Source organism: Sciurus vulgaris (assembly GCF_902686455.1).
Source record: "Sciurus vulgaris genome assembly, chromosome: 7".
Lineage (NCBI taxonomy): Eukaryota > Metazoa > Chordata > Mammalia > Rodentia > Sciuridae > Sciurus > Sciurus vulgaris.
The window spans coordinates 24,929,217-25,001,305 of NC_136467.1; positions in this window are offsets into that span (position 1 = coordinate 24,929,217).

The following is a 72,089-nucleotide window of genomic DNA, read 5'->3' on the forward strand; positions in this document are numbered from 1 at the left end:
TGGCAAATCACATTCTAAAACATATCAAAAAGATAACACAGCATGATACAGTGGATTTCATTCCAGGAATGCAAGGTTGGTTCAATATATGCAAATCAATACAAGTTAACTCACTACTCAAATAGAATTAAAAACAAGAATCACATGATCATCTCAATAGGCAAAGAAAAGGTCTTTGAAAAAAAATCATGTTAAAAATGCTTGAGAAGCCAGGGATGGAAGTAACTTACTAAAACATGTTAAAGGCCATTTATGACAAACCAGAAGCCAATGTCAAACTAAATGGAGAAAAACTAAGAGTTTACATGAAAATCAGGAACAAAACACAATTCCTACTCAGTGTAGTCCTCAAAACATTAGGTGGAGCAACTCACTATCAGACGCCTATCATTTCCCATTTGCCTGCCTCTTGCCTGTCCATCACCTGCCTTTCACTTACCCATCACCCACTACCCAAGGTTCACCTCCCAAACATCCCACAGCTGCCAGCAAACTGACTGCAGACCGCCAGTGGAGTGCCAGCTGCCTGCTGTTGCCTGGAAGTTCACTGTCACAGTACCTGTAGGTTTGATTACACGTGGCTGCCACCGTTTTGAGACAACAACCAGGCCCCGTAGGACTCCTGGCCAGACTGACTGAGCACCGTCTCCAGGATCACTCAGCACAACCAATCACTCCGTGCCTACAGGGCCCTCACATCGACTGTCTGCTCCCTGCCACAAGGACCCCCAGACCAACTGATTGCACCCAGCTTCCAGGGTCCCGCAACCATACCAAACACACCTGACCTCCAGGACCCCTGCATGACCAACCGCACCCCACCTTCAGGACCTACAGCTGACCACGTCCACACTCCGAGCTGCAGCTCCCCATTTGCCAACACATTTGGAAGCCAGAGCAGCCAGCTTGGATAATCCTGGAAGCCGAAGCTTCAATCTTTAAGTGGGGCAAATCCCATCCTGAGATGCCTGCTGGAGACCTGAAGATCATTGTCAGGTACCTCTCATGCATCAGGCTACTGAAGACTGGGAGGTTTGAATACTATATGACTGTTATAGTGTAGATTTTCTTTTTTCTCCTGATTGAACAATTTTAAGTTTTATTTCTTTACTTTTCATGCTCTTTTTTCCTTTTGTTTACCTGTTCCCTCAGAGTCTCTTTCTCTCTTTTTGCATGCTAACATCCAATTTCTTTTGATTATACTCTCACACTTTCTATTATCTAGAACTTCTATATATTCTTTTCTTATCCCATTAACAGCTACATTCTATATCCCTCTGTATCCTCTTTGTCCTCCATTAGAAAGTGCAGACCTTATTGAAAATCTGTTTGTTATACTGAAGATAATATTTGAATTCATTCTGTTTATTATGATAATATTGTTAATGTTCTCATAGGGGCTATTTGGTCTAGGATTGCATAGTGTCTGAATTGGGCACTGCTAATATTGATTTCCCCTTAAAGAAAAGGTTTTGGAAACCTGTAGGGTCACTATAAGCCTACAGGGGAGAATCTGCAATACCCAAGATCTGCACTGCTAGAGGGGAAGATACATGAACAACATGAAAAAACAAGGGAAGAAAATGATCCAAACAAATCTAGATTCTATATTAATAGAATCCAATGACAGTATGGTAGAAGAAATGTCAGAAAAGGACTTCAGATTATAAATGATTAAAATGATTCATGAAGCAAAGGATGAGATAAGAGAGCAAATGCAGGCAATGAATGATAATACCAATAAGCAGTTGAAAGAGCACCTGCAGGAAGCAAAAGAACATTTCAACAAAGAGGTAGAGATTCTAAAACAAACAAACAAACAAACAAACAAACAAACAAAAAAACAAATGGAAATCCTTGAAATGAAGGAAACAATAAACCAAATAAAAAACTCAATGGAAAGCATCACCAAAAGAATACACCACTTGGAAGACAGAACCTCAGAAAATGAAGACAAAATATTTAATCTTGAAAATAAAGTTGCCCAAACAGAGTAGATGGTAAGAAATCATGAACAAAATCTCCAAGAACTATGGGACAACATGAAAACACCAAATTTAAGAATTATTGGGATTGAGAAAGGCACAGAGATACAAACCAAAGGAATGAACAACCTATTCAATGAAATAATATCAGAAAATTTCCCAAACCTGAAAAATGAAATGGAAAATCAAATATAAGAGGCTTAAAGAACACCAAATGCACAAAATCACAACAGATCCACACCAAGGCACATTATACTGAAAATGCCTAACATTCAAAATAAACTACAATTTTGAAGGCTGTGAAGAAAAGCATCAGATTATATATAGGGGGAAACCAATACGGAGAGCAGCAGACTTCTCAACCCAGACTCTAAAAGCTAGAAGGGCTTGGAACAACATATTTCAAACTCTGAAAGAACATGGTTGCCAAACAAAAATCCTATACCCAGCAAAACTAACCTTCAGATTTGAAGATAAAAGAAAATCGTTCCATGATAAACAAAAGTTAAAAGAATTTACAAATAGAAAGCCTGCACTACAGAATGTTCTCAACAAAATATTCCATGAGGAGGAAATGAAAAACAACAATATAGCCCAGCAAACGGAGGAACTACCTTAGAGAAAAACCACTCAAAGGAGAAACCAAGCCAACTTAAAAACCAAAAATCAGCCACATGACTGGGAATACAAATCATATCTCGATAATAACCCTGAACGTTAATGGCCTAAACTAATCAATCAAAAGACATAGACTGGCAGAATGGATTAAAAAGAAAGACCCAACAATATACTGCCTGCAAGAGACTCATCTCATAGAAAAAGACATCCACAGACTAAAGGTGAAAGGATGGGAAAAAACCTACCATGCACATGGACTCAGTAAAAAAGCAGGGGTTTCCATCCTTATATAAGATAAAGTGGACTTCAAGCCAAAGTTAGTCAGAAGGGATAAAGAAGGACATTTCAAACTGCTTAAGAGAACCATAAATGGGAACCATAAATCAGGAAGACATAACGATCGTAAATATTTATGCCCCAAACAACAGTGCAAACCTGTACATCAAACAAATCCTTCTCAATTTTGGGAATCAAATAGACCACAACACAATAATTCTGGGTGACTTTAACACACCGCTGTCACCATTAAATAGATCTTCCAATCAAAAACCAAACAAGGAAATCATAGAACTCAATAACGCAATCAATAACCTAGACTTAATAGACATATATACAATATTCCATCCATCAATGAGTGGATTCACTTTCTTCTTAGCAGCACATGGAAACTTCTTGAAAATAGACCATATGTTATGCCACAAAGCAGACCTTAGGAAATGCAAAAAAAATAGGGATACTGCCTTGTGTTCTATCAGATCATAATGGACTGGGAGTAGAAATCAATGACAAAGTAAAAAACAGAAATTTCTCCAACACCTGGAGACTAAATAATATGCTATTGAATGAAACATGGATAACAGAAAACATCAGGGAGGAGATAAAAAATTTCTTAGAGGTCAATGAGAATGACAATACAACATATCAAAATCTCCGGGACACTATGAAAGCAGTACTAAGAGGAAAATTCATTGCATGGAGTGCATTCAAGAAAAGAATGAAAAGTCAACAACTAAATAACCTAACATTTCAGCTCAAAGCTGTAGAAAAGGAAGAGAATATCAACAAAAGTAGTAGAAGACAGGAAATAATTAAAATCAGAGCTGAAATCAATGAAATTGAAACAAAAGAAACAATTCAAAAAATTGACAAAACAAAAAGTTGGTTCTTTGAGAAAGTAAACAAAATAGACAAACCCTTAGCCACACTAAGAAAGAGAAGAAGAGAGAAAACTCAAATTACTAAAATTCATGAAGAAAAAGGAAGTATCACGACAGACACCACCGAGATACAGAAAATAATGAGAAGCTACTTTGAAAATCTGTATTCCAACAAAATAGAAACTACCAAAGACATTGACAAATTTCTAGAGACATATGCTCCTCCCAAACTGAACCAGGAGGACATACACAATTTAAGTAGATCAATATCAAGCAATGAAATAGAAGAAGCCATTAAAAACCTACCATCCAAGAAAAGTCCAGGACAAGATGGATTCTCAGCTGAGTTCTACAAGACCTTAAAAGAAGAACTCATTCCAATACTTCTCAAAGTATTCCAGGAAATAGAAAAGGAGGGTAACCTACCAAACTCATTCTATGAAGCTAATATCACCCTCATAGCCAAACCAGGAAAAGACACATCAAGGAAAGAAAATTTTAGACCAATATCCTTGATGAATATAGATGCAAAGATCCTTATCAAAATATTGGCAAACCATATCCAAAAATATATTAAGAAAATTGTGCACCACAATCAACTGGGGTTCATCCCTGGAATGCAAGGATGGTTTAACATCCGTAAATCAATAAACGTAATCCATCATGTCAATAGACTTAAGGAAACGAATCATATGGTTATTTCCATTGATGCAGAAAACCTGTTTGACAAAATACAACAACACCCCTTCATGCTCAAAACACTAGAAAAAGTATGGATAGTAGGAACATACCTGAACATTGTAAAGGCTATTTATGTTAAGCCCATGGCCAACATCATTCTTAATGGAGAAAAACTGAAACCATTCCCTTTAAAAACATGAAGAAGACAGGGATGTCCTCTTTCATCACTTCTATTCAACATTGTCCTCGAAACTCTAGCCAGAGCAATTAGGCAGACTAAAGAAATTAAAGGGATATGAATAGGAAAGGAGGAACTCAAGCTGTCATGATTTGCTGATGACATGATTCTATATTTAGAGGATCAAAAAAACTCCTCCAGAAAACTTCTAGACCTCATCAATGAATTAAGCAAAATAGCAGGCTATAAAATCAACACACACAAATCTAAAGCATTTCTACACACAAGCAATGAAACATCCAAAAGGGAAATGAGGAAAACAACTCCATTTGCAATAGCCTCAAAAAAACATAAATAAATAAATAAATAAATAATTTAAAAAATTTAGGAATCAATCTAACCAAAGAGGTAAAATATCTCTACAATGAAAACTACAAAACATTGAAGAAAGAAATTGAGGAAGACCTTAGAAGATGGAAAGACCTCCCATGTTCTCGGATAGGCAGAATTAATATTGTCAAAATGTCCATACTACCAAAAGTGCTATACAGATTGAATGCAATTCCAAGGAAAAGCCCAATGATGTACCTTACAGAAACAGAGCAATCAATCATGAAATTCATCTGGAAGAATAAGAAACCCAGAATAACTAAAGCAATCCTTAGCAGGAAGAGTTATACAGGGGGTATCGCAATACCAGAACTTCAACTATACTGCAAAGCAATAGTAGCCAAAACGGCATGCTATTGGCACCAAAATAGACAGGTAGATCAATGGTACAGAATAGAGGACATGGACACAAACTCAAATAAATACAATTTTCTCATACTAGACAAAGGGGCCAAAAATATGCAATGGAGAAAAGATAGCCTTTTCAACAAATGGTGCTGGGAAAACTGGAAATCCATATGCAACAGAATGAAACTAAACCCTATCTCTCACCCTGCACAAAACTCAACTCAAAATGGATCAAGGACCTTGGAATCAGACCAGAGACCCTTCATCTCATAGAACAAAAAGTAGGCCCGAATCTTCAACATGTCGGCTTAGGATAAGACCTCCTTAACAGGACTCCCATGGCCCAAGAAATAAAAGCAAGAATCAATAACTGGGATAGATTCAAACTAAATAACTTTCTCTCAGCAAAGGATACTATCAGCAATGCAAAGAAAGAACCTACAGAGTGGGAGAAAATCCTTGCTACTCATATTTCAGATAAAGCACTAATTTCAGAAAATATAAAGAACTCAAAAAACTCTACACCAAGAATACAAATAATCCAATCAATGAATGGGCTAAGGAAATGAAGAGACACTTCACAGAAGAACATGTACAAGCAATCAACAGATATATCAAACAATGTTCAACATGTCTAGTAATAAGAGAAATGCAAATCAAAACTACCCTAAGATTCCATCTCACCCCAATTAGAATGGCAATTGATTATCAAGAACACAAGCAACAACAGGTGTTGGAGAAGATGTGGGGAAAAAGGTACACTCATACATTGGCAGTGGGGTTGCAAATTAGTGCAGCCACTCTGGAAAGCAGTGTGGAGATTCCTCAGAAAACTTGGAATGGAACAACCATTTGACCCAGCTATCCCACTCCTTGGCCTATACCCAAAGGACTTAAAATCAGCATACTACAGAGATACAGCCACATCAATGTTTATAGCTGCTCAATTCACAATAGCCAGATTGTGGAACCAACCTAGATGTCCTTCAATTGATGAATGGATAAAGAAACTATGGTATATATGTACAATGGAATATTACTCAGCTATGAAGAATAATAAAATTATGGCATTTGCAGACAAATGGATGAAATTGGAGAATATCATGCTAAGTGAGATAAGCCAATCTCAAAAAACTAAATGACGAAGATCTCGCTGATAAATGGATTATGACACATAATGGGGGATGGTAGGGGGGCAAGAATGGAGGAAGGAGGGACTGTGTACAGGGAAAAGAGGGGTGGTAGGGGTGGGGGAAAGGAAAAAATAAAAGAATGAATCAAACACCATACCCTGTGTAGATGTATGATTACACAAATGGTATCCCTTTACTTCATGTACAAACAGCAACAACATTTATCCCATTTGTTTACAATAAAAAAAAAAAAAAAAAAGTATTAGGCGAAGCAATCTGGCAAAAAAAGAAAATCAAAGCGACACAAACAGGACAATAAACTATATGTGTATGCCAATGATATGATCCTACATCTGCAAGACCGAAAGATCTGTACCAGAAGACTTCTAGAAGTTAGAAATGAAGATGGAGAGACATCCTATGTTCTTGGATAGGCAGAATTAATATCGTCAAAATGGCCATACTACATACAGATTCAATGCAATCCTCATCAAAATACCAATGATGTTCTTCTAATATGAGAGAAAACTAATTTTTAAATTCAGTTGGATGAATAAGACACCCATGATAGTCAAAGCAAGACTACCAAGAAAAGTGAAGTAGGAAGCATCACAATACCAGACCTGAAATTATACTACAGTGTTGTAGTAACAAAGCAGCATGGTAGTGACATCAAACTAGATGTGAAGACCAATGGAACGAAGTAGAAGGCAGAGCCAAATCCACGTATGTACAGTCCTCTGACATTTGATGAAGGTGGCGATAATATATCTTGGGGAAAAGAAAGCTTATTTAACAAGTGGTGCTGGGAAAACCAGATAGCTACATGTAGAAAAATGAAACTAGTCCCCTATCTGTTACCCTGCACAGAAGTCGAATCAAAATAATCAAAAACTATGGAATTAGACCAGAAAGCTTACAAGAAGCTAGAAGAAACCATGGGGTCAATACTTCGTCATGTAGGTGCTAGCACACACTTCCTTAATATTATATTATATTTTATATATATTATATATCATATATAATATATATGTGACATATTATATATATATTTTTATATATATATATTATATATATTTTTTGCCCTAAAGCCCAAAAAATAATACCAAGAATCAATAGGAGGGATGCCACCAAACTAAGAAGCTTCTGTGCGGCAAAGGAATTGGTAACAAAAATGAAGACAGAGCCTATAGAATGGGTGAAAATCTTGGCCAGCTATTCCTCTGACAGAGGATTAACATTCAGAATTTACAAAGAACTCAAAACAAAAACAAAAATAAAATACAAATAACCCAATCAATAAAGGGCAAAAGACCTAAATAGAAACTTCTCAAAAGAAGAAACACAAATGGTCAACAACTGTATGAAAAATGCTTAACATCTCTAACAATCAGAGAAAAAAAATCAACACCACACTAAGATTTAATTTCACTCCAGTCAAAATGACAATATTCAAGAATACAAACAATATTAAATACTGGTGAACTTGTTGGAAAAAAGGTGTTTCAGCTGTCCCTCTCCCACTTGGCTTTTACATAAAAGCTCTAAAATTGGCATATAACAGTAATAGAGCCAAGGCAATGTTTGTAACTGCACAATTTGCAAAAGATAAACTATGCAATCAATTCAGATTCCTGTCAGTAAATGAATGGATTAAGAAATTGTGATATATATACAGAGACAACTCTGTAGTACAATTTCAGATTGGATTTGTGATGCATCCTACTTAACTTTACTTGCTTAGTATTGCTTTGGGTGTCTTATGCTTCTAAGTGAATGGATTAATAAATTGTGATATGTATATATATATATATATATGTGATATATATATATATAATGGCATGGTAAATGGATGCAAATAGAAAATATGATGCTAAGTGAAATAAAACTCAAAAACTCAAAGGTCAAATGTTTTCACTCATGTGCAGAAGCTACAGTAAAATAAGAAAAGGGAAAGGGAAGAATAGGCTAACATAAAGGTAAAGGGAAGATCAGTAAGTAGAAGAAAGAAATCATCAAGAGGCAGAGTTGAGGGACAGGCAAGAGGAGGCAATGCAGAATGAGTTCTTTAAAAACTATGTTATGTGCATAGATAAATATATGGCAGAGAACTTTACCTTTATGAGTACATAGAAAGAACCAGCCAAATATAAATTAATAGAAGAGCAAAAGGAACTCTAGTAGAATTTAGGAAGGAGATTAGGAGAGGGGAGGGACGATGGGAAGAAAAAGGGAGATGGAGAGGGGATTTTGAACTGAATTCAAAATCAATGCATGTAAGAGTTTGTCAGGGTGAACTCAACTACTATATATAACTCTAAGCTCTAATAAAAAAATTAAAACTTCTTATAATTTGACAAATTGATTCTAAACTTCACCTGAAATGATAAAATAGAAAAAAATCAAAATAGAACATTTTAAGACAAATTATTGATTAGGTAGAACTTTCCTTAATAAATAGTGTATTTTTTAAATATAGCAGATAAAAATATTGCTATTGCTAGAATAGATCAAACTGTAAATGAAGAAAGAAGAGATGATATATCCTATGAATGTATAAGAAGCAGAAAGTTATTTTTAAATTATTTCATGCAAAATGTGTTTTAGATAAAGGAATTAGGTTAAATCATAAAATCAAACCTGGGACATATTTACATAATATTATCATAACAATAAAGGTTTATCATTGAAGAAAGTAGAACTTGGCTTGATAATGCAAAATTCTAAAATAACTAATGCTGAAAAATGCCATTAAATCAAAACAAACATCAAAACAAACAGTAGAAAATATGATTTTCACATATCCTTTATCTTAATTTTTATACATAAGCAGAATTGACAATGAGTAAGCATTCAAACTTGGTGAAGAAACACAAATTAGCAAATCAGAAGAGTTAAAATATAATTGGATAATAACATAGCAAGATGTTTGGCATTACAAAAAATTTAGTCATAATAAAAATTCTGAAAGCATAATGGTTCAGTGCATGGGATTCATAGATGAAGAGACATGAGCATGAGTGCCAGATTTGACATTTACAAGATAAGTGACCTGATTGAATTACTTTGTCTCTTTGAACATCCATTTCCACAAATGTTTTCACAAAGGTTAATGATATAATGCACTGTGGAACTCAACATACATTCTTTTACATGGCGTGCTTTCAGTTACTATTTGCCTTTTGTTCATATATTAAATTATGTCTTAATGATTTTGTGAAACAATAATAATGTATCATGTACATTTTTTATTTTAATAATAATGCACCATTATAAAAATATCTGTAGTAAGTGAATGTGGAAAATTAGTATTTTCATATACTGAGAAAGATACTCATTTTTAAATATTTATCTTAAAATGTAAAAAGATAGCTTAATGGAATTTAGTTACAAAAAATATTTATTAATCTTTTATTTATGATTTAGCTCCTTATTCTAATTCCATTATTTACTGCAAGTGTGAAGTTCAGCAAGTTAAGACATATTTCTATACCATAGCTTCTTCATATAAGAAATGGAGATAATAGAAATGTATGGTAAAGCTTTAATTATTATTTGGGATCATACTGAGAATGATTAATAAACATTAGTTATTATTTCTCTGGTCAATGATGATACTTATTGTTTTTGTTATTCTGAATCCCCCAAATAAAGATTGTGCAATTGAAATGATTTAGGAGATCCTCAACAAGATGGGATGATAATCCATCATCAAATGATATGATACAGAGAGTTTTCAAAGCATTCCACGAGGAAACCTGACTGCACAGTGCTTCCAGGGGGCTTTGGAGTGGTGCTGGCTAGTGAACTTAGGTGCTTTCCCTCTTCCTGTCACTCACTTCCCCAGAACTGGTCTGTGTCTATTGCAGGACCTATTCTAATTCCATTTCTGATGTGTTTGTGCGAAGAATTCGACCATTAAAATGTAAAAACTACTCGTTAAGAGAAATAGAGGAAAAGGTACAAGGCATAATGTTAAATTTTAAAAATCGTATTTCAAAATGTTATAGAACCCATTTTTAAGCTATAAAGTGGACACCATGTCTATTCTTTGAATCTGGGGTCATTGTTTTCTCCTTTTTGGTCATTGTGAAATCTATGATGAGCAAATTAGTAGATGATTAAGATATGAAAAATATTTTCATGATGTAAAGATAGAAACATTCAACAGAAAATATCAATAAAATAATTTCATCTCTTTTACAATATGTAGAAAAATTACTCAATATCACCATCAGGGATTTGCAAAGATTTGTAGTCTACTTTCATATACAAAGGATATTTACTTAGTAAAGCATAACCAGGCATACTGGAATTAATATAAATTGAAATGATACAAATATTTTGTTCTAATACTAGGTATTTTATTTGTTAGCATATTGTGAGAAAAATTTCTTAATTACTCTGAGTCTCAGGTTATTCAACTATAAAATCTGGTTAAAATAAGTGATATATCGAGCTAGAGGGATGGAGATCATTTAAGTAAATATCGCATTCATAACAGACACAAAAAAGAGATTATTTTTTGCCTTTCATATTATCTAGTCATTTACCTTTAGTGATAGAAACTTTAAAAATACTCAAATTCCAATATTTAATTGTTGATAAAAATATGGAAAATAATTTCTTGTAAGGATATTTGGCTCTCAGTCTGTTGGTGAAGTGCATACAGAAACTAGGCATGTTGCAAATTGCTACTTTGAAAAAGGATAAATTCTGTTAATTTAAGAAATGTTGATATAGAGAATCCAAAGAGTACTTACTACTGGTTTTTATGAAATTTTCTTTTTGTGTTTAACCTCTTCATGGAAAGCTTCCTGTGTTACTAAGAGATTGCTATTTGCATTTTGTATAAATTTGTTCTTGTGAATTTTTTATTAGTTGCTATTTTTAGTTTTCATGAAAGACCATTTCTAGCTCTTTTTCTCTCTAGGCTTTTGAAAGTGGACTGTGCTGCAAATCAAAGTGCCTTGGAAATCTACTGGTTATGCACATTTTAAAAATGCTCTGCAAAATAAAGTGTGGGGGTCTTCCAACTTCCAAGTGGCGGCCAGCCTGATACACAGTGTGTTGGCAGGGGCCTCTACACCTGTTTGGCTCCTTTGCTGTCTCACACTCTCTTCCCCTTGTTGGCCACCCCAGCTGAGCAGTGACATTTACTTTCTACTTTTATTACATGGCAAATAAAACTTGAGTTTAAAGATAGCTCCTCTTATTATTTTAACATGAGTTAAAAAGATGTTGTTTGCACAACAGTTCATGACACCTTTCGCCAACACAGAATACATTTAAAAATCTATATGATAAATAAGACAGCTTAATTTCCAAACTGTGAAATAGTCTGTTGTGTGTTCCGTGAGTGATAATATCTTTCAAGTGCCCTAACATCGACTAGGTGTGGGTCATTGCTCACATTTTTTTTTTTTTTTTTTGGTTAGTTGTGTTTTATTCCTACAACATCCTCTATGAAGTAAGAAATATTTTGAATCTCCTCATTACAGATCATAAAACTGAGACTAAGTCACAAACTTAAACATAGTTACACAGCTGCTATTTAACAGAGCTAGAATCTGATCCAGTACTTCATTATTAAAAAGTAAAATAAAACAAATTTCAATATTGATGTAAGTTTTCAAAAAAATAAAACATTTTAGAGTTCAAGTAATCATATTCATGAAAGTCTGTTTTTTTTTGTTTGTTTTTTGTTGTTTTTTTCCTTTCTTTCTTTTTTTTTTTAAACCTCAACTCTCAGAAGTGATATTTCCTTTAGTTGTTCAACTTCTGGTTATAAAAATTTGCTTTACTGATGATTTCCGTAGAACTATTCCTAAAAGAGATATCCTTTTGGAAATTAATTTCAGTGATAGGAAGAAAAGAACATCATTTACTTTATTCTTTTTATTTAATTTTTAATTTTTATTTATTTATTTATCTGGTGCTGAAAATTGAACCCGGGGTATTTTACCACTGAGGTACATCCTCACCCTTTTCTTTTTTTCTCTTTCTTTCTTTCTTTCTTCCTTCCTTCCTTTCTTTCTTTCTTTCTTTCTTTCTTTCTTTCTTTCTTTCTTTCTTTCTTTCTTTCTTTCTTTCTTTCTTCCCTTCCTTCCTTCCTTCCTTCCTTCTCTCTCTCTCTCTCTCTCTCTCTCTCTCTCTCTCTCTCTCTCTCTCTCTCTCTCTCTCTCTTTTCTTTTAGATATTCTCCCTAAGATGCAGAAGTTGGAAGGAATTGCAATCTTCCTGCCTCAGTTTCCCAAGTAGCTGGGATTACAGCAGTGTACCACCTTGCCTGGCCTCAAGAATGTCACTGTTCTGAAAGTGACAGGGATCATATTTTAAGATGGAAATGCTTGGGATATTTGAGAAGTGAAGTGGTTTGTTTCGCTGGCAGGCGATCCCTTTTCATCACTTCTTAATATTTAGTGATGCACAGCCCCACGACCTGGGGCTAGCTGAAGTAGCAGTGGGTGCTCACCTTCCTAGTGGACTCACGAAGGCACCTGGAGTGGCGAGTTTAGTAATGATTAAAGAAAGTTGGATCATATATACATTATTCATTTTTCTCAAAGAAAAATTCAAGCATCATATTTAGGCAAAGTAATGAAGAGTGCTAAAATGTTATCTAAACCAAGTAAGTGGCAATGAAGTTATGTTCATTAGAGAAGACGCTGGAAAATAGCTCTTCAACTAGCATTTTCTATCCTTCAAACTAGAATGTGATTAGTTACTACCAAATTTAGTGGGTTTTTTAAACAATGCAATAATCACTTTAAAAAATTCTTTGGTCTCTTGAAAGCACTGATATGTACTAAAATGGTGATTTGGGTATTATATATGCAAAATGCATAATTACTATGAAAGACAATTAGCTTAATTTAAATATTCTGGCTAAAAGTGAAGTGAACTTGTTTTGGGTAAAAAACACCAAAGTCAACTATATTTGCAATTTTAATAACTTAAATCAGTTCACTTAATTATTACTAGTATGATTGCCTACTTTAGACGGAATTTCATTTTGAACTAGTACCAAACAAATGAAAATCCTTAAAATGCTTTTAAGTTTTTCAGTAATATATCCATGCCCTGAATGCTGGTAATCTAAAAACAACCAACCTTATTTAAAAGTTCATTGTATTGACTCACTTCCTTTGGACTATGCTTTTTGTAGTGTGAAAAGAGCAGAATTTAACATTTGTTTGATTTACCAAGGCATATGAGGAAATAAGATAACTTGATCTTTGATAAAACAGATATTGGCATATGAGGTTTGATTTTACTACTTGATCAGATCAACTTGGAAATTAGTAAATCTCCCTTTGTTTAATAAATGACTATCATTACAAGTTTATCTCTGTGTCTTCTTTCTCAGGGGCAAAAATTTAAAATGGAGAGAAATACTATCGACTGTCCAACAGTGTGTAAATTGGTTAAACATTTGGAAATCAAGTTATTTTCCTCACTGTGAAGTTGTTTTTGATAACAGGGAAATTTAAGTTTCAATTTTTACTACAACTGACTGAATTATTACTTGGTAATATTTTTTAAATGCCATATATAACACTTGAAAACGTCTTTCAGCTCTCCTTTATACACTCCTGGGAGTTTGCATATGCCCAGTGAAGTAAACTGCTTATATTTGAATGTGAGAGCTAGTTTCCATATGTCAAAAAAGTCAAAAGGACAAATGTTCACAGATAGATGGTAAGCAAATTTTAAGATAATGACTTACACTTTAAAAGACAATATCGGGCCCCAAGTTATAAAATGGTGAACAAGGAAGGAAATATGAAGAGGACTCATTCAGAGATTGAGAATGGAAGTGCAACAGATTTTCTTATTTCTCTACCCAGTTATATTGTTTCTTTTACGTCCCTTGCCAAAGACAGATTTTCAAAATAATTTTAAGGAGTCATTTGCTAAACACCTTGACGTGCACCTTAAGACCAGTCCTTTGTCAATAACAAAGTTTCTGTTTACAGCACATATTAGGACAAAACCAAACCAAACCAAAGAAAAGCCAACACATACAGCTAAACTAAACTAAAGTAGGTTACATAAGTGATCTAAATTATCTGAGCTCCAATATTGTTTGCTTCTGTCACCTAAGGACTGATGTGTTAGAACTGGATAAATATCTTGTGTTTATTATATGTTGACTAATTGTTCAAAATCCGGCTTTTTGTCCTTTTGTTTTATAAGTGCAAAGCTAAACTCAACATGCAATGAACGTTTTTTCCAAATTATTAAAACAGAAGCTCACTCTTTTGAAACCAAGAACCTCAAAAAACTTGAATTAAACATGTTTTGGGGAGAATGATGAGTTGTAACCATCCTTATCCAATGAAAGTTAAAAAGTTCTTGTTTTCAAGAATTACGTGATAGCAATATCACTAAAAAGAGATTATTTTCCCTTTAGGTTTTACCCTTAGGTGTCTGCTCATAGACCTTGCCCTGTTCTGGAGTGTTCCTGCTTGCCTGTTTCACATATACCCCATCAATTGTTCAGAATTTGAGCATTTCTCTCCTGCTTGGTAAAGCATTACCTCTTATTTGTATCTGGGAAGTATATAAAATACAATAATAAACTTCACATTAGTATAACAATCAGATTCACAGAGTAATATCTCATGATACAATTTGAGGGGAAAATTATTTTGAAAACATAGTAGATGACAATCAGATCTCTGATATGTTAACTATATTTTGATGCAATAAAGGATGGTTGTATACATTATGGTCCATGACAAAATGTATTCTGCAGAAGAAATTTTAGTGCTTTTATTTTTACTTATGTAATTGTTTTATAATTAATCATGAATTATTATGGTATTATTTTAATCAATAAGGGATCCATTTTCCATTGTAATTATATTTATTATAAGTAAGATAAAAATGGGGCATTCTTCCCTGCCTTCGTTCTGATTGGAAAGCCCAGGTTTTGTCATTAATATCTTTATTAAGAAGACATTTATTGAGAATACCTAGAGTGAATGTTACTCTTATAATTTATTCCAGAATCCATAGAAATTAACTGTTTTGGATTTATGATTGTGAAAAACTTACAATTCAAAAGACAATTTGAATTTGTAACATATAAATTCTAAGTTTTTATAGTTTTTGTTAAATAGGGGAAATGAAAGTACAACATAAATAGAATTATGGAACATGGAATGTAAACAGAACTTAGATATACTCTACCCCATCTGCTCATGTTTTGTGGTAACAAATTTGGAGAACTGAACTAAAAATGGATTCAACTATATAGTGACAAAAACAGTGTTAGTGCATGTCATATGATAAACACACTAGCAAATGTTAATGGATGAATGGTCACCTAACTAATTATTACACAAATCCAAGTCATTGAAAAAACTTCTGATCCAGTTTTCTTTCCCAAATCAATATTTCTTTTAAATATTTAAAATATATTCAATTTAGTTGGGATTGTGTAACTGTTGGGAAATGACCTAAGTAGATCTTTCCTGTGAAAAACAGTAAGTCTCTCATTTTTATTTGGATCTGCCTGGAGCCATAAATAACATTCAAATCTGGAGAAATCTTAAATGAGTTAGCATTTTATACCTTTTAATTTTATTTTAATAGGACTAAGAAAATGAGGAAGTGCCAAGGAGTGGATATAAAATAAGGAATTACTATTCTTTTTATTTCTAGAGTTTGATGTGTGAATTTTTAGAGTATTTATTGAGCTTTCTGCATTTTTGTTAAACTTAAATATATATATATATAAGCATATTGGGTGCATGACCAATTTATAACCATGTCCTGCTACTTTTTTGCAGTCCTGGAGTTTGCATTTGCATTGGCCCCAAGAAAAGGACAAATTACCTCATGGCAAGCTGTACAAATAAAGCTTTTACAATCATTTACACAAGGCAGAGTAGTGGGGAAATTAAGTCATTCGATAGCACACAGTCTTTGAACTCTGGGAAACTCAACAGAACTTGTAGCTTAGCTGTCAATGTCATAATCATTTCCTTAGAAGACTGTGGATTTAAATTTTGCATGATATATGCATTAAATACACAATAAAGGATTCCACACTCCAAATTATTTTTATTGTATTTTATGAACATAATTGAATTAATGAATCTTTAAAGAACTCCTGATGTTTTAAATTAGACTCTTTTAAAGGTGAAGAAAATAGAAACTGAAGCAATGATATCAATTGAAACTGAAATAAAGGACAAAATGAGAATGTAAAAGTGAGAAAGCACTACCTCATGCTTTTAAATTTACTGGCAATTATGCCTTTTAAAAATTCTAAAATATATGCTGTATTAATGTTCAATTTGAATTTTATTGGTGGAGGAGAGTATTAGTGTTTTATTTGAAAATGAAGTTTCATAGTTTCAGAGCTAAAAGTGAAATAAGTGTTTACATCATTTTGTTGCATGTGTTTTGGTGATACTGCAAAAAACTAATAGTACTTTGGATTTAGGAATATTTCACCTTGTTTATTTTGTTTTTATCTGAAAAGGGTACTTAGATTAATTGGGTTTAAAAGCATTAGGAAAGAGAGTCTTAATTATGTTTACTTTGGATGTAGACTTATATTTGCTATATTTTGTTACTTGCTTTCTCTTTGGTTGTTTTCATAATTAGTAGCAAATAAAGCCCACAAAATAAAAATAAAATATTTAATTTTAACTTGTGTATGTTTATTTCACAGATAAAAGAGAAAAGCAATACTTTCCCTTATTTTTGCAAGAAATTTAAGAAAATCTAGTCAGTAGGACATTTGGAATGAGTAGAAAGGAAATAAGCCAGTCAGAGATGTAATTGAACCTAAAAGCATAAATATGCCCAAAGAAGAGAGTATGGCCCATCAGGAGAGAAACAAGTTCCTGGGAATGAAATCACTGGAAGAAGCTCCATGTGCCTCCTGGTCACGCTTTTGAGGTGCTCTAACAAATGGCTTTGACTACCCCAGAGCAGGGCTCGGTAAGATGGGGTTTCTCTAACTAGTTCATCTGTGACTCCCTCACAAGCAGCACCTCCATGCCTGACTGTACACACAGATCTGCAGCATAAGGAGCAGGGAAGTCTGTTTTCCTGGTGGCTTGGATTCCCTCAGCCTCTGCTTCACCTCTGCTCTCACACACATACGCAACCTGATTTCAGTGAATGAAAATTATGTCCTTTAGAAACGGCCATTTAGAGATCTGTGTTGTGTTGCTCAAATACAATGTCTTGCTATCTGCTGATTTTAACCGTTTCCCATTGACAGATGAATGACGAATACAGCATTCTTTCAGGATTTGACTAAATATGTAATATTAGAACTTATATCTGATAACAGTAATGTATCTAAAGGGGTTCGTTTCAGAAAGATTTTGTGTGTGTGTGTGTGTGCGCCTAGATAGAGAAATGTTGAAATATTCTTGGGAAAAAGGTTTAAAAAAATGTAATCCTAAACTAAATAAAAATATCATGGCCTCATTGATATTACTATGAATTCAAAAGAAGTGAAGATGTATATCTATGATTTCTAAGACTCTGCTTTATACTTAGCTAAAACATAATAAAAACATCTGTGCAGTATCTCTGTTATGTATCTTTTCAACCTCTTGCTTCATTTTGTGCTGTTAAATGGACTGGTTGAGAATAACTAAGTGGATAACAAGGCATATAAAAAACATTTTCAAGAGATAGAGCATTTATGACTTAAAGAGCTAAAAAACTTTTCATAAAGGAAGGTTCAATGTATGGACCAGACTTTGACAGAGTGAGTGAATGCCAGTCAGAGTAAACATGAACAAAGTCAGAGGAGGCGACCTGTGAACTATTCTGCGTGTTACTAAATTGACCACTTGGACGAGAGTAAAAAACTGACAAAAGGGAATTTTAAAAGACCATATTTGGTTGGCCTTTGGCATAAAAATAAGGGCAGGGTATCTAGGGAGCAACAGACTTTTATCGAAGGATTTTCCCTAGGAGTACAATTGGGTTTACCTTTTAGACAAACTATCTGGGGAAGATGTAAAGGAGGTTGGATGGGAAGCCAGAATGGCAGGAAATGGGACACTGTACATAAATCAATGAGTCATGACAGCAAATGCCTGTGTGATGTCAATTAAGATGTGAAGAGTGAGGTGGATGGAATGGACTTTTTATAGAAGCAAAGAGCCCAATTTTGCAACTGGCCCCACATGCTGAGTTAAAACAAACTGTTGCATAAGTCTCTGTTGGTTTTAAGAATGAGCAACTGAGAAAATGACAGTGGCATTAATTTTAAGGAGTGGGTGGAATCAGGCAGGTGAAGAATTTTTTTCTGAACATGTTCAGTGTGACTGTCTATTGATAAACCACATAAATTTGACATGGAAATTTGACATGAAGGTCTAGAGATGAAGCCAATGTTTAGGATTCAATCGCTACATAGGGAAATCATTGATTTGAACATGATCCCTACTATCGATGATGTGAGAGTGCTTGACCTTCCCCAAGAGAAAGACTCAACAAATACAGTATTATTCAGCCCCATGTTCTTGTTGCACTTTTTCATTTATCGAGATCTCCCTGTGAGGAGAGCCCCACTCCCATCCCATACACCTACTTACTCCCAGTACTCACCACGTCACCAGGAGAACATGTACACAGGCATGTGTACACACATAAACACGTTCACCACCTAATATGCAAGTGTTACAATATAAAACCTGGATAGTAACACAGGGTCAGCGAGTCAAGCTGTATTAAACTCACAGATGAGATGATGGACTCCAGCACATCTGTCTCAGGCAGTGTTGTGCTTCATCAGAGAGAATCTGACAGCTGTTGTTTAAAAGAAGCCTCACTTCCACGCATTTCCTTATTATGACATTCCAATTTCCTTCCTGAGACTTTCTTCCAAGTTCTTGATCTGAACCCTAGAAATTTGCATATAAAGTTCCCTGGGCAGCTATAGTATTGAAACAGCTGCTTGATTACTACAGCAATCATTCTTCCACCTTTCAACTCTTAAAGCACCTGCATTTTTGCTCTTCCGGCAGCTCTTCTCTCATACTACTTGAAAAGAGCTGTCTGTGGACTAGTCTTATTGCTGCTGCTAAAATTGCAAACAGTGAGAGGGCAATAACCTTTCTCATGCTTAGCATACAGAAGGGACTTAAAAATAGTACATACTTGACAGTTGAATAAATTGCTAAATGAAAGAACAACTTTATCTGTGAAGATTTTTTAATTGTTTGACATTGTTAAAGTAAACACAGTCCATTAGATTATTCTCTGAGCTCCATCAAGGGTATGCAAAAGTCAAATGGGATTCACACATCCAAGAAACTTGAACGGAAAAAAAATTGCAAGAGCTTCCCTCTTTCTGTGGAAGATTATCAAAAGGTATATTATTTTCTCTGATGGTTTAAAAAGATTGTGAAGAATAAATGTTTTAAATGTATTGAAGAGTGAATAGATTCAAATGAGTGTTCATAAATGATGCATTATCATATGTAAAGAAAAATGATAGGATCATCACCTATGTGCAATGGTAATTAGGTAAATGGTTTTAAAAAGTGCATTGACTCATCACTGTAGTTCCTTGTGTGTCCTTACCAATCTCAACACTTCCCTCACCCAGTCACCCAAATTTCATACCCACCATGTCCTCTGTTTTGCAGGCTTCACCACAAAGATCTGTACTTCTAGCTAAACTATGGAACCAACTCAGATAATGAAAATGTGGTATATATACACAGTGGAATATTACTCAGCCTTAAAGAAGAATGAAATTATGGCATTTGTTGGTAAATGGATCAAGTTGGAGAATATTATACTAAGCAAAATAAGCCAATCCCAAAGGATCAAAGGCAGAATGTTTTTCTCTGATATGCAGATGCTAATTCATAATAAGGAGGGGGCAAGGGAAGAATAGAGGTACTTTGGATTTGACAGAGGGGAGAGAAGGAGGAGAGGGGGTATTAGAGTGGGAAGGATAGCAGAATGAACTGCACATTATTACCCTACGTGCATATATGATAACACAACCAGTATAACTCTACATCTTGTATAGCCAGAAGAATGAGAAGTTACAGTCCATTTATGTATGATGTGTCAAAAATGCATTCCACTGTCATGTATAACTAATTAGAACAAATTAAAAGATAAAAATTAAAAAGATTTGGACTTCTAAGCAAAACTACACATTTGAATTGTAAAGAAAGGAACTACAAAGTATGTATTCTGCTGTAATTTAATTTTATTAATCATTATGTTCCCAATGTTCATTATATTATTGAATATCTATGCATCTATTTTTTCTACTTTAACACAATTGGTTTAGTTTTTTTTCATTTTAAAATATGTAACTATTTCAAATTTTTTCTATTCTCTATGCTAGTAAGAATATTTTTTCTGTGATATCCTGGTGGACATGTATAGGACTGGAATTTTTGGATGATAGTTTAAGAATATCTTTAAGCATTCTATATAATGCCATTTCTCCCCCAAGATGTATCACTTATCTTCATTTCCAAAAGCATCTGTGGGCTTTTGGATTATGGACATTATTCCATGTCCTCATCAGCACTTGGAATTACAGACTCTTCATGTTTGCCTGTCTAGTATGAACGAAATGGCACATGACATTATGATGTGTGTCAGGTTGCTGATTACAAATCAGATTGAATATCTTCTTATATGTTCACAGGTTTTGTAGGTTTGCTATCATAGGAAGTGCATATACATTTTCTCGTTTTTATGAGGTTGTCTTTTTAAATGATTTATTGGTGTTATTCACTCATTCTAGCTATTTACAGATGACTTGTATGTATTGAATATAGTTTCTTCTACCATGGTTTACACATAATGCAGCTGAAATAATCAGTGAGATTGACTAAAATTTTTCTCAGCTTATTTAGAGGTATTTTCATATACAATATTGCAATCTCTCAGGTATACACACATATACAATGTAAGTCAGAGGACCAGTTTTCTTAGGAGATAACCAGTTGTGTCAGCAGACTGTGTTCAGCATCTATTCTTTTCAACTGATCTTGAATGAAACTCTGTTACCAATCAACTGTTGATATGTATATATATATATATATATATATATACCTTCATATAATTTTAATTGTATCAATATCATGTTATCAATTATAATTTTGTAGTAGCTCTTGATAACCAGAATGATATACATTCCCTATCCCTCATTCCCATGTTATTATTTTTTAAGTGTTTCCCTACTTTTCCATTTCAATTTAGTACCATCCCCTCTAGTATCACTTCCAAAAAATAAAGATGGTGGATTGAGATAGACATCATTACCCTATGTACATGTATGATTACATGTGTGGTATGAATCTATATCGTGCACAACCATAAAATGAAAAGTTGTACCCCATTTGTGTAAAATGAATCAAAATACAGTCTGTAAAAATAAAAATAATAAAAAATAAAAGGAGAAGAAGAAAAAATAATTCTTTGGGGCATTTTCTTGGCAGTCATTTGGATTCATAAATAACTTAAGGTGAAAATGAGAACTGAACTTATTATCTTATTATATATTATTTTCACAATTATGTTTGGGGCAGGAGTCCATAAATGCAAATGATTTTGTACTATAATTGTATATCCTATTGCTTTGAAAATATTGCTAAAATTTCCCATTTACTTATAGTCATCTATCATTTTTTTGTTTTTTTCTACTTTCTACTTTCTTAAAAATCTGGAAAAACAAAGTCCAAATTTAGCTGCCCTGGGCTATAAGCAAGATATTGGCAGGGCTGATTTCTTCTGGGGGCTCTGAGGAAAGAATCCAGTTTCTGGTATTTTCAGCTTTGAGTGACTGTATTCCTCAGCTTGTGTCACTTTCTCCTCTTCAGAACATCTTTCCTATTTCAGCATCCATCATCAGGTCATCACAGTGCATTTTCCTGTCTTCTTAGACCACTTGATCCCATTGGGACCACACGTTAATTCAGGATCATCTCCCTGTCTCACCACCCTTAACTTAATCACAACAGCAAACAACCTTTGACCATCTTTATGGTTACATCTAGTTGTGGACGTATTTGAGGGCTATTATTCAGCCTACTACATATTTTGGGCAGGTATCAACAAGCAGAAATTCTAGATTACCTGAAAAGATAACAGTTTGAAATGTAGTTTGATAAATCTGAAGAAGTAAGTAAAGACTATATGGATTTTTCTCAAAATGAGAATTAGTACCTCCTACAAGGACCACAGCATAGGAGTCATGAGAATCCCATAGACAGATGTTTTTTAGAATGTGATCACCTTCATAATGTACCTTTACACACACACACACACACACACACACACACACAATTTGTGGCTATGAACATTTGTTGATAATTGAACTATACAGTTATACACTCGTATATGGAATTCCAATGTCTCCATTATTTGTATTTTTGGCATTGTGGATATACTTTTAATGGAACTTACATAACTGATGTTCCTGACAAATGAAGACTAAATTATATCCTGGTTAACTGAATAAAGAAAAAATGAAATGGAAAGATGTATTTAAACGTTTGAGTTACCACATAACGTGATCTATGTCACACACAGGCAGAGGCAGCTCAACAAAAGTACACCTCAGTTACTCAGCTGATTTAGTTATATGGACTTACTGTTAACAGCTATTTCATTTAAGAAAACACTTTGTCACATTAAATTAGCATATTTATTTTGAATTGCTTTAGTTTAGAAAAATTTCTTTTAGTAAAGTTGCATTAAAAACTGTAAGAATAAGAAAATTGCATGTTGGTTTATGTTTGCACCATTCAATATTATTTTAGTAAAATAATCATCAGTAGGGCTTTAGAGTCTTTTAAAGTCTTATAATATTTGAGTTTAAGAATATTTACAGGATTAAATACTTTTATTAGAAAAAAATGATTTCAAAACAATAATTGGAGTTTCCATTTCAAGTATGTAGAAAAATATAATAAAATATACCCAAAGAAAATGAAGGAAAAAAGAATGGAAGATAGTAGGAGTTGAAAGTATACAATTGTTGGCTCTTAATTATTCCTGGTTCTCTTATCTGTAATATCTAAAACCTTAAGTCATGTATTTAATCCCTAGGCTGTGGTTTCAATGTAGTTTCTTTTGTTATTTTTTTTTTTTTTTCAAAATTCATGTTGAAATTCTCAGTGAAACACTTTCAAGAAGTAGGTCCTGTAGGAAGTAGTTGAGTTATGAGGGCTCTACCCCCAGGAGCAAGATCAGATGTCCTGACAACTATAAAAGGGTTTGACTAGGGAGTCCTTCCCTTACTCCTCTCTGTCCTCTCTATTATGTGTGGACACAGTGTTTCTCCTCCCCAGAGGAAGCAGCAATGATGTCCCGTCTTGGAAGCAGAGAACAGCCTTTACTAGACAACAGTCTTACTGGTGTCCTTATCTTGAACTTCCTAGACTCCAGAACTATGAGAAAATATATGTCTACTTATAAATTTCCCTCTCTCAGATATGTTGTTATAAGAGCAAAATGGGTTAAGACACCCACAATATCACACTTTTCTCAACAAAATAGGATAAATAATAGCACCTACTCAAAGAGTTGCTATGACAATGAAGTAAAAGTTCTTAGAAACAAAGTTAGAAATTAAAGTGCTTACAACAGTGCTTAACACGAAATAAGGTAGATAAAAATAGGGTGATAACATGTTCCAGTTTGTCCAGGGTAGTCACAGATTTGAATTTACTGTAAGACTATAGTAGTAATAATTGCAGTCAATAGTACTAGATGAAATATGCTCCTAGATCAAATAATTACAACTAGGAGTCTGAAAGATGTTCTCAGTGGAACATGCAGAACACCATGCCTCATCTCTGTCTGTTTCAATCCCTTCAAGGACAAAATGTGGACAATCCCTTCAGCAATGCCTGCCAGCCATGTTATACCAGTCATATATACCATGGATCATAACAAAGTATGAGATACAATATCTGCTGGACTACAAGCTGGAGGGATCAATAACAGGCATTGAAATTACAAGTTAAGTATAACAAAATATTTATGGGAAATAAAGTTGGGGACATCCTATCTTAAAATGTAAAAAGTTTGTTATAAACTTTCTTGCTATGACAGTTTTATCATGAACACATTGAGCAATCCTTAATAAAATATTAGTAAACAAAATATATTACATAAAACATAGTACATTATATTCAAGTCTTAAAATTAAGATAGATAATGTGTTGTCGATTAGTGATATCATCATAACAAATGAAGAAAATATTTATCAAAAGTGAATATCCATTCATAATGAAACCAATTATTAATCTAGAAATAGAGAGGATCTACTAAGTTTTGCAACATTATCTACCAATATGATTGTGGCACATATTTTTAATTGAATAACTTTGAGAGCACTCAGGAGCTACACAGTGATCTCTGTTTTCAACACTGTGTTAGATGCTTAAACCAGTTTATTAATGGCAATAAACACAACCAAAATTGTATATGGTCATTATGTGAAGATATATCCACAAAGTCTGTGGCAATTGCTTATAATATCAATAGAAAACTAATAGTCATGCCTTTGCTAATATGCCTATTTCTGTCTGGAAATAATATCTAGTACTTGCCTGATTAACTGCTGAGTCTCCCAGTTGACTCCTCCCACATCCTTTCCTTAGGGAAGGCTTTAATGGAAGGCTTAGGCTGTGAATAAGCATTCTCATTTATCTGCTTATTTGCGGTGTCAAGCCTTTCCATAGAACGTGCCCCAATACACCCATAGTTGAGCTTTGAGTTTTGACCCACGTTTAATATGAGCTCTCCAAAGTAAAAGTCACAGTCTTATTTGTATTTTTATTTTCAGTCACTAGAATACAGTTTTAACTAGAGTTAAAATAAATCTTTGTTGACTTGATTTTTACATATAGGGAAAGACTTGTATAAGACTTTGTGAATCTATGCTTTCATTGAAAATTTTAAACTGCTCTAAGTAAACCAACACAATTTACAAATAAATATTTATAAGATATATATACATGTACATATGTATATATTATATGTATTATAAGAATTATTATGATTTTCAACAGGTATTGAGCCTTTGAATTGATGACAATTTGGATGCTGATAATCTGTGGAGAATGCTCTGAGTATGTACCTTTGATTGAGGTGACTTAAAAAGATCCTAAGAGTTAGGGAGAATATTAGAATCACCAAGGTCAAACAAGACCATTTACCAGAATACATACAAATAAAATATTCTATTGCTGCTTGAAAAAATAACTTTCTGAGCCTAATGTCATGCCCCATATTTTGTCTGAGTTCTGATTTGTTTTCAGTCTGATGAGAATAGACCACAAGACTCAGTTACTAAATGATTTATCTGCAAAGGAGTGATGTTGTAATCCTTCCTTTTCTTTAAGAAATATTTGCTTAGGAATCAGAGAAGAAACAATATGTGGAAAATATGGTGTTCAAAAGATTCTTTTAACTTCAAATGGACTTTATGGTTATTGACAGCTAAAATTACATGAACCCATTCTCTTTGCTTTTTGTTTTGCTGTTGTGATTATAGTTCTTTCTGCTACATGCCTAGAAATGGTGTTGCACAGCCAGATGAAATCTTTACGAATAGTGGATAATTAGATTATTCAAAGGTGAGAAAGAAATAGCTCAGCCAACGTCAGCATACATGGCTTTTGTTGTACTTCTGGAACTGATTCTCATAAAGTTGTGACAGTAAAAGGAGATATACAAAGAGAACCAGGGCTGTTACTGTGACAACCTCTTTACTCCAAGAGTCCCTGTTCTGATCTATGGTTTATATATGTACATTAGTCAAATAATAGCTTCGTACTACATGTTGTGTTCAATAGGGCTTTATAGCCAGTAGTATTTATTTCCTATCTGGCTGTATGAATACTTTAAAAATGTTAATGTTTCTAATGATTAAGGAAACAAAAAATGACTAAATAAAAGTGCTATATGTATACATAGATGCATGTATAATGATTAAATATGTGTGTGTATAATACACACACAGACTTGAGAACACTGAAATATTTAGAACAGATTTTCATGATAGAATGTTTATAAATGCACTCTGGTCATATGGTTATGTGCAGGAAGATTTTAAAGGATATAGAAAAGGGTATAAGAGCCCAGTTTCCCATTTACTTACCCACATATTATTAAATCAAAGGTGCTTTGAACTATAATTATCATTTAAGTTCCTAATATTTGCATACACAACATTCTATGCTTCTGTATCATATTCAAGAAGTTATACTAGAAGGCATTGATTTAACTAAGTATGTTTCAAGATGTCTCATTCTCAATACTATTTTAAATGCATTGCACATAATTTTTCACCTTTTTTCGATCCATAAAAGCCATTCTGTTAAAAAAAAAAAAAAAAAAAAAAAAAAGTCAGGTTGCAAAACACCACAAGATCAAAATTAAGAACTTCAGGAAGGAAAAATTCCATCAGGAGCTGCAAAAGATTCTGTTTTGACCTCTCAAGATTGTAGCCTAACTTAGCACACATATATAGAATAATGCTATGGTTCTTTGCAAGTTCTAAGATGCAGAGTAGGAAGGGAAATACAGTTAGTCCTTAGTAATCACAGTTTGCACATCTTGGCTTCAGCCAACCTCGAATTGAAAATAAAATGCTTCTAATACTGAGCATGCACAGATATATTTTCCTGTCATTATTCCCTAAACAAGGCAGCATAGCAACTATTTACACAGTACTTATGTTGTATGAGCTATTATAAGAAATCTAGAGATAATTTAAGGCATACTGGAGAATGTGTGATGGTTAAAGCAAATACTGCAATATTTTATATGAAGAACTATGGCATATGCAGATTTAGGTGTTTGTGGAAGTCCTGGAACAAATCACCCCACAGATACCAAGTAATAACTGTATCCATTTTTAGTATAAGTCTCCAGTTTTTGCGTTTTCCTAGAATTCAAAACAAAAAGACAAACAAATTTTTGACCAGAGAGTCATGACTTGAGTAGGGAAGGTAAAGAGTGGTGGTAGATGAATGGACCCAGCTCCACTGTCCTGTTTCCTTGAAGTAACACACACAACAATGGAGAAAGTTTTTGTGAAAAATCCAACATATATTTCTGTTGGTGCTCTCAGGATATGGGAGGGCAGGCATGAACTGACCTCTAAAATTGAATGATGCAAATTCAGGAAAAAAGTGGTAGGCCCTTCTGCTCCTGAATGCAGAAGGAGGGTTTTCATTGTTAATTCCTGGGAAGACCAAGGTCTGTTTTCCCCTCCCCTATCATCCACTACCCATATGCCCCTTTCTTAACCCACTGAGTTTTCAGAATTTATTGCTTCAGGAGTTTTGATTGAGAAGAGGCAAACTTTCATGGAGAGAAATGAGTTAGGCTCCAGGGCTGGTGTTAAAAATGCAGGCCCCCAAAACCTACAGCACGCATTGTACTTTAAAACCCAGTGTTTTATATGAAGAACAGAGATAGTTTGAAAATTATACTGTATGATTTATGTGTTAAGATTGTGCATGGTATTCTCTAGTCATAGCCTCAGTGTCTGATGGAGTCTGAAGGGACACCTTCGCTTTAGTTCCTGACCTTGATCACTTATGTCTTCTCTATTTTTTCCAGAGGTGTATCCATTTCAAGGAAGCATCTCTGGGTTTCATTCTCTCCTCTCCCCATGTTCCCCTTCTCCCTCCTTCCTTACAGTAGCATTGATTTCTGGTTTTTCAATTTTTCTTCTTTGAGCTTTCTTTAGGTATATTTCACATGAATTTCCTACTTGTTTCAAATGGAATCAGGTTGTTTTGAGAATTTTCTTCTTTTCTATAGTAAACATAAGTTTTCCTTCTAAGCACTGATTTAATTAACTCCTACAAATATTTGATGCACTGTATTTTTATTTAGTCATATATTTTCTAATTTCCCTTACGATTGCTCTTCAACTTACAGATTGTATTTGCTAGAGCTATCATTATAAAATGCCATCACTGGACTGCATAAACAATGGAAATAGATTTTCTTACAGTTCTAGACACTGGAAATCTAAGTTCAAGTCGAGACTGGATAGCTTTCCTTTCTTTATTTTTTTTATTTTTTATTTATTTATTTATTTATTTATTTATTTATTTATTTATTTATTTATTTATTTATCTTGGCGATGGAGATTTAACCGCATAACCACCTCCCCTGTCCTTTCTATTTTTTATTTTGAGACAGGTCTCACTAAGTTGCTTAAGGCCTAGCTAATTTGCTGACGCTGACCTTGAACTTGTGGTCCTTCTGCCTCAGCCTCAGGCTCTATGGGAATTATAGGTGTGAGCCACCTCATCCAACTCGGTCCATTTCCTCTCAGGCTTCTTTCCTTACCTTGAAGGTGGCAGTGCTTTTGAGGTCTCCCCCTCTCTACACACACACATCTGTAGTGTCCCTCTCTGTGTCCTAAGTCTTAATCTTTTCTTATAAACACAGTAATCACATTTGATTAAAGCACACCCAAAAGACATCGCTTTAACTTAAATTACATCTTTAAAGGGCTTGAAGTTAGGACTTCAAAATATGAATAGTGGTGAAAATAATTTAGTCAATAATATGGTTTCTTTAGAGATGTATTCTTTGATTTCCAATTAAATAGATATTTTCTTATTTCTTACTATTGATAGTTTCTAGTTGAATGTACATAATTCTACTATAATCATACAGTAAACTTTCATTTGTTTATCTATTTCAGCTGAATTTTCTTATTTTAAGCACTCAATTTGAAGTTTATTCATATATCTAATAACTTCATATTTTATGATTCTTAAAAGTTTAAGTTTGTTTTGTTTGCTTATGCAAAATCTTACTCAAGGTGGCTTTCTGTCCTATACGTTTGTGATCATTTTTTTAATCTTGGTTTTGAACTTTGAGAGACCTGGAGGTCTAAGCTGAAGCTGCATCTCAGGAGAGGGTGACAGGCTAGGGTTGAGGGGTGCATACGACCAATCTCTTGTAGTGTCTCTATTTGACTTTAAAAATGATTGTCAAGTGTGATTTGTCAGATTCATACTGATAATGACATTTATTTTCAGAGTAACCAATTTACTGTTTTTGCTTAAGGCTCTGAGTTGGTGTCCATTCAGAAGTTTTCTGTGAGTTTTTTGTTTTAGTTTTTTTAACCTTGAGGACGAGGTTGATTTCTTACCTCTTATGGACCCAGCAGTGCATTAAGGATATGCCTCACACTTTTTGTCAAGAAAACGCCCTTATGGGTCAGTAGTCTGCTATGTATTGAGAGGAGGCAAAACTTGTGGTCTTAGGGTATTTGCACCTTTGTTCTTTTTCTTTGCAATGACGTTCCCCTACAAACTTCCCTTTTCCCCACAGATACATGCATACACATCTCACCTCCCTGGACTTTGAGTAGTTCTTACCCATATTCCATATTTCTACACCTTTCTCACCATCTATTCTAGATCAGATCCTACAGTTGTATGTTCTCGTTGTATCTTTTCCTTTATATTATACAAAACTACTAAAAGATGAATGATATGAAAATGGAAGTTTTTTGTGTGTTTTTGAGATTATTATGTCCTCAGTGCACTGCACAGTTCCTGTCCCCATAATATCATTAAGAGTATAACTGAGGGCAAAGAAATGCAGTATGTCATAACAAGTAGGTGAGGAGTGTGTGTGTGTGTGTGTGTGTGTGTGTGTGTGTGTGTGTATTTTCAGTACCAAATGACCTCATCAAATTTGGGTGAATATATTGAGTTCCATTTATGTATTGCCTATATAAATCACTTAAGTTCTGGTATGACTAAAAAGACAAGTTTACTTAAAATCTAATTTTGAGTGAGCAGCAATTGAAATGGGGAATTCAGATGTAGAAGCCACATTCAGGCTATTCCGTACAACATGAAAAGATATTTACCTTATTACAAATATTTTTTGCATATAGTTCCTGGAGAAATAGATACCTGATTTGTACAGATTTAATAAATAACAGATATAAATAGTTACTATAAATAATAACACTGATTATCCTGTGTAATCAAACCCTTCACCTGCTGTGATATGCGCTGCATTTATGCAGATCAGCTGTAGGCCTTTCATCCATGAAATTATAGAATGTATAATGTGATGGGCCATGATATATTCAGTGTAATTGCTTATTTATAAAAAGAGCTATCAACAGCCCACTTTAAATAAATTCAGAAATCACCATAGGGCATTTAGAAATGAATATTTTATATGACATTTTAAAAAGATTATGAGCATTTCTTTGAACAGTAAAATTAATGGCTGTTTGGCTGTTTAAACTCATCCAGTGTAGACTCAGGATAATAGCATATAAACTGTAATTACTGTATTTGTGTTTTAATTAGGGATAACCATCTTACTTACTAGTAATGCAATTTTTTAACTAAAATATGAATAAAGGAAAAACAAATTAAGAGGTGTTAAATTTTCTTATAGGTCCTTTTAGTATATTTTAATGACAACTGTGTGCTTATTTATCTATCTGTGCACATTCTACATACACATCTATATTTTATTATAGTAAATTTAAGTTATATTTCCTGACCAAAGTATACAATTTTCTATTTCAAATATAGTATTAAAAAAAACTAAAGTTTTAAGTACACTCAGAAATAATGGATCTTCTGTGTCTTTGATCTTTAGGGTTAAAATTGATTTTATTGTAGTTTGAGACACATTATAAAGTAAGAATTACTCATCACATCCTCAAATACCCCAAATCAAGGTGAGAGAGCCCCAAGAATAATGATCTTAGTCTAAAATTAGCTAGGGAAGATTAAATCAGTGCCTCAGTCACAATGATTATTGTCATAGCATCAAAGTAAATACACAATTAAAATCTATGAAGTAACTGATAATGGAAATAGGTGCTAACATAAGAATAACTCATTACACATTGATTTAATAGCTCCAGAGGGCCACAAAGTCATTTGTGCCTTCCCCTACCTTATCTGAACAAAATTTACTTTCCATTTATTCTCCTGCATATGATTTTTCTTTGTCGACATTAAAACATCAGTAAAGTAGTACAAGATTAAATTTTTATACATTTTGAAGTTTCCATTGCTTTTACTCTCACACATAAGGACAGGACTGTCACTCTTAGAAGTAAACAAAGTTCTAAAAAGCATATAAAAGTAATACAAAACAATGTTGTGCAATCACCTTTAGTCAATAAAATAATTTCTACAATTAGAGAAAATTAGAAGCTTTCTCTAAAATCAATGCATCTCCCTGAAGAGGTAAGAAAATCATGGAAAATTAAGTTCATGGCTAGGCCAGGAAGGACAAATTCAAAACGAATTACTAAATTCATATTGTTCAATTTTATTATTTAAAACACTAATGTCAAAGATAAAGCATGGGGGGGTTTCAAGATGGTGGACTAGAGGGTGGCTGCATTTCATGTTGCTCCAGGACTCAGGATTCAAAAGAGGAGATATTGAGAGACTTGGGACCAACTCAAAGCAGCCGGGTGTGTCTCTCCCATTGGGGAGGCGTCCCGGATGGGGCGGTAGTCCCGGAACGCAGGGAACTTTGTGAAGTAGAGCTGCCAGCAAGACACCCCTCCCCCCGCTGGAGCAGTGAACTCGGACAACTGGGAGCGTTATAGAGGAGGCCGCTCAGCACAGCGCTGGGACTCGGAGCAACCACTGGGGCTCCGGGCGGCTGCCCAGAGGAGGAGCGGTGAGGAGAGCTGTTTGGACTCAGAGTGACCATTCCTGAACACCGGGGCCTGCCTGGAGGAGGAGGAGGAGCGCTGCGGGTCACTTGGACTCGGAGTTACTACACCAGAGCTACAGGTGATTGCCAGAGGAGTAGCTGCACCGGCGAGCTGTTTGAACTCAGACCACTCCTGAATGCCTGGGCCTGCCCTGAGGAGGAGGAGGAGGAGGAACGCAGCAGGTCGCTTGGACTCGCAGTGACTGCAACAGATCTCCAGGCAGCTGCTCAGAGGAGGAGGCGAGTGGTGAGTTGTTTAGACCCAAAGCAACAGCTCCTGAACACCAGGGGGCTGTCCGGAGGAGGAGCAAGGTGGGTCGCTTGGTCTCAAGTGGCCGCACCAGAGCTCCAGGCGGCTGCCCGGAGGAGGCATGCAGCGGGTGGCTTGGACTCAGAGTGACTCAGACCAACTTCTCCTGAACACCTGGGGGGGGCTACCTGGAGGAGGAGGAGGAACGGGGCAGCTCACACGGACTCGGAGTGACTGCCCAGGGCTACAGGTGGTTGGAGGGAGGAGGAGGCATACAGTGAGTTGCTTGGACTCCTAGTGACCGCACCAGAACACTGGGCGGCTGTCCGGAGGAAGAGGCGTGCTGTGGTCGCTGGGACTCGGAGCGACTGTATGGGGCTCCAGGTGGCTGCTCAGAGGAGGGGCCACATAGCCAGGCGATTAGGTGCAGAGCAGGGTCCCAGGACCTAGGAGTCTTCTTGGTGGAAGAACCCCACAGAGACACGCTTAGGGGCAGAGCGAAGGTTCCAGGACTGCGGGCAGATTCTCTGAGGAGAGACAGCCTAAGGAGACTCGTCTGGGAAGGGTGAGGCTCCCAGGCCCAGGAGGTAGGTCCGGGCCCCTGGGAATGTTGCAGAGGAAGGCAGCCCAGCCCAGGTGGTAGTCGGAGATTGAGGGGAACCCCTAGGAGGGGAACTGATCTGCAAGACCTCCCCACTGGGTGAGTGTTCCCTGCCAGGTGAGGTTTTCCCACAAGGACGGTAAAATCAGAGACACAGGTCCAAACGGGCCTTGCCTCAGCCAGCAGCCTAGTTCCCCTTAGGATGACCATTGGTCAACAAGTGGAGGCACCTCTGCCCACTAGCAGGGAATATACCCCACCTGAAGGCCACCGCCCCTAGAGAAGCAGCTTCCTTGTGGAGCACCACACTATCAACTTCCTCCAAGACTTCAGCCCACTGAAGGCTAAGAGGGGATATAGTAGAAATCTTCAGGGACATTATTAGTCAATAGAGGAAATCTGCAATATCTCAGTGATCCACTGATACCTGAACAATATGAGAAAACAAGGGAAGAAAATGCCCCAAACAAATCTAGATGTTACATCAATAAAACCCAATGACAACATGGCAGAAGAAATGACAGAAAGGGAGTTCAGAATGTACATAATTAAAATGATCAGGGAAGCAAGCAATGAGATGAAAGAGCAAATGCAGGCATTGAATGATCGCACCAATCGACAGTTAAAAGAGCAAATACAGGAAGCAAAAGATCATTTCAATAAAGAGTTAGAGATATTGAAAAAAAAACCAAACAGAAATCCTTGAAATGAAGGAAACAATAAACCAAATTAAAAACTCCATAGAAAGCATATCCAATAGGATAGAACACCTGGAAGACAGAACCAACCTCAGATATTGAAGACAAAATATTTAACCTTGAAAACAAAGTTGAACAAACAGAGAAGATGGTAAGAAATCATGAACAGTATCTCCAAGAACTATGGGATATCCTGAAAAGGCCAAATTTAAGAATTATTGGGATTAAAGAAGGCTTTAGAGAAACAAACCAAAGGAATGAACAATCTATTCAATGAAATAATATCAGAAAATTTCCCAAATCTGAAGAATGAAATGGAGAGAGTGAATGAAATGGGAGAAAGGTACACTCATACATTGCTGGTGGGTCTGCAAATTAGTGCAGCCACTCTGGAAAGCAGTGTGAGATTCCTCAGAGAGCTTGGAATGGAACCACCATTTGACCCAGCTATCCCACTCCTTGGCCTATACCCAAAGGACTTAAAATCAGCATACTACAGAGATACAGCCACATCAATGTTCATAGCTACTCAATTCACAATAGCCAGATTGTGGAACCAAACTAGGTGTCCTTCAATTGATGAATGGATAAAGAAACTGTGGTATATATATACATGGAATATTACTCAGCCATAAAGAATGATAAAATTATAGCATTTACAGGCAAATGGATGAAATTGGAGAATATCATGCTAAGTGAGATAAGCCAATCTCAGAAAACCAAAGGACGAATGATATGGCTAATAAGTGGATGATGACACATAATGGGGAGAGGGAGAGGTTAGTGTTGGGGTTAGAGTTAGGGTTAGGGAGGGGGCAAGAATGGAGGAAGGAAGGACTATAGAGGGAAAAGAGGGGTGGGAGGGGTGGGGGGAAGGGATAAAATAACAGAATGAATCAAACAACATTACCCTATGTAAATTTATGATTACACAAATGGTATGCCTTTACACCATGTACAAACAGAGAAACAACATGTATCCCATTTGTTTACAATAAAAAAAAAGATAAAGCATGAATAGAAATAAACATAAACCTTAAGGAATGTGGAACTTACAATCTATTAAGGACATTGGTCATTGAATATACTTACATGAGACCCATGGGATCTATTCACTTCAGAAATAGGAATTTTTTAAAATGATAAATACAAATTTAGGCAAAATTTCATAGTGTAGTAAAAAATAACTAAATTAATTTATGAAATAATTACATCAATAATAGTAAAGATCAGACTGATCAAAAGTGAAAATATATATAGAGGTGAGGACTTTTTAAAATAAACTTGATCTTTGAAGAATAGTTTTAGGTTTACAGCAAATTTTAAAAAGTGGTACAAAAATTTCCCATATCTTCACTTTCTCAACTTCAACCTGCCCTACCAGCATGGCACATTTGCTAGGATTAATGGAATGACATGGGTATATCATCTGGCATAGTCCGGGGCTTACTACAGGGTTTACTCCAGGCATTGTACATTCTGTGGGTTTGCAGAAATGTAGAATGTCACCTGTCCACAATGGTAGTATCATACAGATTAATTTCACTGCCCTAGAAGTTTTCTCCCTCCCACCTGTAATGCACAGCAACCATTGATTTTTTTACTGTCCTTATCTTTCATTTTTCCCAGAATGTTATATAGTTGGACCAATGCATTAGGTATCCCTTCAAGATTGGCATCAGTTGAGAATGGACTTTTGAAACATGTGTAGACATTTTTCTTAGGCAACACAAAACTTGAGTATTTTGATTTTATGAAGAGTTACAGGATTTCCAGGTTTTTGAAGAACTGACAAAGAGGTGCATGTGCACCCCTATTTTTGCCTTCCCGAGACACTCGCTTAATTTGGGACTGGATACATATATACATAAAAATAGGAGTGGAAAAGATATCTTCTTCAAATTAAATATTCAGTTCTTAAGTCTATTTGAATTATCTTTACTAAATGACACCATGTTGATGAGTGCAGTAATAAAGAACTTAATTTTCCTCTTTACATTCAGAAAGTAAGGAATATGGGAAAGGATAAGTAATTTTAAATCTTTAAAAAAATCACAGTAATTTAATTTTCTATATATAACTCTTAAAAACTATATATAACCCTTAAAATACTTTTTCATTTTTGATTCACTGAATTATATAAATACTATAGAGTTAAATTTATGTTACATTTTTATACTTAATCTGTTCTCAACTATTATAGAACCTTAAGACGTGTAAAAATGATAGGATGTATTTTATATAGTGGAATAGTCATGCATGCATATATTAATATTCAGAATGTTTCTCAGTACACTTATATATTTGTAAAGTTTGTTTGAATTCTATTTCTGGAAAAAATACTGATGGAAATGATATTATTAGATAGTTACTTTAGTAATGACACCTAAGTATTTGAAATTTATTTTTGTGTTTACTTTGCTTCTATTGTAAAGGACCTTTATTGTAAAGGGCCTTGATATTAAAAAATCGACTGGTAGATAAATAAAATTTGTGTTTTTCTAATTGTATTATTTTATTGGGAAAAACTATACAATGTCACATTTGAAAAATCTCTCATTTTTCCTTCCTATTAATAAAATGGAAATTTTCTGTGATGAATGGGAGAACAACACATATGATGTTCAAGATGATATTAAGGAAGTTGAAACATATTTTTTGACCAACCAACACAGAAAGAAGATTTTTCATGTTAAAAATTAAATCATTATATATTTATATGCATTGTTTCCTACTTTAATATTTACTTTAACTTGCTATTTCTGTGGACCAGAGGAGCACAAGTGACTTGCAAAGGAATGTAGGTATGAAATGAAATTTTAACTCTCACACCCTCTCTTCTCTCTCTGTTGCCACTTTTCTCTGCACCACTGAGACACAAGCCCCCCATCACACACACACATATACATGCACACCCCATGGGGATCTATAGGATATATAACATTATTTACTCTATTTTGCTATACAAATGCTACAAACTGCAGAGAATTAGACGAAAAGTGAGTGTCTTTTAAGAAGCGAAGTATTTTCCCCCAAGGCATATATGAGAATATTCTAAGTGAATTATTAACCCAAAAGAATTTAAGAGAACTTTTTTGCACCCTGAGGGGGGCGGGGATGGAAAAGATCATCTCCTTGTTAAAGGTGAGTGACAGCCACTTCCCAACTGACAGCCCCCACATCTAAGAAAGTTTTTTTTTTTTTTTTTAATAGACATAAACAGAGGTCTTGAAGTCAACTATGATGAATTGTCTTTAAGAAATTCTTTCAAATTTAGGATTCTATAAATTAAAGAATACCTACTAGACACTTGTAGGAACAGGATATTAACACTGACATAATTAAATGGAGAAAAAATAAACTCTATAGGGAAAATTATTAAAAATAAAATTGGTATTATGGCGTAAAGAAGAGAGAACAGCCCGGCTAGGAAGAACTCAAGAATAACTGAACAATGGTCTCCATTAATATAAAAGCTAATTATACGTGGGACAATATTATAGATCAGAAATTCCTCACAGTCATAGATATGTCCTAAGAGTTTAGATCAAAGGAAAAGAAACATATCAAAGAGTGATCAAACAATGGAGTGATACTTTACAAGTCTTTGCAGAACGTCTATCAGCAGAGGCATTTAAAAATAATTAATGTCTAATTAATTTACAACTTTAGAATATACAACTTTCCACAAACAAGCAAATCAACAAAATGATTACACTAGATAAGCAGTCCCAAAACAATTGCAAAATAAAGAAAACAACTTTCAAAATAACATTAGAATATTTTTAAAAGATAAAATCTAATGAAAATTCTATATTTTCAAATATATAAAACTACTTGAGAATTATTATTCATAATAGAGGAAGTCAATCAATATTTGTGCAGATACTAAATAGGATTACATCTTCAAATAAAGCCTTCAGTTTGAAAAAGCTCTACCTGTCTAAAGAGGATGATTGGAATTCAGAGTGTTTTTGCCTGTAGTGACAAAATGTGAGTTAAAAAAATAAACTTTCTGATTTCATGGAAAGATATCAGCAAGGAAATCAAAATCTTCATTGTAATTGTAGCTTTTCCACAACAATACAAATGTATAAAAATGAATTCAAGAAACTATAATGAAAGCCGGAGACAGAACTCAGAGGTAAGGGCACTTGCCTGGCATATACAAGGTCCTGGGTTCAGTTACCAACACCAAAAAACCCAACCAAAGAGAAGTTACATTGTAATGGAGTATTCAAAAAAACTATTATTTTTTATTCTAAAAAATTAGAAAAAATTAAGTTTAAAATATTTTTTATTATAAAAATACAAGCATGATCTGTGAAAATATACTTTCCAAATCATTAATTTTAGCATTTTTAATTTAATCATGCTTTGCTTATTCTCTGTTCCTTATTATTTTGTTATTTTCAAAGCTATACTTTTGATAGATTTATTTTGCTCAATTGAATGTTTATAATTTATCATAAGTGATACCCTATTTGCAATGCATTTAATTGTCTTCATTTAAATTATATTTGCTTTTTTAGATTTTCTATACACCAGGATGTTTCCTTAGAAAAGATTCTCAGAAGTTAATCAAGATAGCAAAACATAAAATATTTTTCTCTTATATCATGAAGCTAAAAATATTTTCAAAGTTTTGTACCAATTGAAAATACTCTAGAAGATTTATAGATTTTTGGATGAACCATATCCTTGGCAACAAAGAATATCATGCTCTCATTAATTGCTAATTTAATAGATGAAAAATGAAAATTTATTTTGATTTTAAAAGGGTTTTTAAATTATAAAACCTAATATGATTAAAAGCAATATAATTAGGCAATCACATAGAATAACTTATCTTTGTTATTGAATACCTCTATTCTTCTTTACTCATTCTTTACTGGTAAATTGATGAAAATCTGCCTTTTTATATGTTTTTACCTCAGTGAAGAGTAGAAGAACCTGGCTGTAAGGTCTTATTTACATTATTTTGTAAAGATAAAGTTTGGGGATTTTTTATGATGCTTTAGGGTGTTCTGTTGTTTTTTAACTAGTGATTGTAGGCTGAATATTGTCCTATCAAACACATTAGATCCCAAATCCCAAACCTATAAATATTATTTTATACAAAAAGAGTCTTCTTTTTTTTATTAGTTCTTTTTAATTATACTTGACAATATAACCAATTTTAATATAATTCATAAGCATGAAATCTATCATATTCTAATTAGTACCCCATTCTTGTGAATGCACATAGTGGTGAGATTCACTATTCTGTGTTCATTATGTACATAGGAGAATTGTGTCAGATTTATTCCACTATCTTTCCTTTTCCCATTCCCCCCTCCATCCCTCCATTCTCCTTTTTCTAATCCACTGAACTTTTGTTCTTTCCCTCTCCCCATTCTTATTGTGGGCTAGCTTCTACATAGCAGCAGAAACATTTTCTTTTTTCTTTTCTTTTCTTTTTCTTTTTTTTTTTTTTTTGGAAGTGGCTTATTTCACTTAGCATGATGGTTTCCAGATCTATCTATTTACTGGTGAATAAAATAAAATCATTCTTCTTAATGGTTAAGTAGTACTCCATTGTTAATATATACCACATTTTCTTTTTCCATTCACCTGTCAAAGAGCCCTAGGTTGACTCCATAACTTAGCCATTGTAAATTGTGCTTTTATAAACAATGATGTGGTTGGATCCCTGTAGTATGCTGATTTTAAATCAGGAAGAAGGGTCTTTGTTGATGTGATTAAGTTAAGGAGCTGACATAGAGACTATCCTGGATTATCTGAGTCATGGCATCCTTAATAAAATGGCAATTAAGGTATTTTTGACATTTTAAAAAGCACTGAAGGCATTGTGACCAGAGTACTGTGAGGCAGAGATTGAGGTGATGTAGCCACCAGTCAATGCCAGCAGTCACCAGAGACTGGAGAGGTGAGGAAAGGATTTCCCCCTAAACTTTCAGAAGGAGAACAACTCTGCTCACATCTTCATGTTGGCTCAGTGAAAAGAGCTTCAAACTTCCCTATTCCAAAACTGTGAGATAATGATGTTTCATTGTTTTAACCACCAAATCTGTGTATCTGTTACTGTAACCACACGGAAGCAACACAGTAGTAATTGTCACTGTTAAAATTTGAACAATTGAAAATGGACCTGTTATTCCTTAAATTAAAAAATTGAATCCAAAAATGTTACTTTTATTTTTATAATGTAGATTCTCACATTTACCTTTTGATGAACATGCTAGTTAATTTAGATTGTCAACTTGACTGGATTGATACCTAGAACGATGACAAAGCATTCTTCTGGGTGTGTCTGTGAGAGTACTTTCAGACAAGGATGGTATGTGGGCAATGATTAGTGGGGAAGACCCACACTAAAAGGGGGCAGCACCTTCTGACAGGCTGCAGGCCTGGGAGGAAAGAGAGGGAAGTAAATCCCTTTGTCCTCCACTCTTTGGTAGCCACCGAAGAGTGTTTTTCTGCTGTTGCTACCATGGACCTCTGAATCCAGGTTCAACAGTCTTTGAATGCAGACTTGCACTGGCAACTCTCCAGGGGGATTTTAGTCCTTTAGTCTTGGACTAGGGCAGCATCCCTGACCTTTTTATTGTTCCAAGGATTCCAGCTTCTTTGATGGAGTGACTAGCAATTTCTTAGGTTCCCCAGTCTGCTGATGGATATTGGGAGGCTGTTCAACACTGATCTTGTAAGCCAATCTGGAGAACTCTAATACAATGAAGCACTGAGTATAGTGGGTTGCTGTAGTTTTAATGTTTCCCTGATCCAAAGTATGTGTTGAAATGTAATTATCATTGAAAAGTTACTAAGAGGTGGAACATTCAAGATGTGATAAGGTCATGAGGTTTCATCTTCACTGATGGAATCTGATTTCTGTCCTTTGCCATGGGATAATCCAGAAAGAAGTCCTTTGACACATGCCACCCTCTGAATCTTGGACCGATAGTATCTACAACTCCAAACCAATACATTTCTATTTTCTTTTTTGATATTATTGTTTAGTTGTAAGTGAACACAATGCCTTTATTTTATTTATTTATTTTTAGGTAGTGCTAAGGATCGATCCCAGTGCCTTGCACTGCTAGGCAAGCTCTACCACTGAGCTACAGCCCCAGCTCCAATAGATTTCTATTCATTATAAATTACCCATTCTTAATTTTTTTGTTGTAGCAGCAAAAATGTACTAAGAGGTGTTCTAAGACTCTGCAACAATCACTAAAGGCTTAAGGGGTAAAATTATGCACCACTACGACAAGACAAACACCAAATTTCTCACCTTGAATTCATAGGAATAAAGGATTTCCACATTCCAAAGCAATTTCAGAATGAAAAAAATAAATACAACTCAAACATAGATGTATGAATACACATCCTGTGCATTTAAACCCGAGGGGATTTAAAAATTCTTTATCATGCTTTTAAAAATGTTTGTTTTATAAAAAATATGAATTTAGTTCATACATATTTATATTATACAGTTTGTGCATATTATTTTATGTTACATTTAGCACATTTTGCATAATCTATGAAAATGTTTTCCATAGAAAAGAATATTGCATATTTTTCTACTTCTAGTAATTATAATAATTTCTAATGAGAAAAATATATGTAGAAATGAGAACCTAAGAATTTTTTTGTCAAGAATATATTTATGGGGCTGGGTTTGTGGCTCAGTGGTAGAGTGCTTGCCTGGCACATGTGAGGCACTGGGTTCAATCTTCAGCATCACATAAAAAATAAGCAAATATGTAACAAAATGAATTAAACCCCTATCTCTCACTCTGCAAAAAACTCAACTCACAGAGGACCAAAGACTTAGGCACTAGAACAGAGACCCTGTGACTAATAGAAGAGAAAGTAGGCCCAAATCTTTACCATGTCAGCTTAGGACCTGACTTCCTTAACAAGAATTCTAAAGCACAAGAAATAAAATCAATAATCAATAAATGGGATGGATTCAAACTAAAAAGCTTCTTCTCAGCAAAGGAAACAATCAATAACATGAAGAGCCTACAGAATGGTAGAAAATCTTTACCACACACATATCAGATACATCATTAATCTCTAGGATATATAAAGAACACAAAAAGTTTAACACCAGAAAGTGCAAATCAAATAACCCAATCAATAAATGGGTTAAGGAACTGAACAGACACTTCACAGAAAAAGATATACAATCAATCAACAAATGCATGAGAACATTTTTATCATCTCTAGCAATTAGAGAAATGCAAATAAAATCTACTCTAAGGTTTCATCTCACTCCAGTCAAATTGGCAATTATCAAGAATACAAGCAACAATTAGCACACCTATAATCCCAGCAGCTTTTGAGGCTGAGGATCATGAGTTCACAGCCAGTCTCAGCAAAAGCAAGGTGTTAAACAACTCAGTGAGACCCTGTCTCTAAATAAAATACGAAACAGGACTGGGGATGTGGCTCAGTGGTTGAGTGCTTCTGAGTTCAATTCCCAAAAAAGAGAGAGAGAATACAAACAATAAATGACAGGGATGTGGGGAAAAGGGAACAATTATACTTTGCTGGTTGGACTGCAAGTTGGTGCAACCATTAGGGAGAGCAGTAAGGTAATTCCTCAAAAAACTTAAAATAGAACCACCATTCGACCCAGCTATCCCAATCCTTGCTTTATACCCAAAGGACTTAAAATCAGCATTTTACAGTGACACAGCCACATCAATATTTATAGCAGTTCAACTCACAATAGCTAAGCTATGGAATCAACCTAGGTGTCCTTCAACAGATAAATACATAAAGAAAATGTGGTATGTATACACAATGTAGTATTACTCAGCCTTAAGGAAGAATGTAATTATGGCATTTGCCATAGATAGATGGAGCTAGAGATTATCATGTCAAGAGAAATAAGTCAATTCCAAAAAACAAAAGGCCTAATATTTTCTCTGCTATGCAATGCTAATTCACAACGGGTTTGGGGTTGGGAAGAATAGAGATACTTTGGACTAGGTGGAAGGGAGTGAAGGGAGGGGGGTTACAGGGATAAGAAAGGTAGTAGAATGAATTGGACATTATTATCCTATGTGCATATATGACCACATGACTGGGGTGTTTCTACATCATATACAACCAGAAGAATGAGAAGTTATACTCCATTGTTGTATGCTATGTCAAAATGTACTCTACTGTCATGTATAACTAATGAGAACAAATAAAAATAATTAGAAGAAAAAATAAATGCAGCTTAGAAAAAGAATATATTTACGTGTATTCATTCACATATCCTCCCTTAGAGAAATTTCTTTTTCTTTTACTTTTTTTTTTTTTTCTTGAGACCATAAAACAAATCACTACCAAGACCGGCAGAAAAACACTACATAAAGCATGTGAGAGCCTAAGATTCTAACTTAGATTGGATACTCTTTTTTTATTTGTTCTTTTCAGTTATACATGACAATAGATTATATTTTCACATATTAGTACAAACGTGAGTGCATCTTATTCTAATTACAATCTCAGTCTTGATGTGATCTCAATCTCTACATGATGTAGAGATTCACTGTGGTCTATTAATGTTTGTACATAGGAGAATTATGCCACATTCTGTTTTATTCAACTTTTTTTACAGCTGTGATTAAAGACCTGACCAGAACATTGTAAAGGAGGAAAAGTTTGAGGGCTCATGGTTTCACAGGTCTTAGTCCAAGAAGGCTGTCTCCATTCCTTGGAGCTCAAGGTGATGCAGGACAACATGGCAGAAGAGTGTGGTAAAGGCAACCAGCTCACATGATGACGAGGAAGCAAAGAGAAAGACCATACTCTCCACATTCAAAATATATACCCCATAGTCTTGCCCCTCATTGCCCCACCTCCTCCAACCACACCCCATCTGCCTCCAGTTACCACCCAGTTAATCCCATCAGGGATTAATTCACTGATTAGGTTAAGGCTTTAGTCATTTCTCAATCATTTCTCCTCCAAACTCTCTTGCATTGTGTCATATGTCAGCTTTGGGGGGACATCACATCTAAACCATAACATTCCTTCCACTGACTTTCCTATTCCTGTCCCCCCATCTCTTCATTTCCCTTTGTCTAATCCAATGAACTTCTATTTTCCCCACCCCACTTGTTGTGTGTTAGCATCCACACATCAGAGAGAAAGATCACACTCTCCATATAAAAGATATATACCCCAAAACCTTTGTTTTTGGGGGACTGATTTATTTTGCTTAGCATCACAGTATCCAGATCCATTTATTTACTGGCAAAAGTCATAAAATCATTCCTCTTAGGGTTGAGTGATATCCCATTGTATATGTATACCACATTTTCTTTATGATTTTATATTTGCTCTTTATATGAATACTTGGCAAATTTGATCTTTTCAATTTCCATTGAGATTCGTAAAAATTATACTACTTTATGTATTTGAAGGATTACTACAGACACCAGATTATTTTCAAAACTAATGGATTCTAAAAGATAAATATCATTATAGTAAACTACTAATGTACTTGTATATCCAGATAATCATCTATCAATTAATTATAAGGTAAGACAATGACCATATGACATTTTGAGTGAAATCATACATTATCACATATTTTAGAAACAAATCTCTTTATTTGCATAGTAATAATGATTCTGCTTTGAGGAAATGAAACACAGCATTCTTAAACATTTTTCCTAAAAATATACTAAGTAGAATAGTATTACGAAAACTTATTTTCACCATTATAATACATTATCACTGATGTGATAGAATATAAATATAAATGCAAATCTTGTAACAAAATCAGTATGTACCTGCACTTAAAATCTCTATGTGTAATAATAGAATCTTGTTATGTCAAATGCTTTTCTTAATTCAATGGGTAATTCGTTTCTGATATCCTTGGGTCTGACAAGACTCTTTCACAGTAAACAGCATGTTTCCTTCTGTAGAGAATACTCTTTTCCTAGGTAATATCCTGGTGTCCTCCCTTACCTCTTTCATGCCATTATCACATTTGTGTAATTCTCAGTGAAGGTTTGTCTTGCCCCTTATCTAAAGTAGATACTCTATCCCTGACAATGACATGCTCCTTTATTGCTTTTTGTTTCTTGTCACCAACTAACATACTCAACATTTTTGCCTATTCATCTACATTCATTATATAATGTCTGCACTCTCTTAATAGAATATCCAGAGGCATACTTAAATTTTGGGGGGAGAGACTGTTGGTATATCTCAACAATCAATACTTACAACAGAGTTGGCACACAAATAGTTTTAAATAAATAGACAAACTAGTGACTGAATAAGTGGAGAGAGAGAGAATAGAAACTTTAAGGCTTAATATGAAATTTTGGGCTAGTAAACATCAAATAATAATTCCAATATGCTAAGCTCAATTTAGGGTGGTAAAAGGATAATAATAATGTAAACATTAAAATGGTACAGTGAATGCTCAGTGATTGTTTTGGGAGGTGTTTAGAGTAACTTCTACTCTCTTCCTTATATATGACAGATACAGGTTTTGTTTTCTAAGATTAAGAAATAAACAGAAATATAAATTGCAATAAAATATAGAGAAGGCAAAATCTTTTTATTCCCTTAAATAAATACATGGATAATTTGCTAAGAAAACAAATGTATATATTGAAATAATTATTGGATTTCCAACAATATAAATATTAATAACCAAATCAATGTACATGGATGGGGATTAACTGGGGTGAACATTCTGGAAATTTTTATTTTGTGTTTGTGTCCTCTTACTTCAATCTGTCTCTGTATTTCTTCACAACATATATACTTTAATTTTGTGTAGTAGTTCTGCTAGAAATTACAGCACGAATTTTTAGCTTATAAAAATATAATATTAATCCCTGTTTTAACCTCATCCTATATAATTCAAATCTCATCCTGTAGAATTTATATAGAGATAAATAAAACTCATTCATTGCCCTTTATATTATGATACTGGTGTCATTTTTAAAATTCTATCAGTTTTAAGACTCCATGAGTTTCTTTTTGTTATTATTTTATATATTTCAGGTTGATTTGGATTTACTCCCATTTTGAGCATTTATGTATTTTTAAGTGTTAGAAAATAAAGTGAGTCTGATGATAACATATTAAGCTTATGAAATGACTGAACTGGATTATTTTTGTTGTTCTAAACAAGTGTCTTTATTTATTCCTTAGGATATTTGATGGGTATGTAATTCTACAGTAGGTAAATTTTTTCAGCATTTTGATACCACTCTTTCACACTGACTTATAGTTTTCAGTATTATTATAGCAAAATCATTTGGTCTTTGAATGAATACATACTTTTTAATGCTTTCAAGACATTTCTCTCTCTTTCTCTCTCACTTTGACGATGATATTCCAGGTTGCACTTTTTCTTTCACTCTTAGACTCTTTGGTGTCTTGAATATTTAAATTGTTGTCTTGCAAAAATGTATAAAATTTTCTAACTTAACTAGTGTTTTTCTGATCCATTATTTCTCTTCCTTTTTTAAGTCAATTAAATAAATGTTAAAATTTGTTACTGAGTATTCTGTTTCTCTTAACTATACTTCTTACTTTTCAACCTTAATTTCAGATTATACTCTGAATAATTCTCAATGACCTGTTTCTTAGTTGTCTCTCTAGATACTTTTAGTTTTAAATGCCATCCATTATCCACTGAGTCCATAACAGTTGTTATTGTATTTTTCAGTACTAGAAGATAGAAATTTAAGCCAGAACCCCATTATGCATGCCTGTAATTCCAGAGACTTGGAAGTCTGAGTCAGGAGGATTCTGAGTTCAAAACCAGCCTCAGCAGAGCCAGCCTCAGCAACAGCGAGGCACTAAGCAACTCAGTGAGACCCTGTTTCTAAATAATTATAATACAAAATAGGGCTGGGGATGTGACTCAGTGGTTGAGTCCCCCTGAGTTAATCCCCCACACAAAGAAAAATATAAAGAAAAAAAAATAGAAATTTAGTAACTTTGGAATTCTTTCTTCCATGTTCCCTGAAAAAAGCAATTTTTTTTTTAATGTAACCATAAAAATGACCATTGAAACATCATCTCTGCTTGGTACATTCAAGGTATGATTTTTTTTAATATTATCAATTGTATTTTCTATGTCTCGTGATGTCTTTCCATACTTCCCTGATTGCTTTTGCTTGTTTCAAGATAATTTATTTTAAAATACATAATGTGGTATGTAAATAATGTGGTATGCAACCAATGCATGTTACACACCATAGATTGTTCATATGGTTTTGAAAATAAAAAAGTTGGAATAGTATTTCTCAGGATACCAGAAAGACTGATATTTCTCCATTAAGAATCTTGAATAGTAAATTAGGTTGTTTGCTATTTGTACTGTGGACAAGAGGAGATCATTAAAAAATAAAGAAGATTGTAAGTGACCTAGATTATTTGAGGAAAGGTAGTGGCATGGAAACCAGTTTGAAGATTAATGCAATTGTCAGGCACAAACTGCTAACATGTTGGACTCACACCATGGCATGGGAAGCGTGAGGAAAGAACAACTTCATCTAAATTAAGTCAGTAAGGTTTGTGACTAACTGACCATATGTTGGAAGAGAGAATAAATTTAAAGATAATATTAGAATTTTAGTTAATGTGTAGGTTTTAGACTTAAGAACAGCAGGCTTGATGATAGTATATTTGTTTTGTGTTTCTGCAAAATATGTAGTTTCAGATGTTCAACAAATGGTGTAAAATAATGAAGTAAAAATGCAAAATGCAATTACATGCAACATCAGTGCATCTTAGAAACAAATCAGAGTGTAAAGAAAATAAAAAGACATATAAGGCTGTATCCAGTGTGATGGAGTAATTAATCAATAAAAAAATGAATTGATGTTTTGCTTTGGAACAGCTAAATAAATCTGAATTTTTTAAATGGAGTAATAATTATAAACATAATATCCAAGTTAGTGGTTACCTCTGAGTGGGAAATTGGAAAGGTGGATTTTAAAAAAAAACCACAGGTTCCACTGAATGGGTAATATTATATGTATTGGGAAGGGTCAGCTTCCTAGATATTTGTTTTATTAATAATAATTTATGTCACATAAAAACCACATGTTTAAACATTACATAATGTAACTTATAGGAAAATATTTTATTAGATTCAAATGATTCAAATGAAAGTGGAGATGGAATCAAAATTTGGACATTTTTAGATTTACATGTAATATAAAAATTACATGTAAATCTAAAAATGTAAACTTCACACAAGAGAACTGTACATAAAATGTTATTTAGAGGCAACACAGAAGGAGATAAGAAAGATGATACAGTATCCTAAAAATTCCAAGCTGCAATGGGCGACAACAGGAATCAATAAGTGAAGAAATGAAGAAACTGGTTTACAGGAAGTAAATTGTATCTTGACATGAAGTTAATAGAAATACAAGGTCTGCAAAATAAAGCAGGAACATCAAGGCTTGAAAATGAGATATTTGATTTTTCAACTAATAAGTGAACTTTTTGGCATATGAAATATATTACATGTTTTGAGTTTGAGGCAAGTGGTAAATAATTGAAACAACTTCTGAAGACAGTGATAAAGAATTACATATTTATGAGAGTATTAGTTTTAGTAGGACCACCATAATAAAGTAACAAAAACTAGGCAGCTTAAATAATAGGAATTTATTTCTCATGGTTTTGGAAGCTGGCTGGAAATTCAAGATCAAAGTGCCACAAGGGGTGGATTCCTATGAAGGCCTCTCTCTTTGATTTGCAGATGGCTGCTTTCTTGCTGTCTCCACGACCCTTTTCCCTTTTCTCAGTGCACATACATCTTGGTGTCTCCCTCTGTGTGCACAGAACTCTGGTGTGTGTTTGTGCATCTTAATCTCTTCTTAGGAGTATACCAACTCAATTGTATGGGGGCCCACCCCAATAACTATATTTAACTTAATTACCTCCTTAAATGACTCATACCTAAATGTAGTCATATTCTGAGTTAGTTAGGGGTCAGGGTTTCAACATGTGAGTTTTGGGGAAACACAACTCATCCCATAAGAATGATCTTATTTCAGATATGTCAGGGCATCCCAGAAAATTTATAAATGTCATGACACTTGATGACCTTTCACCTATTTTCTTCTTTCCAACATGACCTGGTGACTCCTATCTTATATTATGATCTTTATTCTTAAGATTGAATAACAATCAGTATATGTGGTTAGGGGTGAAGTGTGCCTATAAAGCCAACTTTGACAGGTGCTCTGGAAAATCCAGAAGACTGCTTGGTAGTTCAGTACATTGAATCCAAGAAGAAATTGTACATCAATTACATTGTGATTTCAAAGCCTAAAAATACATCACAATTGAGTCAAAATAACTTCCCATTGACATGTAAAGTATTGTGTAATGACAATCCAATTAAACTATCAGTGGAAAGAGTATTTATACCAACTTGGCTCAGATTATATAGAAATGCAATTTAATTTTATTCAGAGCCTGATCAGGAAAATAAATGTAATTAGAGATTAATGTGAATTAGCTGGTGATGTTCTTATAGAGGAGGTGAGACAGAAAACCTGATCAAAACCTGCAGAATACTTAATATTTATACAAGTATGTATATGAGCCCAGCCTAAGGAGGCTCTTTCCCAAATAGCCCTGACTTCCTAAATGTCACAGGAATATATGGGCTCACTTCCTGTCTTGTATTCCATCTGGTGTCATATGTCAGTTGCTGAAATGAGAAATCCAAGTGCTTGTAGAGAAGGTTTGACACCTACCTGAACAGTGCTAATGTACAAAGGTGGAAACATGATGTGGTATTTTTAGGTACATTGCATGCTAAAATTATGTTGCTTTTTTTCATGCAAAGCTACTTTAAGGGATTTTATTATTCAGAGAAGAATAATTTCCTTTCCTCTTTTAGTTGATCTGTCATTTAAATCTGGCAACTAATGGTGACCACTTGACAGTATATTGGAACCTTTAGTTGAGTCTTCCATTCTTTCCCATTATTTGTCGCTGCTATTTTTCTCTCTTCTCTATTATTTTTCAATGTGACCTTACTTGATTTATTTAATTCTTCTTCGAATGCTGCTTCTGCATCCTGTTTTCCTCTGATCACATTGTTAAGCACATCTATGTCATATGATACATAAAGATATGGAAAATTACTAATGATATATATATATATATAATTTTTGCATGTAAGAAAAGCATACTCCAAAGGAGAATAAAACTACACATTTGTAAGCATCATAAGATAGTCTTCCAATTAAAACTGCTGAACAGAAAACAATTTCTGTACATTTTCAAAAAGAATGTTTCTGATATGTTGATGTTCTGGTTTTCTTTGCATTGTTTACATATGTTAATTTACTGAGATCTTGCTGCACATCATTCCCCATGATCTATATTTTCTCCTTTCACATACAGAACTCTGATGCGAGTCAAGTTTTATTATTTTCACTTCATAAACTAGGATATGAATTCTGGAAAGCTTAATTAACCTGGCCAGAAATGGTCTAACTGGGAAAGAAAAAGAGTTTGGTAACTTGTTTCCTATTTGTTTGGTTAGATTTTAAAGGTTTACTTGTTTATTTGGTATGTATTAAATCTTCATTAAATCAAATAATTGGGGCTAATTCAAATGCTTTAATGAAATAGATCCTATATTTTTGAACCTTTAAAATGGTTGTGAATGAATGGAGGTGAATTGACACAAACCAACCCACAGTGTGTCCACTTAACTCTCCCATCCCTCAAAAATAAATCTCCCCGTTATAGTTTATTTGCACAAGATAAAGACAGGAAGAAAAGAAAACACAGCATTACAGCATTTTAAGCTGAATTTTTTCTGTCATTGCATGTATATTTTACACAGTTGAGTTTTTCTAGGAAATAAAGCAATACATAGTTTTTGTATTTCTAGTGTCTAGGGAAGTATTGGAGATTCTCAATAAATGCTTATTGGATTGAATCATCCCTAATAGAAGCCAAAAGAAGATAAGGAGGACGAGAAAAAGATGAGGAGAGGAAGATTTATGTGTATACATCAGATAATTGTTTCTAAATTCTGTAAATACAACGCAGAAAGCTGTTGTGCTAAATGCAAAATGATGCTAATCACACCATCACTGGTGCTGTTTCTTGTTTTCAACTCAGCCAAGCAGCTTTCAAAGACAGGAACAGCTTCGTGACTCTGAGGAATGAAGTGTGGAGCCAAGTCTTCCCAAGCACAATGTCCAGTTACACTGAGCATCTGACAAACACCAGGGCCTTCCTTACGTTAACGGAGCAAAGAGTCAGTAAATTTAAAGAGGGGAAGGAAAGGGTGCAGAGAGAGTGGGAGCAGAAAATGAAAGAAGCCCTGATCTCTACATAAGCCTCAGGGCTTTGTTGTTGTTGCCCTAGCATACTGTAGAATTCACATCGAGCCTTATATAGACATGGCACAGTTTCAAAAATAGCCTGTGCTTTTTTAGACCTTTAAAGACATCATCAATCATTGTCTTCTATGGTAATGCTTCAATTACCCAGGAGGAAAAAAAATACAGTAGCCATGGAAGTGACGTCCTGATGTGCTGAAAATCTCAACTAAAAAAGGGCAGTGTTTGCATATTAGCAATGTAAGCAGTGCAAGGACTCTGATCAACCATTAATAAGCCTCTCTCATGCTTTCTAAGTATTCAGGAAATGTGCCGCCTGACAGGCCAGATCTTTATAGGATTAGCTTAATGGTTTGTCACTTTCTGCATTGCTTGCTGCCCTTCTGCCTTTTTTATGCTGAACAATATTGTACTGAGCATTCTGTGTGGGCCTACAAGTCCACTGCTTCACCAATATCAGCACCCCTGTTTTAGGCTCCTACATTCACCCACGTTAAATGACAGCCAGCAAAAATGAAGCCTTTGAGACACCATCCTCTACACAAATCACATTGCTTTCTTTTATACTGCCAAGGTGGTTTCAAATTGGCCACTCCCAACTGATCACCCAGAATAATGATTACCCAGGGGTGCTGCACCCTCGACTCTGCACCATTTGTATCTATGGGAACCAAACACATGCAAAGTCAGCTTGGAGAGGCACACAGGTGCAGCTTGTTTGAACTCAGCTTATGCCAGGCTCCCAGATGGCAGCCAAGGAGTCACATGTGCTAGAAGAAAAAGCCACAGGACATACACATTTTTATCACAGTGAGATGTGTGGCCCTTCTGTAGAAAAAAAAAAATGTATATGTGTTTATCATTAAAATAACAGACTTTCTAGAGCTCCTTGTATGAACAGAGTATGTTTAGTGTCCGTGGAAAAGGTTAATTGTGGTTTTGAATTTACAATGAATTGAAATATTGAGAGGACAGATTTCATCTATTGATATTTTTATTGATATATTTGAACTTACAAGCTAAATATATACCAAGCTATTATTTTCAATATGAAAGATTTCACACTGCAATAAGCCTGTAATTAGAGTTTTCAGATTATCATCTGTGACTGCTTTATGATAAGTATACCAATTCCCTTGAAATGTTTGAGGTGACTACTGCCTGCACCACTGATTTTATGAAGGTCCAAGACCTGTGAATACCATCGAATTTAAACTTGCTTCATATGCCATGCAAAACCAGAATATATGTCACCACAAAATCACATTAGATCCTTACTCCTGAAGAGACAGTACACATTATTTATAGCACTTCAGGGTTACTTTTTCAATTGTGTCAATTTGCCTCAAGGGATTGATAATGGGATAAAGAGCTTTTCACCACTCAGTCACATATTATGATCAGGTTTGGAGTCTGTAACGACCACTAATGCTTAGTTTGAGAATACTGTTGTCTGCAATCCATTTTCTCTTTGAACTGCATACATTTTAACCTGTATTTTGAAAATTATAAGAATCTTTATTTAGAAATCACATTTGAACTTTAAGGATTGACTGGAAAATTGTAAAATGATGAGTTACACAATTTTAGACCTTGATTTTTTAAACTATAATGTTAAAGAAGTAATTAAATCACATCATATATGCACATATATCATCAGAATAGTTTGACAAGACAAAGTTAACCACAGTTCAATATCTATCTCAGCACTTAAACCATGAACAGGCATAGTTCTCTACTAAAAGGTAAAATATTTCTGTGAGGTGTCTGCTCAGTTCCTTAGCCCATTTATTGATTGGGTTATTTGGGGGTTTTTTTGTTGTTAAGTTTTCTGAGTTTTTATATATCCTGGAGTTTAGTGCTCTACCTGATGTGCATGTAGTAAAGATTTTCTCCCACTTTGTAGACTCCTTCTTCAGGTTATTGACTATTTGCTGAGAAGAAGCTTTTTAATTTGAATCCATCCCATTTATTGATTCTAGATATTATTTCTTGTGATTTAGGCACCTTATTAAGGAAGTCAGGTCCTAAGCTAACATAATGAAGTTTGGGCCACGTTTTCTTCACAGAAGAGGATATACAATCAGTCAACAAATATATGAAAAAATGTTCAACATCTACAGCAATTAGAGAAATGCAAATCAAAACTATTCTAAGATTTCATCTCATTCTAGTCACGATGGCAATTATCAAGAATTCAAGCAACAATAAGTGTGGGTAGGCATGTGGGGGAAAAGGAACACTTACACATTGCTATTGCTGGTGGAACTGAAAATTGGTGCAGCCACTCTGGAAAGCAGTATGGAGATTCCTTAGAAAACTTAGAATGGAACCGCCATTTGATCCAGCTATCCCACTCTTTGGTCTATACCTAAAGGACTTAAAATTAGCATATTACAACAATGCAGCCACATCAGTGTTTATAGCAGCTCAATTCACAATAGCTAAACTCTGGAACCAACCTTCAATAGATGAATGGATAAAGAAACTGTAGTATATATACACAATGGAATATTATTAAGTCTTAAAAGAGAATAAAATTATGGCATTTTCAAGTAAATGGATGGAGTTGGAGAATATATCATGCTAAGTGAAATAAACCAATCCCAAAAAACTAAAGGTTAAATGCTTTCTCTAATATGTGTATGCTGATTCATAATGGGGTCAGCAGGGCAAGGGAAGAATGGGGAACTTTAGATTAGGCAGAAGGGAATGAAGGGAGGGGAGCGGGTACAGGGATGGGAAAGATGGTGAAATGAAACAGGCATTATTAACCTACATACATGTAATATTGCATGAATGGTATGACTACATTGTGTACAACCAGAAAAATGAAGAGTTGTGCCTCATTCATGTACAACTAATTGAAATGCATTCTGGGCAATACAAGATGGCGGACTAGAGGGTGACTGCATCTCCAGTCGCTTCAGAACCCAGGATTCAAGAAGGGGAGGCATTGAGAGACTCGGACTAAAATAGAGCCTCGGGTGAGTCTCCTCCATCCGGTGAAGTGCTGCCCGGGCCGCAGGCCCGGATTCGGGTGTCTTATTAGAGTAAGGCAGAGCAGCTAGAGTCCTCCCCAGCGGCCCTGCGCACTCCAGCATGGGCTCCTCCCACAGGGTCAGATTCTCCAGCATCTTCAGCAGGCCCCCCAGTGAGAGCCTTTCTGCACAGAACCAAGCTTCAATTCCCTAAACCAGGACGGCAAGTTCCTGCCCCCAGGTTGCTTCAGGGACCAGAACAGGGCAGCCAGGGACTTCCCAAGCAGCCCACAGCCCGGCCCCCTCCAGCAGGAAGCGCCTTTCCAGGCTAGCTTCTCGGAGCAGACCGCCCAGTGAGAGAGTTTCCACACAGAGCCAGCCACAAGTCCCCAAGCCAGCGGTGACCTCCAGCCCGCAAGCAGCCTCTGGGACCAGGGCAAGGCAGCCAGAGACCTCTCCAGGCGGACCTGCCCCCGGGCCCCCCAGCCGCAGGCTTTTTCCAGGGGCGATCCAAGATGGCGGACTAGAGGGTGACTGCATCTCTGGTCGCTCCAGAACCCAGGATTCAAGAAGGGGAGGCATTGAGAGACTCGGACTAAAATAGAGCCTTGGGGTGAGTCTCTCCCACCAGTGAAGCGCTGCCCGGGCAGCAGTCCCAGATTCGGGTGGCTTATTAGAGTAGGGTAGTGCAGCTAGAGTCTTCCCCAGGCAGCTCTGCACACTCCGGCAGTGGGCTCCTCCCACAGGGCCAGATTCTCCAGCATCTTGGAGCAGGCCCCCCAGTGAGAGCCTTTCTGCACAGAACCAAGCTTCAACTCCCTGAACCAGGGTGGCGTGTTCCTGCCCACAGATTGCTTCAGGGACCAGGACAGGGCAGCCAGGGACTTCCCCAAGCAGCCTGCAGCCCAGACCCCTCCAGCAGACAGCGCTTTTCCAGGCTAGCTTCTCAGAGCAGACCCCCCAGTGAGAGCCTTTCCACACAGAGCCAGCTCCAAGTCCAGAAACCAGTAGAGGACTAGGGGCAGCTTTCCTTGGAAGCACTGCATTATCAAGTTACTCCAAGACTTCAGGCTACTGAAGGCAGGAAGGTGATACACTGGAAATCTACAGGGACAATATAAGCCAATAGAAGAATTCTGCAATATCACAAAGTCCCACTGACATCTGACCAATATGAGAAAAAAAAGGGAAGAAAATGTCCCAAACAAACCTAGATACTATATCAATAAAACCCAATGACAGCATAGCAGAAGAAATGTCAGAAAGGGAGTTCAGAATGTACATAATTAAAACAATCAGGGAAGCAAACAAGGAGATGAAAGAGCAAATGCAGGCATTAAATGATCGCACCAATCAACAGTTAAAGGAGCAAATACGGGAAGCAAAAATCATTACAATAAAGAGTTAGAGATATTGAAAAAAAAAAAAACACAAATCCTTGAAATGAAGGAAACAATAAACCAAGTTAAAAACTCCATAGAAAGCATAACCAATAGGATAGAACACCTGGAAGACAGAACCTCAGATATTGAAGACAAAATATTTAATCTTGAAAACAAAGTTGACCAAACAGAAAAGATGGTAAGAAATCATGAACAGAATCTCCAAGAACTATGGGATATCATGAAAAGGCCAAATTTAAGAATTATTGGGATTGAGGAAGGCTTAGAGAAACAAACCAAAGGAATGAACAATCCGTTCAATGAAATAATATCAAAATTTCCTAAATCTGAAGAATGAAATGGAAAATCAAGTTCAAGAGGCTTATAGAACTCCAAATACACAAAATTACAACAGACCTACACCAAGGCACATTATAATGAAAATACCTAACATACAAAATAAAGACAGAATTTTAAAGGCCACAAGAGAAAAGAATCAAATTACATTCAGGGGGAAATCAATAATAATATCAGCAGATTTTTCAATCCAGACCCTAAAAGCTAGAAGGGCCTGGAACAACATTTACCAAGCCCTGAAAGAAAATGGATGCCAACCAAGAATCTTATACCCAGCAAAACTTACTTTCAGATTTGAAGATGAAATAAGATCCTTTCATGATAAACAAAAGCTAAAGGAATTTACAAAAAGAAAGCCAGCATTACAGAACATTCTCAGCAAAATATTCCATGTGGAAGAGATGAAAAACAATGATGCAAATCAGCAACGGGAGGAACTAGCCTAAAGGAATAGCCAGATAAAGGGGAAACCAAATCATGTCAAAAACAAAAATGAGTCAAATGACTAGGAATACAAATCATATCACAATAATAACCCTGAATGTTAATGGCCTGAATTCATCAATCAAAAGACATAGACTGGCAGATTGGATTAAAAAGAAAACAATCCAACAATATGCTGCCTGCAAGAGACTCATCTCATAGAGAGATACCATAGACTAAAGGTGAAAGGATGGGAAAAAAAATACCATGCACACGGACACAGCAAAAAAGCTGGAGTATCCATCCTCATTTCAGATAATGTGAACTTCAAGCCAAAACTAGTCAGAAAGGATAAAGAAGGACATTACATACTGCTTAAAGGAAGCATAAATCAGCAAGACATAACAATCATAAACATCTATGCCCCGAACATTGGCTCATCCATGTACGTCAAACAAATCCTTCTCAATTCCAGAAATCAAATAAACCACAACACAATAATACTAGGCAATTTTAACACACCTCTCTCACCACTGGATAGATTGTCCAAACAAAAATTGAATAAAGAAACCATAGATCTCAATAACACAATCAACAATTTAGATTTAACCAACTTATATAGTATATACCATCCAACAAAGAACGAAAACACTTTCTTCTCAGCAGCAAATAGATCCTTCTCTAAAATAGACCATGTCTTATGCCACAAAGCTACTGTTAGCAAATACAAGAAAATAGAGATACTACCTTGTACTCTATCAGATCATAATGGATTGAAATTAGAAATAAATGACAGAATAAAAAACAGAAACTTCTTCAATACCTGGAAATTAAATAATACACTATTATGTGATGAATGGATAACAGAAGACATCAGGAGGAAAATAAAAAAAATTTTAGAAGTAAACGAGAACAAACACACATCATATCAAAATCTCTGGGACACTATGAAAGCAGTACTTAGAGGAAAATTTTTTTCATGAGGTGAATTCAACAAAAGAAGTAGAAATCAACAAATAAACAACTTAACACTACAGCTCAAAGCCCTAGAAAAAGAAGAGCAGACCAACCTCAAAAGTTGTAGAAGACAAAAAATACTTTAAATCAGAGCTGAAATCAACTAAATTGAAACAAAAGAAACAATTGGAAAAATTAACAAAATAAATAGTTGGTTCTTTGAAAAAAATAAACAAAATTGATAAACCCTTAGCCACACTAACAAAGAGAAAGAGGGAGAAAACTCAAATTACTAAAATTCAGAATGAACAAGGAAATATCACAACAGACACAAGTGAAATACAAACATAATTAGAAGCTATTTTGAAAATCTATACTCCAACAAAACAGAAAACCTGGAAGACATCAACAAGTTTCTAGAGACATATGAATTACCTAAACTGAACAAGGAGGACATACACAACTTAAATAAATCAATTTCAAGCAATGAAATAGAAGTGGTCATCAAAAGCCTACCAACAAAGAAAAGTACGGGACCAGATGGGTTCTCAGCCAAGTTCTATAAAACCTTTAAAGAAGAGCTCATTCCAATACTTCTCAAAGTATTCCATAAAATAGAAGAGGAGGGAACCCTCCCAAACTCATTCTATGAAGACAATACCACCCTGATACCTAAACCAGACAGAGATACATCAAGGAAAGAAAATATCAGACCAATATCCTTAATGAACATCGATGCAAAAATTCTCAACAAAATTTTAGCAAATCGCATACAAAAATATATTAAAAAGATAGTGCATCACTATCAAGTGGGTTTTATCCCAGGGATGCAAGGTTGGTTCAACATCCAGAAATCAATAAATGTCATTCAACATATCAACAGACTAAAAGTTAAGAATCACATGATTATTTCAATAGATGCAGAAAAAGCATTTGATAAAATACAGCATCCCTTCATGCTGAAAACACTAGAGAAAATTGGGGTAGTGGGAACATTCCTTAACATTGTAAAGACCATTTATGCTAAGCCCATGGCTAATATCATTCTAAATGGTGAAAAACTGAAAGCATTCCCCCTAAAAACTGGAACAAGACAGGGATGCCCTCTTTCACCACTTCTATTCAACATTGTTCTTGAGACTCTAGCCAGAGTAATTAGGCAAACCAAAGAAATTAAAGGGATACGAATTGGAAAAGAGGAACTCACACTATCCCTGTTCGCTGATGACATGATTATATATTTAGAGAAACCTGGTAATTCCACCAGAAAACTCTTAGAACTCATATGTGAATTCAGTAAAATAGCAGGTTACAAGATCAATGCTCATAAATCCAATGCATTTTTATACATAAGTGATGAATCTTCAGAAAGAGTAATTAGGAAAACTACCACATTCACAATAGCATTGAAAAAAATAAAATACTTGGGAATAAATCTAACAAAAGAGGTGAAAGACCTCTACAATGAGAACTACAGAACACTAAAGAAAGACATTAAAGAAAACCGTAGAAGATGGAAAGATCTCTCATGTTCTTGGATAGGCAGAATTAATATTGTCAAAATTAATTAATATTGTCAAAATTTGGCCATACTACCAAAAGTGCTATACAGATTCAATGCAATTCCAATTAAAATCTCAATGGTGTACCTTACAGAAATAGAGCAAGCAATTATGAAATTCATCTGGAAGAATAAGAAACCCAGAATAGCTAACGCAATCCTCAGTAGAAAGAGCGAAGCAGGGGGTATCGCAATACCAGATCTTCAACTCTATTTCAAAGCAATAGTAACAAAAACAGCATGGTATTGGTACCAAATTAGACAGGTAGATCAATGGTACAGAATAGAGGACATGGACACACATCCAAATAAATACAATTTTCTCATACTAGACAAAGGTTCCACAAATATGCAATGGAGAAAAGATAGCCTCTTCAACAAATGATGCTGGGAAAACTGGAAATCCATATGCAACAGAATGAAACTAAATCCCTATCTCTCACCCTGCACAAAACTCAACTCATAATGGTTCAAGGGCCTTGGAATCAGACCAGAGACCGTGCATCTTATAGAAGAAAAAGTAGGTCCAAAACTTCAACTTGTTGGCTTTGGATCAGAAGTCCTTAACAGGACTCCCATAGCACAAGAAATAAAAGCTAGAAGCAACTATTGGGATAGATTCAAACTAAAAAGCTTTCTCTCAGCAAAGGAAACTATCAGTAATGTGAAGAGAGAGCCTACAGAGTGGGAGAATATCTTTGCCACTCATACTTCAGATAGAGTGCTAATTTCCAGAATCTATAAAGGACTCAAAAAACTCTACACCAAGAATACAAATAATCCAATCAACAAATGGGCTAAGGAAATGAACAGACACTTCACAGAAAAAGATGTACAAGCAATCAACACAGATATATGAAAAAATGTTCAATATCTCTAGTAATAAGAGAAATGCAAATCAAAACTACCCTAAGATTTCATCTCACCCCAATTAGAATGGCGATTATCAAGAATACAAGCAACAATAGGTGTTGGAGAGGATGTGGGGAAAAAGGTACACTCATGCATTGCTAGTGGGGTTGCAAATTAGTGCAGCCACTCTGGAAAGCAGTATGGAGATTCCTCAGAAAGCTTGGAATGGAACCACCATTTGACCCAGCTATCCCACTCCTTGGCCTATACCCAAAGGACTTAAAATCAGCATACTACAGAGATACAGCCACATCAATGTTCATAGCTGCTCAATTCACCATAGCCAGATTGTGGAACCAACCTAGATGCCCTTCAGTTGATGAATGGATAAAGAAACTGTGGCATATATATACAATGGAATATTACTCCACCATGAAGAATGATAAAATTATGGCATTTGCAGGCAAATGGATGAAATTAGAGGATATCATGCTAAGTGAGATAAGCCAATCTCAAAAAACTAAAGGACGAATGATCTTGCAGATAAGCGATGAGGACATATAAGGTGGGGTAGGAGGGGTTAGCGTTAGAGTTAGGGTTAGGTTTAGTGTTAGGGATAAGGAGGGTGGTAAGAATGGAGGAAGGAAGGACTGTATAGAGGGAAAAGAGGGGTGGGAGGGGTGGGGGGAAGGGAAAAAATAACAATGAATCAAACAACATTGCCCTATATAAATTTATGATTTTTAATTAAAATAAAAAAATTATTTAAAAAAAAGAAATGCATTCTGCTGTCAATTATAACAAAATAAAACTAAAAAGAAAAATAAAATACTCCCCGCTAAATACTAAAACAGTTTTTGAAGAGCATTTAAAGAAGCTTATACTAGTTCACTAGATGACTACTACAGAAAGCTTAAGATCTAAAAGTCAAAAACCATCTACAAAGGATTTCAAATGACAGGCTGATACTAATATAGATATGTAGAAATAGGTATTGATAGCTATAGCTATGTAGCTGCACATTTTTTTCTCTCTCGTCTTATTCTCCCATGAATTTGGAATGGCTAAGCCAGGTTCTCATGGTAGAAAATTCCAATATTCTATGAACATTATTAAATATACATATAATCACAATTTAAAAAATTTCATAGTCTATTAAAAATGCATCTAAATGATTTCTGGGAAGTAAACAAGCTTTCTTCTGAATCATCAGAAAGGGTGCCTTAAAGCTAGATTCGAAACTGAATGGACTAGCTGATCAGTAGCCTATCTCTAGGAAAAAGAAGATATTTTTAATACTAATGTGAAGCTTGACTAAGCATTTGCCAAAACACAGCTGTCTAGTTAAAAAGTGATAGATTGCGGCTTCCATGGCATGACAGCTCTTCATTCCGCATTCCACCTCGATCAACACTGACCTATCAATGGAGAAGATATTCAGATGGAAGATTAAAGTGGGAGCAAAAGAAGGTGAATGTTTAAAAACAGGAAGATTCCAGAGACAGCAGACATGGGGGATCTTTTGCCAAATAAAAATCATGCCATAGAATATGTAATTATATCAGAAACTCAAAAAAAAGAAAAATAAAAAAGCCCAAAGTGATAAAGAACTGGGACTCACGGCTGCTTATGCATCTCTGGGATGAGAACTGGACCTTCATCAAAACAGTCTCTTCACTTCCTTGCAGAAAGGGCTTATAACTCATCAGAAACATTCCATCGCTGAATACTGAAGCATTCATTACAGACAGGTTGGTAGGAATGTGGTTCAGTAGAAATGACCAAGGCAGGGAGATAAGAAAAAAGCAATCAGAGATCCTAAAGCCCTTATAAAAATATGTGAGCAGATTTATCAGCAGCCATTCATGACTCAGGGATATGGAATAAAGAGACTTTTTAGTCACTTAGATCATAGTGAGTTTTTCAGCACTAAAATGTGTTTTTACTTTGCCTTGACATTAGAGTCATTTTGAAATATGTAAAATTTTGAAAGAAAAGATGGAAGCAGTAGAAATCACACTAAAATAAACTTATAAGTACACACACACACACACAATTTATTTCCACTTAATCCCACTGTTCTTCAATTCTCCCTCCCGCTTCCAAATACCATGTATGATTTTTATGATTCCTGATTTGAGAAAATGGCAAACATTTCTCCACCAGATTCTCCAGTGTTAAACAGATTTATGGAAGCATGTCTATTTCATTCGAGTGTCTAGTGGGCAGAGTAATTTAATGGCTTATTGGTTTCAATGGAAGGGAAATGTACTTGACTAATCATTTACTCAAACTAATTTTCTGGATAATAGTCATGAGTCAATTTTTAAATTGTAAATATTTCAAAAAATCCATTTAAAACAAAAATAATCTCTTTATAAGTAAAGAGAGGGAAAGGGGGATCTTTCCCTCAGAGTCAGGCATCTAGGAACACCTAATAAACTTTTAAAGGTGATAGATATGGTACAAAACTGACAGGACCCACAGAGGTCAAAAGGCCAGGATAATGGTTTTCCCAGGGTCAGTTGCTATGCCAAATGGTCATCAGCTATTAGATTTTATTCTGTTTCTTTGAATTTATTGCTTAGTTTTTGGTAGATTACTTTCTGAATCATCTTCTGATCAGGAGAGAATTAGATTTGTTTCCTAGTTTAAATATTATCCATCTGTTTTGTGAAACAAATTGTATTAATGCACGTTTCTCCCATTCGAAAATTAGATTTACTTTTTATACATTCTGCCATTAACAAATTAGTTATCTGAGAAAACTAAAAAAAAAAATATCTACTTGACTCTCAGTTGAAGTTTGTTTGGAAGACAGAATGCGATTCCTGCCATATTTGGCCATATATTTTTTCCTCTTTGTTTTTATGAATATTTATGAAAGGAAAGAACACAAGTAGATACATTTATTGTATATTACAATATTTAAAGAGAACATTTTTGCACTACTTACTAGGTTCAGTAGGAACACACACATATAACAAACTGAAGCGTCTTAAATATTTTGTCTTTTTATAAGAAATAATTTGAAAATATCATTGAGTAAACACCTGGAACATGAGGCTTATGAAACAAGCAAACTTTTCTATATTTTACTTTTAAATCTGGTTGTTAAGAGGTTCAGTCTGAAGGCATAATTTACCTAACCTGAGGAATATAGGCATAAATTATCCAGTGAGGGAAGGACATGGTAGGCACTCCAGTATGTTATAGTGAATTCTGGGAATGGCAACTTTTACTCATTTCTTGCTTCCTGGCTCTCCAGAAAATAAACTTTATACTTATTTAAGTGCATATTTACTGTTAAGTATTATCAACACTTCAGTGGGAATATCACCAAAAATTTGTTGGGTTTTGTTAAAATAAAACTATTATATTCTAATAAGTTCTGAGTTCACAGGGACTTCATTACATAAAATGAGTTGGCTAGCTGGGCACAGTTGTGCACACCTGTAATCTCAGTGACTCAGGAGGCTAAGGCAGGAGGATTGTGAGTTCAAAGCCAGACTCAGCAAAATCAAGGCGCTAAGCAATCCAATGAGATCCTGTCTCTAAATAAAATACAAAATACGACTGGGGATGTGGTTCAGTGGTCAAGTGACTCTGAGTTCATTCCCAGTACTCCCACCCCCAAAATTGGCTAGAATATATAATCGAGGATCATCCTTTTGTGAATCTAAAAAAACAAGAAGAAAACAATCACATAAGGCCCTACACAATTGTATATTCACTGTTTTAAATCATGAAATATATTCTGAATTCAAGACACATTATCCTTTTTTTGACATGTCATTATTTTCTGTGATATTTGAATCTGTAAGAAACATAACGAAATTATTTAAGTATTTATATTTTTCTTCTTAATCAAGTATATGAATGCATATATGTTCAGTTACCTTGAAGGAAAAATTACCAAGGATTTCACTAGCAGGGAGCAATTCTATACTTTTAATTTGAAGCTTGTGTCCATTTGCTTTAATCGGTTGAAAAATTACCTAACTCAAAGGTTCTGCTCTATATATCTCAAAATTAATTCAACCTACTTTTATATATATAGCAGGTAGGGATAACACCAACAATTCTGAGAAAAATTTGCCTCTTGAAACATCAGACGAAATTACAGATGTATTTATTATCTATTACTTTTAGTAGTAAAAGCATTCACTGAACACAAAATAATATCGACACTGGTAGTAAAGTTGGCTGATTTCTGATCTACAACTAGAAGGAAAAAAAAAAAAAACACAGGAAAGAGTCCAATTCAATAATCAATGTATATAAGCTATAAAAGAAATGAGCCATGTTTCCCCTTTTAAATCTTTCAAAACAAAATTAGTTGAGGTAAAAAGCACTTTTCAAATGTTTTAACTTCTTATTTTTTCTGAACTTGTCGAAAGACTGAAAAATTTTAGTGTTTATATAAGTTTGTCTCAGGATATTAAGCAATATCTTCAGTAGTTTATAGGAAAACTGATTTTTAAACCTTCATGGTGAAACAGAGACAAAGATGCTTACAGGGAATGTTGGCTATAACGTCGTGCTTAAAAACAATGAAGATCATTTATTGAGTCAGTATTTAGGGATTTTCTAAACAATAGATATATGAACATTTCAAGTTTGTCAACCAGGAAAATTGAAAGATATTAACAACTTCCAATATTACTTTTACCATAGTCTTAATACGTGTTGAAGATAATTCAGAAGTTTTTTTTCTCTAGGGCATTATTAGAATTCTTTTAAGAGACCTCAAGCCAGGGAGCGATTTTTAGCCTCTGGAATTTTGAATTTTGGGAGAAATGAAGATGGTTGCATAAAATCTAGAAATCCATGAGAATATATCTCCAACTGCATTCACCTTAGGAAGACAAGAGAGTTTTTCAAATACTTCTGGAATATCAGGTAGTTCAAATTACTCATAATTTGGAATGTGCCTTTAATAGAGCATATTCTTGCATATTATTTAGAAATTGACTCAGTTAATTTGAACATTATATATATTCATTTGTGTCATAATGTTCAAATTAGTATGTCCTATATTTATGATTTCTATTATCAAAAATAAAGAATTCTAGTAAAATAATATTTATCATCACATTATTTTAAAATTAAAGATTAGGCAAATCATTTTGATTGTGGTTATATGCATGTTAATATTTGCTCACATAGATCTTGACAGGAATATAACCATACACTAATGAAGGTGTTCTTAAATGCCAGAAATTTTATTTGTCACAAATTATGTATATGGACTCTTCCTCCAGCTAGTTCATTTCAGTTTTATATATTTCACATACACACTCTGGACAAAGTTATATTTCACACTTCTTAGAGTAATTTCTACCCAGTGATTTTACTATTTTACATGAGAGGGAAATTATCTATCCCCCCAAATAAATGTAATACAATACAAAAAGGAAAAAAATGCACTGTCACATCCAAATTAAATGACACAATAATTTGTTGAGAAGAAAAAATTATTTTCAAAGAATAGTATTTGATGTGATCCTTGTTTGACATTTTACATGCAATGAAATATGAAAATATTAAGCGTATGGTGCATTTGAATATTTTCCATACATATCTCTGTGTGATCACCAAGATGATCAGTATGAAATATCTGCTGCCCTCATTCCTTTGCAGTCAACACCATCACCCCCAGTAACGAACATCACTTTGTATTATTTTGGGTTTGCCTATCTTGGCAAAAATTGAATTATGTCATACTCTAGATGGGCTGTTGCATCTGTTTTTTTCTTTCCCCCACTGGAGATATTGGATCTGAAATTCTTCCATGTAACGGAATAGATAAGCAATTCCTTCTTCTAATTGCTGTATAGTGTTTTAAAATGTTCTTCAATTGGAGGATGTTTTCATGGTTTCTATTTTTGGACTATAATGAAAAAATCTGTCATTAATATTCTACTACAAGTATGTTTGTGTACATGAGTAATCATTTCTCTTGAATATACAGTCTTAGAATAAGTACTGTAGACTCACAAACTAGTAATTTTCTATAGTGGGTTAATCATTTCACACTCTTTCCCACAATATATGTGAATTCTGGTGGCTCTACATCATGACCCCACTTGGCTTTGCTGGTGTTTAATTTTCACCTGTATAATCTTATTCCCCTGTGATTTGAATTTGTATTTTTCTGGTGACCAATACTGTTGTGTGCTTATACACCTGTCAGATACATAATTGAATCCTCTCTCAGAAAATAATTGCATAAACATGGACAAAGGTAAAGAATAGATAAATAGATGAATGGATAGGTAAATGGCAGACAGGTGACAGACAATACAAGGATAGAGATAAATGAGGAAAATGGAGTTAGGGACACAATAATGAAAAACTGTAAGTCCTCAAACACACACAAATACACACACCATGATAAAATCTTATTAAACTGATAGTACTGTTTTTCACATATTTAATAAATAAGAAATGTCTTTAAATTATAATAAATTAAGCACTTTTCCCTTTAAAGAGCCAGAAATTTGCTTGGGGAGGTGGATGACAGACATATTGGCAGTGATTAGGAGTCGGTAGGAGAAGGGTTACCTGAAATTAGATGGAAAGTTTAAACACCAGATGGGGATGTTTGGTTCACAGCAAATCGGGAACTTAAACCTGGTGGATATTGAAGATGTGTGTGTGTGCGTGTGTGTTCTGTGCAGTCATATTAAGCTCAGTTCAGCTAGGCCTACATTTTTTGCATTTCGGATAGAGATTTTAACAGAAGAAATCGCACACAAAGAAAGGCAAAATTTTTGTAATGCTCAAATTACTCTGCAATATACCAAATGGGTTGGAACAAATCCATGTTTTCAGAACAAGCGTTAGAACAGAACTGAGTGCCTATTCCTTTGAACATAATTTCCAAGACTGACAAGGAATTTAAAAAAAGAAAAACTTGGTCTAATTGAATTAACAGATGTAAAATCCTTGGATACCTAAATAAGGGTTGACAAACATTTTTGAAAGGGGCAAGACAATAAATGTATACAGGGTTGCAGATGATAAGATCTTTGCTGCAGTAGTACTTCTAAAGCAGTCATAGATAAGGTGAACATGAGGAAGTGTGTTTGTGTTCAATAAAATATTGCAAAAGGAGAGGGTAAGCAAAAGTTTTAAAATATTTGTTTTTCTTACTTTTTATCTGTGGAGAGCTAAATTTGCAGATATATTAATAAACATATATTTTTTCCACTTTAAGCAAGTTAAAAAGGGATGGATGGGGACTGGGAAAAGCCATTTTATATCTTTTTAATAAAGTTTCCTAACCTGCTGATATGCCTCTGTGTAGAAAACATTGTAGCCTAAGTTTTCTCTGTGTTTAGAAGTTAAAAGTAATCTGTTAAACTTAATAACTAATAATGATTGGGGCTATACTAGGAAAAATAGGGACAGAGAAAGAAAACTTCATATGAAAGATAATTTGAAATTGTTTTTAAGTAAAAGGAAGAGATGTGTTAATCTAAAATTAGGCTTGATTTGTCCAGAACATAAATGTGTATACTTAAGGAAAAACTTGAATGTGTTTAGCAAGAAGAGTGCTTGGGGAAATGTAATTTGACTTTTCTTGATTTATGATACATGAGTCTGAAACAAGGTTATGAAATATGTTAAAATTTTAGAAAAAATTGCTCTAGTTATGGACTAATTTAAAAGATAATTATGTTAAAAATTAGAGAAAGTCATGAATCATTTATTGCAAGGAACTATGTGCATCCAAGTTTAGAATTTATCTTTCTCCTGTTAAATAGTAAATTCATCTTAGAAAGCTTAACAAAGACTAGTGAAAAGTATTCTTTGTATTCTGTGTAACATGTTCCTGTCACAGATGTCAAATCTTACCAAAATAGTTTTCTTTATTAGGTTCTTGATTATTACAAACTATAACAATAAACTCTTTAATAAAAAGTCTTACACTTGTGTTAACATTTTGCTTATTTTTAAATATGTTATTGGCACTGGAATTGAATATGCAACCAACCTCTTATTTCCCAGGTGTCCTTGAGCACATTTTAATCTCTCAATCAATCTCCTGACAATTCTTTTGATTTTATCTTCTCAAGATGAGCATCAAAGAAAAATAAATAAAAAAATAAATAAATAAAAATTCATAATGTCTTTTACTCCAAAAAGTATATTTAGTATATTTGAGATATCTCAGAAGGCTTCAAAAAAAAGTTTAATATTTTAAATATCTTACTTTATAAAATAGAGATCTTAGAAATACAGTTATTTGATAGATTCCATATTTCATCATTACTGCAACACTATTAAGATCTATACAGGAAAAACTGCTAACTTAGGATGCTCAGTCTTCCCAAAGTTATATTTATACATGAAAATATTGTTAATGGAAGTATTTCAGAGGTTGTAGTTTTTATGGGAAAGATCTATAAATTTGTTGATATCCATAACATACTTAAATTTAGGGTGAACTTTTACCAAACACCTATCAGGTAGATATGTATTATTCCAACAGGAAAATATATTCTCTTTCATCCTATCATTTATTACTGTAATAAATTAACCAAAGTCTTTTGGTCTCATTGCCTGACAGGTTGCTACCTATATCTGATGCTAGCAGGAAAGCCCTGCTATAATGCAGATTGGAAAGTCAGGTGATCTCAAGTGAAATACAGGCTGAGACAAAAGTATCTAATTTTATTTAAAATATAAAACAACTTCATAAATGTATTAAGGAAAATTAAGTTGACCTAAATAACTTTGCAAATGACTGATTACTGTATTATTATTATTATTATTATTATTATTATTATTATTAGTTTTGGATACTGGAGATTGAACCCAAGGGGTACTTGACCACTGGGTCACACCCCCAGCCCTATTTTGCATTTTATTTGAGACAGGGTCTCATTGAGTTGCTTAGCACCTCCCTGTTGCTGAGGCTGGCTTTGAACTCATGATCCTCCTGGCTCAGCCTCCTGAGTTGGGTTTATATGTGTGCACCATCACACCCTACTGATTACTATGTTATTATAATGATGAAAGAAACTATAAATTAGAACTGATGACAAAGTTGTTTCCCATAAATGTGTGAGTCATGAATTCTGGAAGCATTGTTTATATGTTTACTGGAATCGAGTCAAGAAATAAAGGGATGTTGGATGGTTGGAAGTGGGTTTCTCACTGTTGGAGTAGAAGGTTGTGGATAAGTAAGACAGGAGGTTAAAATGTTCCATGTGGTGATAGATTAGAGTTGGAGAAATCAATAGGAGAGAAGTTTACCTCCATACAAATCAAAATAGATAGTACAGAAATATTTAATTTATAAGTATGTACATGAGTGAGTATACACACAAATACTTTCTTGTTCTGTCAATTAGTAGGGCAAAGAATCAGCAACATTCAGTAGCTATGAACACAGCAAGTGACCAAGTCTCCAGTACTAATTACATTTTGCAATTAAAGGAATCAGGGTCCTGGATAAATGACTGAGTCTAGGAGTGGAGTAGGAAATATATAATGTTGCTATGGATAAATTTATGGTGTCTAAAAGTTAGAGAAGTTGTAAATAACATGCACAAACACACAATGATGAGGCTATGTCAAAGGAACAAGGAGCCTATTGAAAAAGCTCCTAGTAGCCAAAGTTGCCACAGTTTAAGCAAAAACTAATCTAATATTAGATTATAACTCAAAAAATAAAGCAAATATACATAATTCTATATAGATATAACTGAATAAATAAGTACGTTGAGGCTAATAAACAAATTTATCATGCAAAAAATGTCCCAAATAATTTATGCAGATGTTCTGCCCTCAAAAAGGCTGGAGCAAAATTTCCCACTGTCATGGGCTTCATGGAATGGCTTCCTTTCAATGAATAAAGTACAGTAAAAAGGTGAAAATGTACCCTTGCAGTGAAAAACATGACACATTACCTCAACCAGATTATCAAGGTTAACATGAAAAGTGTTAAGTAATGTTGACAGTATATATTCTTGATTTTGTTATATGTTGAGAATGGCACTTTTTCTCTGTGATTATTCTCACATAAACTAATAACTCTCATGAACCTATGAGAAAAGTCATGTCTGGGGGACATTTTACAAAAATTGGACCAAATCTCTCAATTGGACTAATAGACCTCAATTCTCAAAAGGTCATCAAAAATAGAAAAGGTCAGACAAATCCATAGGCACAAGACTTCTAATTAGATAGGAGGACTAAATGTTATAAGTATACTGGATGAAATTCTGCAAAAGAACATTGGGTAACAACCTAAGGCATCTGAATAGTGTGTAAGCATCATTTAGATAATAATATATCAATATTGGTTTGTTAAAAATGTAAAGTAAAAGGTTAATAATAGGGCTATAACTCAGTTGGTAGAACACTTGCCTTGCAAGCAGAAGGTCCTGTGTTCAATCCCCAGCACCCCAAAAAATGTTAAAATAAGAAAAACTGAGTGTAGGATATATGAGACTTCTGTGTTATGTTCTCAATTTTTCTGTAAATCTAATTTTTTTTCTAAAATGAAAGTTTAAAATTGATTAGACTTGAAAATAGAAATTAACACACAAAATAATAAAAAATTCAATACCTCTTTTGTGCTAGTTAATAGAACAAATGAACATAAAAAATCTAGATTAAAGAGATACTCTACATATGAACAAAAAGTATCTAATCAACATTTATGAGAGAATTCATCAAGAGCGGAATAAGTATTCTCTTTAAACACCTCTGAAACATATATCAAGATATACCATATCCTGGGCCTTAAAATAATGCTTAATAAGTTTATGGGATTTGAAATCATTTGTTTTCTGATTAAAATGGATCCAAACTAGAAAAATATTGTAGAGAAAACAAAAACTTGGCAAATATTTGAAAACTAAACATATTTCGCAATAATCCCATAGATTGAATAATTCTCAAGGACATCTAAAATATATTGAACCAAACAAAAATCAAAACATAGCATATCAATTTTTGTCTGATTCAGGTAAAGCAACAGTGAGAGTGAAAGTTACGGCACTAACTACTTAAATTATAAAGGAAGAAAAACAACAATGTGAGTAATATGGACCTAGAATAAAAAGTGCAAAATAAATCCAAAGCAAGCAGAAGGCTATAATAATGACAGGGGAAGAAATCAATAAAGCTGAAAACAGAAAAACAATAGATAAAATAAGTGAAGTAAGTGAAAACATAAATCAAATTGACATACCTTTAGCAAAATTGACAAAGAAAAAGACACAAATTACTAATAAAAATCATGAAAAAATCTAATACCACTTCTAAATCTTCAGATATGAAAAGGTTAATAAAAAGTTATTATGATGATCACATTTATGTAGGTAAATTTGACAACTTATATGAAATGGACCAATTCCTCCAAAACAACTGTCCCAACATGTGAGTTGTTTTTGCCTTTTAATGAAAAAATCTAGTTGTGTGGGCATAAAAATATGAAAGAAATTGAATTTATAACGTTAAAATACCCCCAAAGAAATCTCCATGCCCAGGTGATTTCTCTAGAAATTTTTATCAAATATTCAAAGTAGAATTCATATGAATTCTATATAATCCGTTCCATAAAATGGAAGAGGAACAATTTCCTAATTCACTATGAATCTCTTATTATCCTGAACCTCAAACTATACAAAGAGAGTTGAAAAGACAAAACAATGTTTGTCCTGAATGTCTACACAAAAATTCTTAAATTTCGATTAATGAACAAAACTCAGAAAAATGAAAATAAGTAATTATATACCATGAAAAGTGAGAATTCTTCCAGAAATTAAAAGCTGCCTCAGTTTTAGAAAACCAAAATAATCTACATTAACAAAAAAGAAGATATCAATTGATGCAGAAAAATAATTTGACAAAATTTGCCACTTACTTGTAAAAAAAAAACTCAAGAAAATTAAAAGTAGGAGCATATTTAGCTTAATAAAAACCCTATGAAACTCTTATACCTAGTAAAGTACTTAATTATGAATGACTGAATACATTCCCTTAATACTGGAAGAAAAGCAAAAATGTACTACTCTCTTCACAGACCAATTAAGTATAGTTTCCAACATTCCATCCACTTCTATTTTTCAGTCAAGAATAGGAAATGATAGGACTCCTGAAGAAGGAGAAGTTGTGTTCCATTTGTGTTCAATGTGTCTAAATTCATTCTACTGTCATGCATAACTAATTAGAACAAATTAAAAAATACTTTAAAAAAAAAGAATGATAGATTGTAGTCTGTTTACACATCAAGTTAGGCTATACTTCACTATGTATAGACAAACCTTAAAGGTAAACTTAAAATGTATGGAAGCAGATTTAGGAGAAATTTAACAGAAGGATAAATTTCTCTAAGTATCACTGGAGCTGTTAGTATCATTTGGTATGATAAGTCTTCATTTTCACACATCTTAAAGTTTTCTAATTGATTTTTTAAAAATTTC